Consider the following 60,948-nt stretch of genomic DNA (forward strand, 5'->3'; position numbering starts at 1 on the left):
GTGAATGTACTTTTAGGAGTTTTTTTCCACAGAATCACAGAATGATTGAGGTTGGAGGGCACCTTTGGAGATCATCTAATCCAATCCTGTCCTGCTCAAAACAGAGTCAACTACAGCAAGCTGCCCAGGATTTTGTCTGGTTGGGTTTTGACTATCTCCAAGGGTGGAGACTTCACAGCCACTTTGGGCAACCTGTTCCAATGCTCAATAACCCTTACAGTAAAAAAGAATTTACTTTTGTTTAAATCGTATTTCCTATTGAATTTGTGCCTATTTCCACTTGGCCTTTCGCTGCACATCACTGAGAAGAGTATGGCCTTCTTTACTCCTTCTCATCAGGTATTTATACACATTAATAAGATCCCAGAGCCTTCTATTCTCTATGCTAAGCAATCCTAGCTCAATCAGCCTCTCCTTATATGGCACTTTTTCACTCATATGAATTACTTTACAATTATATACACTGAATTTTATCTTCCATTTTATCTCTCAGTGTCTCAGTACTACAGCCTCCTTCTGTAACTCTTCTCAGTCCTCATCTTCACTGTTCTGAATAATTCTGTATCAGCAGCAATTTTTTTTACCTCCTGGTTTCCTCATTGTTCATAAAAGTACGTGGTACATCAGAGGCCTCGACACACAGCTTCCTTTCAGATGCTGCTCATGACTCTCCACCATTCCACTTCTACTTTTGTCCTTTGCTTTCTATCTTTTAATTGGTTACCCGTGTGTAAGATCTTCCCTCTTTTTCCATGACAGCTTAGCTTCTTTACAGTTTTTGGTGATATCTCTTGTTGAATTTCTGTTGAATTCAAAATAGAATACATAAGCTGGATGTGTCATTGGCTTCTCAAAGAGCTCTGATTTGTTTGTGAAGAATCAACTTTACACAAGCCATATTTATCCGTGTGTCATAGTTCCTGTTTGCTAGCAGCTATAAAACCAGTTTGCCCGCTATGAATATCAAATTTATTTATTGGTAGTTCCCCAGATCCTCTCTTAGAGTCTGCCAAAACCTGGCATCATATGGTATGATGGCATTTTACATGAGATGTTATATACTACAGCTGATTGCTCACTTGTACTCATTAAGTCTTTCATATGGGATTAGTTTGGAATGCTTGTGTGAATGCTATATAGTTCTGAAGAGATGTTACTTTGTTGACTTGCTTCACAACCTTTTCTACTAACATTTCATTCTGAGCCTCTGTTTTAATCCTAAAAGAAGTGTTCCAGCATGAGAACATGACTCAGCTTCTATAGAATGAGTCAGAGTAAAAAATTCTTTTTTTTTTTTTTTTTTGGGGGGGGGGGGTGTAGAGTGCAATACTATACCTTTCCTGAGCTTCTTGACTGACCCTATGGATTCTTTGATAGGTTTCTTTCTCCTGGTATGTTTGAAAATGGATTTTTTGTTAGCTTTTATGTTTTCTGTTAATTATTCCTTAATTTTTCCATGCTCTGCATTATTATACTTTTGCAATACTTGCTATAGTTTATATTCTTTTTCTGTTTTCCTCATTTTAATGAGCCAGAATATTTTTTAAGGATGCCTTCTTAATTCTAAAAACTCCTCTTTCTTGTTGTTTATGCATATTGGTCTTTTGGATCTTTCCAAACCTACTAATAGGTGGTTTACACCGAGCCGTAAGTATGATGTCTTTAAATACTCTGCATTTTTCCTACATTTTACCCTTTTAATGACTCTCAGTCTTCATTTTTAAGTTTTACTCTTTTTTTTTCTTTTTGGCACCGAATTTTCTTGCTTTTGTTACTTCTGCAAGGTTGTTGAATATAATTGTTACATTAAGGCTCTTTCATAGTTATATTTTGAACCAGACTCTCTCTGTCACTCTGGACAGAATCAAGAGTTGTTTTTAACTTTTGTGCTGAATTAGCTGTTCAGTGGAGTTATTCATGACATCCAAACCTTCATTCCTAGCGCCATGCCTGGACATGATGTTTTGTGTAACCTACTTTGTAGGTATCTGAAGTTTTGCATTATTGTCCAGGTTTCCTGTCCTCTCAGCCTCTCAGTGAGGCTGAGAGGACGGGAGACATCCTGTCTCCTGTCAGGAGACAGGAAACTCACCATGACTGACCGGCTCATCATGGCACTGTCGCTGTGATCACCTTGCTCAGGCAGTCAGTTACACAATCCCAATTTTGCATTTTCATTGTTTTTATGTTAAGTAATCAGTTTCAACTCAATAAACCCTCTGTATTGTAGTCATAATAAACATATGGCTCAAAGGTTGCCCCAAAGCACAAGCCAGCTGATAAGTGAGGAACTAACAAACCTACTGAGAGAATCCATGTAACAGTTTCTTTACTGGAACATGAATGTGGCCAATGGAGGCATTGAAAAGGGACGTTTGGCACTGGCTGGGCCATCTGTCTGTGGCGATACATCCAGCAGGCTGAGTACATGACTGCAGCATCCCCAAGGTTTTGGCATCCTTGGGAGTGCATGGATGTTATGAAAGAAATATAGCTCAGAAAGATGTGTCTTTCCTTCAGGAGCATAGCTGATTTTATCCACCAACATACTCAGCAAAGGTCCCTTGTTTCTGTGTCCAGCAGAGGCCTTATGCCAAGACTGGCGTAGCTGTGCTGCCTTTATTCAACTTTCTCTGAAGCACTTTCCTCGCTAGGTGGCCATGGCAGCATAATAACAAACATTGTGCATCATTAGATCTTTTCTTGTAAAAATTGCAGTACATTAGGATCTTAGAAAGTTTTGCAGCAGTACGGTTGAGTAACTCTTTTCCTCTTTCATCACTTTTCTCTTGTATTTAGAGTATGGTATTATTAAGAAACTTTCAGTTGAGGAATACTGATGAGCTGTTGCAGCTCCGTTTTAATGTCTAGATAGTCAGCATTTCTCACTAGCAAGTCTCTCATAAATAATTACAATGATGTTATAATATATTTATATAATCACTTTCTTCTGAAAGCGACCAGTAAATTTCACTGGAAGCTGTTGAACAACTGTTGAAGCTGTTGAACAGCTGTGCAGCTAGTTGAGGTAGAACTCAGAACTATGAAACCTTCAGAACAATTCAGAAGAGAAATCAAAGAAAAATGCCATCTCCATTTGAAACCAAAGCCAAAATGTAGATAGACACAGTCAGAGGGTACTGATGCTAATAATACTTTCATACTGTTGCAAAAATTGGAACATTCCTGATGTTCATTTGATACAACGGTGCCAGTAAATGAGCAAGCCTCTTTAATACCAAGCTGAGGTAGTGATTTCCTATTATTACTGTATTTCCACTGCACAAATACCTAGAGACCTTCAATAGAACTGAGTCCAGCTATATTCAGTTCTACAAAATCACAGGACTTATGAACAAGTTGAAAGTGAAAATTAGCCCTATTTATACAGGCAAAATTTCCCCCCATAATAGATTGAGTTTTTCATGATGATATCTTTCTCCAAATAGTGATCAGAACTTTATGTCCTGTATGGCAACATGAAGCATAATCTACTATCGTCTTCTCATGACAACAGGTAAGCCAAACCACTTGCAAACAAACCAAAATATCTTCTTCTGGATCAGGAGTTTGAATTAGATGACTGAATTTTCCTGGCATGAGAGGATTATTCCTTGTCTTTGACCTAATCCTCCTCTGTTATACAATATATATAGTTACACATAGTTTTTTTGTTTCCCATGGGTTTGAACAGATTACTTTTCCACTGGGTTTCCTGCATCACTGTAATATTTCCCCTGGATTCTCTGGTTTCGTCTGCTCGACTCTCTGTTTATAGTGCATCCGGTGACCTGAATGAAGTTACAGTTTATAAATTTATCATTTAGTCTTTGGATATACTTCACTAGAGTCCCTAAGGTCTTGTATTCTGTCTTTAAGATCTTTTGTTCCATCATGTGCCATCCACTGTGTCAATGTATTTTATCCCAGAAGTGTTTCAATTACATATTGATATTTAGTATTTGCTAAGGACTTTAAAGTCTTTGGTTTCCATTTGTCATTTGAGCTTTCATTTGAGCTTTCCACTTCAAGTCCTAAAGACACACTGAACTTTGGAAGCACTTTTGCAGATCTTCTTGCATATATTTGATCCTTTGATCTTATGTAACTTCTGTGTTCATAATTGTTTTAACAAGATAATCCAGGTTTAAATCATCTCCACTATAATTTGAGCTGTTGAGGCACAGTATGTTCACCTCTGTTAGAGACTATAGATTCCAAAGTACTGATATGCATCACTTCCTGTTTTCTTTGGCCTTTTAATAACCTGTGCACCTTTCTCAGACAAAATATTTTTTTAAGACACTATCTTGACTAATATTTAACAATGTTGAATATCTACTGCTGTTGCATTCCAGCAAATGCATTATCTGGCATTTCTATGGGCATTCAAGAATTCAGGGCTTATGTGGGCTTTTGAGTTGGTTTACTTAGAGGATTTTTAATGAATTTCAGGTCATGTGTTATTCAATTATTTGCAAATTGTTAATATAGTGGTGCTTCTTCATCTTTGTTAATATAAAAATTGTGATCACTTCACATTTTGAAATTTATCCAGTTTTGAAATTAATTTCTTCTTGACTGAAACGCCAGCAAAACAAGGTTTTTGTAAAAAATTTTAATTTTTCAGATCATTTCTGAAATATTTTCTGTGTTTTACACTGTGTTCTTTTGTTTCTGTCTCTTTACTTTTTTCATTTATTTTCAAATGCGGTTCCTTGATGCATCACCTTATGTTGCTTAGTTTTAAGACCCAGTCAACAAGCAATTACAAACATATATACTTTTAGTAAGCTTTTTATTCAATCTGATTCAGTGTCTGAATGAAGGATGTGCAATGCTAAACACAGAGAAGTGTCTTCACATATTTACTATATTTTTCTATTTAGGATGTGCTCATGGATTTGTACAGGCAGAACTGGCCTTTGGTTTCTCTTTATTTTCAAAAATAGCAACTATTTTATTACCGGTAACCAACAGTTACTGTTTAGGGCTATTTTAGGACACTGCAGTATTTCCCTATACTGCTTCTAAGAGGGAGGTGGCAATTACAGAAAATGTTGGCTTCTTAATAGAAAGGAATATTGATGTAGAGATGTGGGAAAGATTTGTGGTAGAGGTCTTCTCCGAGAAGTCTTGGCAGAGCTCACCTAGTTGAAGGGATCTGGGAAACAATGCAAACTGTGGCCTGAAGTCAGGATGCAAGGGTAACTGTGGAGAATAATTTGTGGAGAGGAGATAATACAGAGGAAGCTACATCAAGAAACCAGAAGAGGCTTTTATACCAGATATATAGGTCTGAATGGGTCAGAAAATCCCTGTGCCTGGAAATCTGGGCAATGACCTAATTTCTACTTGAATAAGCAAGCACAGGTTATAAAATTGTAAATTTTATTAGATAAATGTACAGGTCAACAATTCTTAAAATTGCTGAGAGGCTCTTAATATATTACTCTTTCTGTTTATCAGTTTAAAATAAATCCTCTCTTCATGCGTTTGGTTACAGGATGTTTCATGAGATACAAAGTCTTGTATAAACAATAGTTGTACTGCTCTGGCTAAGCTAAGTATACACAAGAAATGCCCTGTTACCAGCGACTAGATCGCACCACAGGAATCTGGTGGCCTGAGTTCAATTTTGGTGCAGCTTGCTGGATGACCTATAGAAGTAACATTATTAGTTTATTACGTTCTTCTTTTCTTCATCTGTAAATTGGGCACAAGAAGACAAGCTCCTTTATAGAATATTTTCAGTGACAGAAAGCATCATGAAAATGAGAGACATTGTTGTAGACCCATGCTTTAAGGCAGTGATAGTTTGAGACTTCAACTTGATATAGCTGGATTATATCTTACAAAAACTACAAAAAGAATGAAAGTTGATATTAGGCAACTTCCTTCAGGTGTTTAGACACCCTAAATTTTCTCTTTGTGGGATATAATGGGAGATGGCTGCCAGCTGACAACTAAAGGAAGGCTTTTCCCATATTACATATATATGTAATACCAGCTAATTCTTCATAACTTCCTTTTAATCTGAAATTGCCTTTTGTGCTTAGATCATATTCTTGTCAAACTCCATCAGTTTGTTCCTATTCCTCAGGATAAGCTGAAGACAAGGTTCTGCTGTGCTGCCAGCAGCCACTGAAGAACAGCAGACGGTTTTATATTATCTCTATGTTATCTCCGTGCTGTGGAAGCAGACAGCGCAGGGGCATGTCACTCTAGCTGACTTTATTTCTTTTAGGGAGGACAGTAAAGGCCAAATTTGCCAGTCGTTCCCTTACCAACCCAGCAGAGTTGCGACAGATGCATGAGCTAATAGAGCCTTGGACTGCAGTAGCAACATTCTTTCCTCCACGGTTCCCATGGAAAAGTCCTTCTACCAGTCTGAGTAATCAGTCTGTGTGCAGATTCCAGGATTTATCCCTTCAAGGAATAAAATCAGAGGATTTTTACTTCCTGCCATGAAAATGTACAAAATTAAGATTTGTGGCTACTAATAAAAATGTCCTATCAATCCAATTTGTTTAAACAGAACAAGCTTCATTCCCTTGTACAATTCAATTTTTCATATTTTCCATGAAAGGAACAGATAAAATTTATATGTTACAGGGAATGGCAGGCATTAAAGGGTTATAGAAGCTTAAGTAAAAAGCTAAGATGTGATTTAATTACTAACTTGCACATATGAAGAGATTGACTAGGTCTAGAAAACAGTTGTGACTGTGACTGTCTATATTTTAAGAAGCATATCGTGTTATCATTCCCTCTCTCACCTCCCAAAATGAGAGCCTCTTCACTAACACTTTACTCCCAAATAGCCCTGTTCCAGTAGAAAAATATACTTGCTAATACAACAAATGGGTTACATGATTCAGCCACTATGAAATGAAGAAGAGTTTGTGCAGCTTCTAAAATCTTGTTTTGACTAAGGGGAGCTAAGGGGTGGCTTTATTAGCTGCCCAAATATTCTGAATGTCTCTATCCTGCACAGCACAGGCATTCAGGGAGCACTTCACAAGCAGCAGAAGCTCTGCTGAGACCATACTGCTGCCAAATGCAGGGCCCTTACCCTGCGTCTCACGCTCCACTGCCTCCTGAGCCTGTGAGGTGGGCAAGCTCTAGTTACTGATTGACAACTATCCTTGCAAAAAGAAAGTTTCTGTCAGACCAACAGCTTGATCTGAGTCCTCCATGGCTGCACTATGAGTAGAACTGGGACAAGTTCAGTCATGGAAGCGCACACCAAAGAAGGGGGACTCTCAGTTTTAGTGGGACCACAGCGTTAGGTCAGCTTAAGCCATTCATACAGTCCACACTGCATGTGTGATTTAAATGATCACAGGTTATGCAGACAACAGGAAATTGGTATTCTTTATGTCTATACCTTTATTTCCGCAGCAGTCTACTGGTTGAATAGCTTGGGCTTCTCTGTCTTAATTATCTCAAAGAGACAGATAAAAAAGGGCCACCTCCACTAATTTTCTTCCATTTTTTATTTTAGCTTTATTCTGGGAAAATTTGTGCAAATATTAATATGACCAGATAAATTCCACCAGCCTCTATCTTGATTCGTAAATAGAATCCGTAACTCAGAATCTGTGTCTTGTAACAAAGAGTATATCCATCTGCTTGGAGCACCACTATTTGAGATTCTGCAGACAAGTGATAATAACAGCCTTATGTAATGGGAGAGATTAATTCAATCATACAAAGGTAATTTCAGCTAAAAATTCCACCCACCAAAGCTGTAGAAACAGGATATAGAATTGCAAACATTGCATCATCAGAATTGTATTGCTTAATCATACTCTTGGGTAAATGAAACAGTAACCAGCAGCTTTGAGCAGTAGACGACATCTTTTCTAGACATCACATGCACTACTGGGATCATTGCAGTGTCATGGGAGTTCACAGCAAGCAGATTGTATTTCCATTGGTGATAAAATCTTTGATTGTTCTTAAATTCAAGTGTATATACCACTCCAAGCTTTTGTCTTATTTAATTCTTCTGGAGTGATGATGTGGAGACTGATACAAGTGAAAACAGGATTATTTAACTGAAGAAAGAAAAGTTTTAAATGAAGTTGTTCAAAGACTGTTAAAATCTAACCACTTTCTAAGAACACAGATATTCCTCACACTGTGTACTAGCTGATTAACCATTACTTTATTCATAGATGTCAGAAGAATTTCGTATCGGCTATTTAAACATTTCAAGTTTAGCAGTGATCCAAAATTCAAAAAGTTCAAGCAAATAAGCTCCCCTAAAAAAAACCCACTGATTATTTGATGCTTCAGCAGATCTCCAAAAAAGAATTTAAATAGAGTTTGCTTGTATTTTTGAACTCTTAAGGGATGAGATGAGGACTGAATAACAAGCAAAATAAAAATTATCATATCTTGGTACTGTAATGTTATATTTATTGTTGCTATGGCTTTTGGACTTTACACTTTCCTTGCAAAGCAGGCCCAACGTGCATATTGATCCTAGCACAGAATGTACCTTTGATCAGACTGGATAGATTATCGTAGTGCATGTCTGAATGAAGGACCATTTCCTGAGACGTGATGTAAATCTGTATCTAAATTCTGCAGTAATTCTAAATAAGCAATCAGTGACTGGATGGACTTTTCCTATAGTTCCTATAGTTTCACTGCAGCTGAAATACAACACAAAATATTTCATTAAAAATATGGGATTTTTTCCTTCTAATTCTGTAAAATATTTACTTTTTCCTTTTAGTGTTGGTGGCTTATCAAAAGTTTCATAATGTGTTTTTTTCTACCCTATATTATAAAAGTCTCAGTTCCTAATCCGAGCTCTCAGTAAACCTTTCACTGTATAAACAATATCATCCTTAAACTTTTTCTCTCTGCCTCATATCTTTGCATTTCTGAAATCCTGCTGCTTGGCACATCACCTTTCATCACAGCAAATAGTATATGTGAGTGGGTGAAGTAACCTGACCATGTACTGTCTGTGTCTTCAGCATTCAGTCTATTTAAAAACAGAATATTATAGGTTCATAAATTGTTTCCTATGCACTGGACTGATCTATTTGAAGACTGCCCGTTGGGATTGTTTTACAATTGCTGTCTGAAAATTTCTTTCCTGTTCGCTTCCTCCGCAGCCCTGCCATGAGCCCCATCTTCTGACAAGTGTCCTTCCAGCTGAGAAACAACAGAGAGTTTTTCTCCTTTTGCTCACTACTTTGTTCTGAGCACAGAAGAGTGAAGGAGGCTGCTGGGGGGGGAATAGGAGGCCTTTCTTCTCCTAGGGTTCGTGTCCTGGCCCTGCAGGGCTCCAGTGACTGGCATCCTGGAGAGATCAATGGCTCTGCTGTGCAGCACAACACACTGGTGCGAATACAGAGACGTAGCTATGTGAGACTGTATAATTTAGCCCATCTTCTGTCCCTTTCTCTGCCTGTAAATCGAGCTAGACTACTGCAGACTCAGCAACCAGTAGTGTTAATAACAAATAACCTCTGAACTCACCTCGCAGGACTGGGCCTGATTTTACACTGGCAAAAGCTCAAAGTCATTTTACAGAAGCTACAGAGTGTGATCGGGGTGAAACGGAGTGACAGCAGAATCAGCTCTGCTGAGCCACAGGCCTCTCTGCTCAGACTCGGGGAGCGTGAAGGTTACAGTTACCTGTGCTACACTGTGGCTTACCCCACAACCTCTTACAGCTGAGTTCAGATTGCTAGTTGTCCCCTACTGCAATATCAGCCTATGTTTCCACAGATCAACATTTGTCTTTATAGTAAATATTCAATACTATGGGCAAAAATTCTACAAGTCCTTTATCCATGTGCTAGACCCTCTGCCTTATGGAAATTCATGATAAATTATGAAGTTACTAGCAGAAACCATCCAGAATCAACGGGAATGATAGGTCAAACTCACAATTTCCTTTGCTCCCAGAAATCTCTGTTCTCCAAACTTCATGCCACAGCCTGAAAGGGAGAGTGCTCACAGCATATATGCTTGGTACAGGCTGTAAAGCAAGTGTCGTGGATGGAGAAAGACGTTGTCAGAGCGTGTTTTCCAGCAAAGCTGTTTGTCTCCTCGTGATTTCAAGAACCTGTCTCAGTATCTCCCTTTTATTTCCTGCATTCATCTTGGGCCACAGAAAGTCTTTGCTGGCCAGCCGTGAGATCGGGGTGAGGTGCTGTTCCCTGTCCTTCCCAGCTGAGAAGAACTTGCACAACTTGTCACTCATGAGAAGGGAATATGTCCTCCCCCCCTCCCATATTGTGGCTGCTGGAGAGGTACAGAGGGCATAGACTGCAAATCTTGGCCAGGCTTGTGGGCCCTCCTTAAATAACATCTCCTGTGGCCACTGAAGGAGACAGAGTGCCAACCTGGAAGGATCATTGATCTTAAGTCTCTATGAGTTATCTTATTGTGCCTTAGTCTGCCATTTGTTCAATTTTGACAGGTACAGGAAAGTCAGTAAGGGTCCAAACTATGTATTTTTCTTTATAGCCTAAAGAGAGTTTAAGTACTGCTGAAATACTGTGCTTTTTGCCACTCTTTCCCTATTCTTTCCTCCTCCAGTCTAGAAAAAGCCTAAAGAGATGCTATATTTATGAAATATATTACTGTGGTATATGTCTATTTCAAACAACATGGTGAGCTGTCCTTTTGCACGTACTAACCTTAACCTCCAGCAGGGCACTGATCCAACTACGAAAAAAGCTAACTTAAATGATGTCTCATTATCACAATGCTCCAATACATTTTCAGCATAAGGTAATACTATTTGAAGTTGGTGCACTGAAGAGGATAAGAGGAGGAACGTATGTGCCACTCGGAGCACGTCAGATGGGGAGGGGGGTTGTCACAGTGGTGATCGAAGGCAGAAACGGAAATGGAGAGGCAGAGACGTGACTGGATGGTCTGTGAGCTTTTGCCTTCTTACAGCAGCAGTGTTCTTACAGCTCCTTCCCCCTCCGCCGCTCCTGATTCACCTCCGCAGGCATGTGTTGGTGTTAAGGGTTTGTTATGGCTGACAGTTGACAGAAAGAAATGAGGAGAGGTCTCTGGCAGGGAAAAGCCAGATATAACATTTTCACAGTGCTGTTTTCAAAGTGATACCTCCCTTTTACTCTTTCAGCACTGAAAAGGCTAGTTAGAGGTTCACATCTGTCCAATACAGCCACATCCAGCTAGCACCCAAAAAAACAAAATACCAGTCATACCAGTCATATATTACCATATTTAACACCTCTTAGGAGCTTATGAATGGAAAAGTCCAGCGGCTTCATAGAAACCCTTCTACCACAATTACAGGAAAACTAGTAACAGATGTGTTATCCAGAAGGGTCTACAGTCTATCTGTTCCACTGTGATACAGGAACGGTGCTTACCTGATGAGGTTAACCTATTGAGGTGACCTGCCAGCGGTTACTACTGATTTCTTTTTATCCTGCTTTAGTCTTTGTGGCAAAGACATTCTGGTTTACAAATGAGCTCTTGCTATCATATTCAGTTTCAGTGCCATAGATAGCTTTACTCTTTCAGAGATGTTAACATTAAAATGTGGCTCGAGGGTGACACAACAGTTGTCCAACCTGTTATGGTACAAACAGTTGGCTTCAAAACTGCCAGAGGTCTGTTTTTCTCTTTGGCATTCTCATAAGCTAGTTTCTGCTTTTTCCCTATAGTATAGTATGGATATATGTACCAGATGTGACCTTCCTTGGCTTTTCCTTTCATGACTTCATGACTTCAGTGGTTCTTTGTGAAGACATGCTGAATATCCGCTTTTCTTCAGAAGGCACGGTGTGCCAGACCTTTGCATTGCTGAAGCAGAGGTAGGTGGCATGCCAGTTCTTAACAGTGAGTAGTGCAAAGTTAGAGTGTGGTCTGTGTGCCTTAGGGGCACACAACTGCAAACAGTCTGACCCTAATCATGTGCCCGCATTTAAATAGGGAGCTGACATCTGGTCAATGCGACCTCAGAGCAGCAGTGGGCGCTAAGGGTGAATACATGGGCCAGTCCTTGTACAGTACTGGCTGGGTAAAGTAGCAGCTGGAAATGCATCTCCTGCACCAGGGAACCTACAGTGGCTTACTTTGAAAGAGCAACATTAAACACCTCTTGCCCCGCCAGTGTTTTAGCTCCCTATCAACCAGCTCTATTTGTTCAGTTTCTTCGATACTCTCCTAGTTCTGCAGCTAGCCAAGTGTCTTTCAGGAACAGCAGGACACTGCAGAATTCTATTTTGGGTGCAAAAGCTGCAGAAAAGGTCTGAACCCAACTGAACCTTTTTGTATTTCAGTGTCTGACTCTAGCTCCTATAGGTTTCATAAACTTTTGATCATCTCGCAAGAAACAGCTAGTACCACAACTATTAGCTAAGTTTGAAGGGGAACATGTGAATGCAACCTGGCTCTTTAAAGAGAAGGCTTGAAAGTTGTCTTTAAATTGTACAGAGTATTAAGGTACTTGTTTTCTGAGTGCGAACCATATGTGAGATAAAACAAATGTTCTTGCAAACAAATTTTCTTTCTTGATAACTGCAGTAGGAGCATAACTCATTTTTCTGATGTTTTAAGAAAATATTCAGAACTCTTTGGGATAATAAGAAGAAATTAGTTTTAAGCAGCACCTTCCAAATCTCAGAAGTTCAGAGTGCCTAGAAGGACAAAAAGCTGAGCATACAGAGCCAAATTCACCCAGTCAGTACAAAGTAACAATCACCTAATTTCTGCCACTGACTTTAACAGATGAGATGTGCTGAGATGTAAGCATCTATACTGCAGATGTTATATCAGATGTGTCCCTTTGAACTTTTGGTAGGGAAATCATCATGCCTTCAGCAGTACTTTTTGAATAAGCTTGAGCATCAGACACAAGAGGGTACGTGGCTTGGCAGATACAGAGGAAAAAAGGCATTCTTATATGACCTGAAAGATAATATCTCCGGCTTTGTCCACACTAGAATTCTCTGAATTTATGGTGAGAAACCAGCTTAGATACTCTTTTAAAGGCTACTTTGACAATGAGAAGCACAGTCTGAATTTAGTCAGAAATTAGAGGTGAATAAAGAAAACTAGACAACACTTCCACTGAACGCTTGCCTGGTGTTCAGAAGACCAAGGGATTATTCCTAAAGAAGCTGTACTGTTGAGGACACATCTGTACATTTGGGCAGCGTGACAGGGAAGGCCTGTGCTGCTGCTGGGGCTGTGCAATGGTGCTGCTCCAACTGCTAAGCCACCAGAGGCATCTGACCCTGCTGCACAGGACGATGCAGAGAGCTTTCAGCCCTCTCTCCCACACACACAAAGCACAGCTGGCTGGCATGGACCACATGGAACAAGAACCTCTGCCAGCAATTCCTAAACTGAAGTTGCAACCCAAAATGGGGCTACAGAGGGCTTAAAGTGGGATCACAAGCCTGATGGAAATGGAGTAGTTCATGCTGATATTTTGTGATCACAAATATGACAGATGTGGAGCTGCAGGTGGAAAAGTTGAGTATAGTGGATCCAAGCCCAAAACTGCTAGTTATCCTGATCAAACGCGTTTGCTAATTACAGTTTTTTACCGTCTCAGTTGCAGTCTTCTTTAACTGGGATGGAAATTTTATGTCCGTCTCTGGAAACAAAGGATCCACATTACATTCCATTGTTGTCCATCTTGTTCCTGAATGTTTTTGTGATCATACTTTAAAGTGAAAGAAGAAAGCACTACATCAAGATGGTGAAGGGAGGTGCAGTATAAAGGAAAATGTCTCCTCACTAAAATACTCGCACAAAGAAACGGGAAGGAGGCACTTGAAAGCGCCCAGGATACACTTTACATATCATAATGGGATGTAAATGGAAGAAAGAAAAGCCAAAGCTATTAAATTATGTTTTGTCTGTCCTTGATGTTGAAAATTGTTATTATTCAGCAGAGTCCAGTCCATATTTGTTTTGTTTTAATGTCTGGAATACTTTGCATTTCACCCTAATAATCCACTCTGTTCTAAATGTTTATACAGCATGATTTACTACAATGTGGATGTGTAATTATAGCGATGATTAGACAAAACATCTTTGACAAGAAAGGAAAACAGTAGTTAATAATGTTTTCCATCTGTTTGGTAAAACTTCACTTAAAAAGAAAGAGCCCTTAGCATGTAGCAGGGTCCAAGGCAACACCTATGCAAGTACATGACAGCAGTATAAATGCCTAATGAATTCATTCTGATCATTGCTCACACATTTCTGAAAATACTACCATCTGTTTTATAGATAAATATTATAGTAATTAATGTCAGCACATGTTTATATTATATCATTTCCAGAGTCTTATTTTAGAGTTAAGACCTTTTTCTTTTCAGGGAGAATAACGGCATATTTTAAGCTATTGGCAGGAAATGCAATGTTATTAGGATAAAATGAGTGAATTTCAGTAATGGCTTGCCTCTTTATTGGAAAACTTTAGAGCATTTAATGCTTCTGTTCTTCATTAAGGGCCAAATACTGGGTCAGTGCCTGCTCATGGAAAACCCAAAAGAAACTTAAGCACTGCTGGATGAGGTAAAATTATAGTGGATAATACCATGAAACCTCTGAACTCCTAAAGTTTGTATTGTAAGTCCCTGTGCACCCTCCTGATGAGTGGGCACTGAGGTTTTTCTGTTGCCTGGCGTTGAACACTCAGGCTCCTGATCAGCAAATGATCCAGGTTTAAATTAAATAGGTGGATTAGCTCTCCTGAAGTCACATCTCTCCTGGGCTCTATTACGTCTTGCTTTCTGTAAGACCCTGGCATTGTCATCCTCATCACTGAGTATTTAATCCATTGGCCTCTCATATATTTTGACAAAGCAAAATCTTTTCATTAAAGTTTGCTCCTTCACCATCCAACATGTTGAGAAAGGTATCCAGCACCATGCAAGCCCCAGGAATTTGTCTGATTCTTATTTAAGACTTCTTGTATGATGTGCCAGTCAAAGGTTTGGTCAAAAACCCACTGAAGTCAATTTAAAGACTTCTGTTGACTTCTTTGGGCTTCAAATCAGGATTTACCTCTAACTGTGCTCCAAAGAAAATATGTTCCAGATGCACAAAAATGTAGATGACAATCCTGAAACATAACTGTTTTAATTGAATTCATTATAACAATAACTCTCTCTCTTTTGCAGTGAAACTGAGTCACAGCTGAACTTTTCTTGTTCTGTTGCCAGTACTTCATGCACCTGTGCAGGGACCTGCTGTTTGAAAATCTTTGCTTAGTGACAGACATCAGTGGAATCAGTTTCTGATACAGTTTCAGTTACATCTCCTGTTCCTCTCTAGATTCCATGCTGCTGGTTCCACCTGTCATATCAGAATATTGATATTTCAGTTTAGCATAGTTTATTAGTATTTCAGGGTATTTTTACTTTACTTTATTTTATTTTATTTTTTAACAAGAGCCACAGCAGATGCTGCTGTTACTGAATCGAGTTGAGATTTAAGCATCTCTGGAGAGACTTAAATCTTATAACACTACTCAGTACACTATGAGCAGCCAATAGATTTTCCTGGATGTCTTCCACCATGGATTCCACTTAAGCAAGCTTCCTAAGTAGCCATCTAAGTTTCCAACCAAGTAATTTCTGCTAAGATGCCTTGCAAAGAAAGTTACTCTGTACTTATTTCCATCTGAAACAAAAAATACCTGGAAAGGGCAAAAAAGCCCCAGGAGGTACAAGGGGAATGAGAAATAAACAGCAGGCCATCTACTTGCAGCGTTTCCCCTGCCTTCCAGGTATTTCCCTGAATACCAGTTACTACTAACTAAAGCTTCACTAATTACTGTGTGCTTGGAAGAATTTCCTGTGAAGTTATGTTCTCATGGAAGATACAATGTCCAAAAGTTCAGTAAGATATGGTTGAAATTCACAAAACTCAACACACAAATTCAGGAATATACCCCCTGGGGTCCAACCATTACTTCTTGAAATATCCAGGAAGTTGCAATGGTTTAAGAAAGGCAAAGAGAGCCAGCACAATCTACCAAAGACCGCAGAATTAGCATGTTGCTTTCAGTGCTCTAACATACAGCAAGAGAAAAAGAACCAGCTACCAGCTTCCTGTCCCACCCTTTTCTCTTCATTTCCATGGTGGTGATGGTGACTTTGGAAGAATAAACTCTCAAAACAGTGGAAACCCAGACTACAGTTAGGAGGGACTTTGCAATAATGGTGTAGAGAAAAAGAGTCCAAAATGATTTTGAAAATCAATTTATAATAAATATTGTACGATATAGTTGCCTGTGACACCATGGGACTGGATTCTATGACCTAGGAAGCACCTTCTTTGATTATTCACTATATCCCCATATAAAGAGACCAAACCACAAAATGTGCACTCATACCTAGATCTGACCTATTTTACCTTCTGAAGGGAGGGAAGGAAAAGCAGCTGGGTTTCAGAGTTTTTACAGAAATTTACAGAAATTTCAGAAATTTACAGCAATTATTACAATTGAGAGACTGCTACGAATTTCTGCTCCTGATTTAAACTTCTGCTAGCTATGGGAGGCATTTGGCCGTGGAATTACGGAGCAAGCTTTAGAATACACATACATTCATACACCCCTTTTGTCCTTCTATATTTCCCTCCTTTAGAGGATGTGGAAGTATTGAATAAGTTATACAATAGTCCCAAGGGTTTGACACTACCATAGTAAGAGGGAATGTAGTAGCTGTTTAACAATGAATGGTTATGCTTCACACAAGCTTAGAGCTGGAAGTAAAGAGGGGTATCGTATACCACTGAAACAGCTGGGGGATCTGGGTAGGTGGAAAGTAGTGACATGAACATCTCTCTTGGTCACAGTATTGATGTTCATGCCACAGCTCTTACAAAAGTAATTTAGGCTTTCTAATGATCACAGGCAGTGAGGGTCTCAGTTTAATGCCTTATCTAACATACAGTGCCTCCCTCAGAACTTCACTTCTTGGTGTAGCGCTGCGATGCCCACTCAGTCTATCTGATGCTCCGGTGCAATCTATTGTGTCATCTGTGCTATTTGCTAAGCACGATTCCTAAAGGCCTTGCAGTCACATACAAGTTCAGATTAATTCTGCCTATTGGAATAGCTACTTAAAGACTGTATTTAGGGTCACTTGGATACAAATGAAGCACATTCCCTTGCCGGTATCAAAAATGCGTGCAAGATATAGTGATCAAGAAAAACACTATGGCCATACTTTGCAAACGTTAGTGTTTGCAAATAAACAACTATTACAACTGTTAGAGCTCCTATGTCATACACACAATATGTGGAAAAGGTCAGGTTTTTTAACTGTGATTTTGAGAACCCCTAATACATGAAAAAAAGGAGAGAGAAAGCAGGCATAATACAAGATGTGTTCAAATTGCATGGAATAAAGGGTTATTTCTATAATTATATGCATCACATATTGCTAAGGAAGACAGTCTGGCATACAAAATACAGCACTGCACTTATTGATCCAGGACAGGTTCCAGTTGTTTTATGTGTTCATTGTATTTCAACATTCAATTAGTTCATCTGTCTAATAAAATCAAATGAGTTTAGATTGGAGTCCTAGGAGAAAAATCCAATTTAACATGAAAGTCTTAAATGTAAAAGCTATCAAATCAGCCCAAAAGTGTCTTAGTTGCATTGCATTTCTCAAGTTAGAGGATGACAAAGAGCATGATCTGGCAATTTCAAAGGCAGTATTACTGACTCTTCCTACAATCACAGCTGTTCTCTGTTATTTTCTGAGTAGGGTGTGATTGTGTGCTTGCTACCAATGTATTTATTTCTGTATAAATTTATTGGATGAGTTTAATAGCACACTAGAAAAGTAAGCAGGACATGAAGACTGCAAATGTACTAGTGCCACTGATAGCTGTCTTACCCTTAACCTGCTGCTGAACGCAGTAGAATAGGTTTTCATGTGAACCCAGGAGGAAGATATCCTGAGGAGACCGAATGGCTTTACGTCCCAGTCAGGTGAGAGACGGTTAAAAGCAAGGCAGAGACGTGAAGCCATAAAAGTGGAGCAGCTCAGAAGAGGGTGGCAGCCTGCAGTCTTTAGAAAAGTGATGTCTGCTTGAGATAAAGGGTTGCAGGTATGCATATACACCGTATAAACCTCTGCTACTTAAAATCCTTTTGTCTTAGGTTTTGCTTTGCTGCTATTGTTAATGTAAAACAATGTGTCAACATCAGAAGAGAAGCTAAGAGATGCCTCACACTTCAGCTTTAACCCTACAGACTGGGTGAAACTAGTTCCAGTCTCTTGAACTCCGAAATCTGAAACACATTTACCGAAGGCAGACTGAGAAGATCAAGAAGACACTGGAGTTACTGTAGTCTTATGCCCACTGCACTTACTTTCCTCATGAAACATCATATGTACCTACTAAATTCATGCTGTCCCTAGCTGGCTGTCACAGCCCAGCTGTGAACTTACTCAGTCTCATTGCAAGGTGCAACAGGATATTCAGTGCTCAGAGAACCTTAGCATGCTTGTAATATTTTAACTGGATCCAACAGCACATGCAACAACTATCTTACAACCTATGTGTACGTTTTTGTCAGTAGTTTGATCCATAGGATAAAAAAATAAATTAAAAAAAAAAAAAAGGAAGAAATCTTCTTTAGAGCAGGCATATCCTAAGGATTGGAAGAAGTGTTCCTGGAACCTGTTTTCAAAGGGATGGATAGTAAATCATTTAGGCCATCAAGGGAAGAGCGGAGCCAACTAAATCAGTCTAGATGGTAAGACTCATATTAGCAAGAAGCCAAGAAACTGTAGAGGATCATGGTTAAGCAATTGATGAGTAATTTAGTTATCCATTGTAAAAACAGACTTTGGAAATGGGGCTTTTCAAGGCTTGTTTTTTCTAGTAAATAATTTTTAGAATGTACCCCCTAAATTTTCATACATTTTCAGACTGCTCCTTCTCCTTCAGTGGAGATATCTCATCAGCAGAACATACATTCTCATAACTCTCTGTATTAAAGCATCCAAAAGATTTAGATTGCCAATATTAGCAGTTGATGTATTTTTTTCCTCTTACACATTTTCCACTAGTTTTCATAAGAGCAGGTTTGCAATCTTCTGCTCAGATCCTTTTCTTCTCGTGAGAGGGCAGAGAGTTCCTAAGACAAAAAGGCTTAGTTTATTTTTCATTTGCTGTAAATCACTCGTTTAGAAAGACCTGACTTTGACACAAGACTTTGAACACTTGACACATGACTTTAAACACCATAGAGGCATTCAAGCAATTTGTATGAATTCTAATTGGGGATATGCATGAGCTTCAAGAACAAAACGTGCATTTTAAATGTGCAGTTTTAGTCTGTAACTACAATAGTGTTTTTAGCATTCAGAAATAGCAGAGAGAACTACGTGCACTGTAAGTTATGCAAACAACATGTACCTGCTCTGACCTCAAAGTGTACAATACCCCATTTCAAAAGTGACTAATATTATTTAAAATAGAAATAAGACTTTCAAACAGATTAAGAGTATTAATGCTATCATTTTTGAACTAACTGGTTGTTTTGTTTGAATTTCCATTATTTTTACAGGCCTTCTGCCAATGAATCATTAGAAATGAAAAAGAGGCACACTAGAAACCGCAATACTATGCATCTATTTTGCCAGTGTGTAGCAAATAGGTATAATCCATCATTCCAGTACCTCTTTCAATAGTATCCTTCACATTTCAAATAATCTAACAGTCACAGTGACAGTTTAATTTTTTCCTTTGATAGCCAAGAGGTTTTCAAAGGTAACTTTTTCCCCCCAGTAGCACTTTCTGAATTCTCTACCAAAACACTCTTTAGATGCAAAATGCCTTCGTCTTTGGCCAACTTCGGGAATGTTGGAAAGATCTGGAAAAGACATTTTCATTTTTCAGGTCTCTCCCAAAAATCTTCACAATCTTCCTGTCATTTCTATTCCTTTCACAATCCATCTAATACTGGATCCTCATCAAGTGCCTGAAAATATTTAGGTAAAATGTTTTGTCAGTGTCAAGCTCAAGACATTAGACCGTGGGCTGATGCTCTTCTTGTCCCTCTGTCAAGATCTATTAATGGAGAAGGATTATTTTTACTAGCAGTGGGCCATGCATGGCTTATTTGACTGAGCTGGGTGCCATCATTCTTAGTGGTAAGAAGATAGAGTGGTCTGGGCGTATGACTGCATGTTTGAGTAGCTTCATGTTTTTTATACTACAAAATTTCCCTGTTGTTTTGTACAAATAACATGAACTCCACTGCTTAGTATCTATGAAAACAAAACCAAAAAAAGGCAAAAATAATTTAGCAACCAGGTATAATTTACTCACCTACTCAACAATACAGTTTGTGCATCATTTGAGCTCTCTGCTAGATTATGTGAGTAAATAAACCTCCTAGAACCCTTCCAAACAGGTCTATGCCAAGAAAAAAAAATGGTCATGAAGCTATTGTTTGTACCTTCTTTTCATAGTGTGAGATGGTCTAATAGAGTGTACTTGTGATTGTGCTAACAGTATGATTGCTTTGAAATGTTATATTTAACTAACATTCATGGTTCAGCATTGATACTCCGAGGACTTATAACACTAAATACTTATCATTTTCTAAAGGAAGAACAGACAAATTCAGGACAGTTTGTGCTTTCTGTCTGTGCCTTGGAGTAACATTGCTTTTCTTTGTCAGTCATCAGCTTGCTTATGCCTGATCATCAAGTACATTTTGCTTTTCTTACTGCTCAGGGATAGTGATGATCACAGTGAGCAAAAATTCAAGAAGAAAGTGAGAGAGTCATGTTTGCTGCTGTGGCACTTCATGTAGCTCCCCTTTATCTTTGAAACACTGCTGCCTAACAGTGGCACATTGCAGTTTTTTCTAAATACTGTACTGCACAAATCTTATATATCCTATCCTCAGAAATATTTCCTTTCTGATATTTTAAGGCATTGGTGATGCAACTGCAGCAATTGATATTGATACAGCAATACAGTGTATTGTTTTTACATAATATCTGCTCAGTTCAAGAATCCAGATGCTTCTCACAAAAGAAGCAGCAAAAGTAAAGCAGTGAGAATTGTTTTTAAAGTTATGTAGGTGGTTTGACACAACCTTCAGTGAATAAATAGCCTCTTTCAACAAAGATGAGCTTGCAGTGCTTCTTATATCAGAAAGCAAAGCACTCAAGAGGGCAAGGTCTGCAGCAGCACCATAAAGAAACATTAAAAAGAAAAACAGGAATGGAAAGTATAGTTGGTTGCCATCTGAAATAGTATTACTATGAAGACTGTTACTTTTTCACCTCTCACTTATAGGCTTAGATTTTCCATCCTGAATTCTGCACTTTCTGTGAAAAAAGAAGAAATACCCCTTCTCCCAAACTAAATGTTTATGCTGTAAGAACCCACGATCTTCAGAATTCCTCCACAGCTTCTATACTGTTCTTCCTAAGATTTATGTGCTATTATCCATTCACTCATACCATCACTAACAAGACTGTTAACAATTAAATTACAATATGCTTTTAAAAGGCACTGTAAATGTGAGTTTTAAAATAACCAAACACTTTACACATTACCTAGACAAGAGCTTCACAACAGGATCTGCACAAAGTTTTATAGCACTTTAGGCAAGTGAAAAAATGCCGACCTTTAACCATTCGTAGTAAGGAATTCCCCAGAGTCCAGTCATTTTCCATAACCACCCTCAATATCACAGGTGCCCGTGATACAGCACTTGAAATGGACACTTCAGCTTTCAGTGCAGCAGATCTCCCAAAATGCAGAGAAAGGTGGGCCTGATGCCATCAGCATCGATTATTTACATCAGCCTCATCTGCATTCAGCACAGTGAACATCCTCCTCTTTGCTCGCACTTCTCTCCACCACTTCTTGGCTAATCTGGAGAAATAATCTGGATAATCTGGAGAAAATGAAGTTATAAATTCAGAGGAAACGAATCTTCTCCAGAGCTGGTCTGAACCTCGCGCTCTGCCTTCCCATATTACTGCTAGGAGGTTGGTGCCACCTCCTGTGCTTTTTTGATGTTGCAGCTCTCCTAGATAAATACAGATATAATCCAGAAAGTGCCTGGTAATGGGAAGTAGTGGTGCGACTTTTATTCGCAGTTGGGTAGAGTTTCAGGTGATTATTACTAGAAATACTCTTCCATCTTTTGAATGAATAAATTTCACCTGTAAAGAACACTATATACAAGATAAACACTGAGCGAGCCAATAGACTTTTCATAGTAGAAGAGCATTTAAAGGCCTGATTTGAAACCTAGCTTCCCATTTTATGCCCCAGCATCACCAGCCGTGAGATGTAAAAACTGAAAATTTTGCTTTCTGGCAGTCATGTCTTTATGTTTCAGATTTTAAAGTTTCCACTAAGAAGTGCTTGAAACCTTTGTCACATAAAAATGAAAATTAAGATCCTCACATATTCATTACAGACCCTTAAGAAAAACAAATCAAATGACATGATATTTGCAATAAAAGCATGAGAAATGACTACACAGAGTTCAAAACTAATGATAATTACTGCATGTGCCTTATAGGTATTGAAGAACATAATTTGCAAGTTCAAAAGCAGTATCAAGTTTGGAAAGTTGTACCATACTCTTAGTGAGAACATATTTTAAATAACTTTTTTTTCCTCACGTACAAAGGTCTGGAAAAGATTATCCACCTCATGATCTTTCCTTCCATGTCCTCCAACTGGCTTCCGTTTTTAGAATTAAATATCAACAAAACATATGATATGCTTCTGAAACTTCCCGTTAAAGACACCTGCCCATCGCCACTCCTTCCTTTCCAATGCCAGAGAGAGAGACAACAGATTCTACTCCACCCTATTTCACCCCCCCCTTTTTTTTTTTTTACCAAGCTTTCCATAGTAATTCTGCCAATAATATCATTAATGGCCACTCAGAAAGTACAGCAGGGTCTTGGAGAGTTGACCAAGGTACTTACAGAAAGCAAGGGAAACTGGCCAAGTGGTGAGCAGGTGAAGGCATGTAGGAAGAGCGTCTGATCAGAGTCTGGAGGAAGAATGATTTTCCTCCACTGTGAAAAAGAAAAGGGAAATCTTTCCCACAAAGTTACAAAGAATAAGCACCTTAGGCATTCTAGCTTCATTACTTTAATCCCAGGAGGTACTATACAAGTTAGCTAACTGGAGTGGGATGGTAGAGGAAGATGATAAAGAGTTTGAGAGGAGGCAGGAATCAGGAGGGAGACCCAGGGGGTGACAAGAAGAGGAGCAGAGGAAGAATGGTTACAGCAGGGAGAGGGCGTGCATAATTGGAGAAGAAAACTACAATCTAATGTCATCTTCCACAAAGACAAGTTTAAAATGAAAATAAACACATTATTTTCAACTAGGATTCCTCTCTAAGTAACTGCTGCCTAACAACAGACAATCATCTTCTTCTGTAAGAGGACTGGAATAACTTTTCTTCAGTAAGCTAAAAGGAAGTCCACAAAATTTGCCATTGATAATTTCTTAATGCTTAGTCATTTTATTATACTCCATAGTACTGTTAATGGTCATTAATTCAAAGGATACTTTATATGTGAGCTTTGTTGCAGCTCCTGTATGGGTATCTAAAGGCCAAGATTGGCATATTTATGTAAATGAGAAAAAAATATATATAGTCAGGTAAATATTACTGAGAGAGGATTTAAATGCCTCTTAAGGGGACTGACAAAGGGTTTTAGATTTGGTGCAGAAGCAGTTTGTTGTTTCTGCAGACAGCAGAAGTACGGTTTTACAAATAAACATAATAGCTGGTGGCAGTCCTACCCACAAGTGCTCACACGAAGAACAAGAAGCCTTAAAAAGATGCAAGGATCCAGTCTCGGGCTTAGAAATTCCCAAATTGTCTCAGACACTAACAAAATCCAGAAACTCTTTTGACAAAAAAAAGAAGAAAACCCAGCAAACTCACAAAATTAAGCCTTGAATGGTACCCATTTCTGCAAAGTTTATGGGCTATATTGGCCATAGCCTGAAGCCTACCAGTTCCTGCTTCAGGCTCCCAGTGTGGCCTCCCAGGACACCCCTTGCCTGTGGGGCTGCTCTCCAAGCACTCTGGCCGTGTGAACGGCACTAAACAGCTTTAAGTGCTCATGCCTTATGTCCTCCCAAATGACAAGCGTTTAGATAGGGACATTGCCCATTTGAATTCTCCCCTTTTTCCTAACCCTAAACAACAGTATTCCAAAATTCAGGAAGTTTTTTCCTTTTTCCATTGCTTGTCTCGAAACATCCTCTCTTCCTCTTTCTCTCCTTGCAAACTAGATTGCTTCCTTCCCCTTGGAATAACTCTGGGCTTTTTTGGAAGGCAAGTGGAGGTGATGAGGATTTACCATACGGCCAGGGGAGCCAGGGCAAGGAGCAGCAGATTTGCCAGCCGAATGGAAGGAGATCGCGTCCACGCTTCTCCCAGCAGGACCGGCCTGGAGGGGCAGAGAGCGACAGCGGCCGGCAACACCAGCACCATTCAGCCTCCTGTCCGTTCTGCTTGGCCCGGGGACATTGCTGTTTGGTTCTGAGAGGTTTCTTTAAGATAACTGCCAAGGTGACTTTTCCCTCTAGCAGGTCAGACCGTTTAATTTGAAAATTCACAAACAGCAGAGGAGTGAGGATACAGGAAGACGACGTGGGAAGGAACAGTTCTCTGCTTCCAAGTACTGGTGCTTTGCTAAGTTACAGGACATTTATAAGTTGGCATGTGTTTTTCTGAAAGTATTATAACTCTACAGTTGAAGCCATCCATCAAAGAAAATGACAGACCAGAAAGTCATTTATATTTTCGCCAGGGGATTAAAGGGCTACATTTCCATTTTCTTGTCTTCCCTAAGCCTTCATTGTATACCACTACTAATTACTTTTATCAGTATATATACTTGAGAGCGATTCCTCCATCAGAGATGAATATTCAGCTTATTTCCTTGCTTCTTTACCACCAGACACTCTAATGAGCAGACATTTCAAAATGGCTTGCATTTCTGTGTGCGCTCAGGATGGTTATTTCTATGCTGAATTTGAATAGCATATCCTCTCACCCGATGTTCCTGAAGCAAACGCAGGAATATTTGTTTACATAATGTATGCATGGACATATGTGATATGTATGATGATTTTTAAATTTTAGTCTGAGGAAGCTAGCACCTCAGCTTTCTCTTTTTCTTTGGAGCCCAGAAGACAGAGATTTTTCCTGGTAGTTTAACAAATACTATTTGTTGCATTTTGCCAGGATTTTTGCTTTTGTGGAAAGAATATGTATGGGATGTTATGCTCTTTGACTGAGAGTTGAATTTTCTTTGCTTCTGTGTAGAAGGATGAGCAGTCAAATGGCTGAGAAAAGGCAGCCCTCCACGTGCAGAAGCAGCTAGCAGAGAAACACAACAATACCTTACATGTGCATTCTTCCCAATACTTCCAGGCACTTCGTAAGCATGACTAATTTGACTTTTATAATTATTTTCTGATGAACTATTATGGCAAGAAGCCAGGAATTGCCGTGACCTCCCCTCAAACTGTGAATTCTCTCTGAACTCATAAAGCACTCGCGTGGATTTGGGCCAAATTCTGTGATGTGATTTGTACTTTAAGTTAAATCAGCCATTTTTGATTTTAATCGTAGGCCATGGCAAGCTGTTTATGGGTTCTGTCGTCCAACCATCCTGCTGCGGCTTAGTCCTTGAAGTGCCTCATTGCGACTGCTGACAAGGAATATATTGCAAAATCCTCAGATGATGAGTTCACAGGAGCATTTCCTCAACACACACTTTGGAACTGAACTGTCTACATCTGTTCTAATTCCTGCTTCTAGCAAGTCTGGTGCAAATCTATACATGGACAGTATTTCAAATTAATTTAAGGAGGCTTTCTTTTTGACTGACTTGAATTAAGTCAAGATAGGAAATTCTTGCTCCTAAGTGAATGTTTGCACATAACCTTGCTCCGACATACGTGCAGCTGTGAAGGAAAGCAGACTCAATTACCTTTAGAAAATAGTTCAGGATGGTGTCAGAAGTCCACTTGTACGACTGCAGAAAGCCCTCGTGAACCTCGCTGCCCCAGCAGAGGAGCATGTTGGTGGGACTCCACGCCCTGTGGCATGGCCTAGAAAGAGATGTCCAAAAACAGTGGAGCTGAGCCCTTCGCCAGCTGCTGGGAACCAGGTTAGCTTCAGCACTCACCCTGTCTGCCCAGCTGAAGCTTGGCCTGAAGACCACCAATGATGTCCACAGATGTGGCTTCTGCAGGACCAGCGACTCGCGTTGTGGTGGCCCTGGAGCACGTTTGCCCCAACTCAGCCACCAGCTGCAGCACAACCTCTGCAAGCTCCTGCACCAAATCAGCTAGGATGCCTTCGGGAAGCATTTCTAGAGAGATGCTGTCCTGTCAGTCTGCTGGATTTTCTCTGAGAACTTTCCCCTTAGTTGGCAGAAGAGTGCAGATATTTCCTCAGCTTAGTGTGATCAGAATCTGCCAGCTCTGGGAGCTTTGCTCTGTAAATAAATAACTTTGCATCAGGAGTAAGGAAAGGAGAAAGCCAGCAGTAGTTGTCCCAAAACATTCTCTCCTCTCCCTATAAATCTCGCAAAGAATTAAATGTTTCTGTGTGGGAGACATGGATGTGTGTGTACTTTTAACATTACTCTGGAAACTTTCCTACCACCATGCACGCAAGGTAACTGAATAGCAGCAACAGAAGGATGAACTGAAAGTTTGGCCTGGCTGTTGCCTTACATCTTGTCCTTTGGCTTTTAAAGGTGCAGAGAGGCACCGAGTGAGGCTGAATGAAGCAAGGCGTAAATGCTTTTATCAACACAAATTTTCATCTCTAAGTCACTCCTGACTTAAGAGTCTAAGTCACCTTGGCACATTTGAAAACATGACTCCACGAGTTACTGGGGCATTTGGAATGCTGAGGGTTGTGAAATTTTTGATCTCTATTGGCACAGTGCTTAATGTAGCGGAGCCCTTAGCTGTAATGGACTCCCCTAACAATATGGCAGTATTACTACTTACAGTAATAAGAGGCAGAAAAAGTGCCTAGCCCAGAGGCTTACTGCTGCAGAAAAATTTTAAGTAGCAAATGTTTTCATTGGTTACAGAATCATTGCAAAGCCTAGAGAGTGAGACAAAATCCACATATCCTCTATGCAAGCAGCAGCAGCCTGTGTAAAACCTGGCATCCCTCCATCAGCATCCCCCAGTCATGATAGTGGCATATTCATTCCCCGCTCAAACTGATGCAGAAAGTACTCTGATTGCTATTTAAGTTGGCAGTGGTTTAGCTCCTCTCCTTTGAAGCAAAAACATCAAAGCAATTTACTGTACATCTAAGGTCACGATGCAGTCTTCTTCCTGAGCAAACTCCAGTTATTTCCATGTCCTTCAACAAGCAGAATATTCAGACCCTTTCCATGTGTGCCTTTTGTTTCACTGTGTTCAGCTGGGCACGGGGAGTAGAAACAGTGTTCTTTCTTCTTTCTCATGTAATGCCAGAAGGAGTGTTGTTGCTCTGCTTTTTAGAAAAACATGAAATCCTACAAATTTCATCTTGCCAATTGGGAAAAAAAGACATGTCCCCTCCAACCTTGTATGTATTTTATTTTTTGTATCCCCAGAATAATACAAAGAATTTGCTTTCTATTGCTTTTGCTCATTGTGCAATGAATGTATTTGCTGCTTCTTTGAATGTCAGGATGAACATCTGGTTTTGGTGCTCACCGGTCTGCCAAGTCAAGAGGCTTTGAATGTTTTGCCAAACCATTTACCTGGCCCTGAATTTATAACTAATATCAGGAAAATCACTAGGGGAAAATGTAAGCAACTGCGGACTGTGTAACAGCCAATGTCAATTCTTCAAGGATAATTCTTACTGTATTAATTTTATCAATGTGGTTCACAGGCAGTTGTCTCTGATTCATAGCAGTATATTCATACCAATGAATATATTGAGCTGTTTTAAAAATATGTAACCTAAATAATTTCATAATGAATGTACATCAGTGAAATATTTTTAGGGGACTTTGGAACCGAGTCATGAGGAAGTGATAAGTATGAAGCACAAGTTGCCTGAGTGTTTTAAGAAACAAAATGTAGAGCTTCAAAGCTTCAGAAGAGCCACATAAATAAAGAACAAAAGTGTTTCATGAAAGCAGCCAGAATTATAGCAAAGAGGGAGGTGTCAAGAAGCAATACAATGCATTAGGGAAAAATCTGTCTCAGCTAAGCATAGTTAAGTGCTGAAACGGGTTACCTAAGCGTGCTGCAGGATCCCCATCATTGGAATTTTTCAAGGATGGCATAGACAAGTATCTGCCAAGAATAGTGTCAGGGGAGTCTACCCTGCTTTGGATTATCTCTTAAGGTCTCTTCTTTGATTTTCTTCAATTTAGTAAACAGAAGAAAAAATCCTGGAGCAATTCCCCCTACCTTCCCACACACTGTCCAGAGCTTACTGTGCTTTTACTTAGAGGTTTTCTAGCCACTTCTCCTGTTAGCCTCCTTTCTTCTTTTTTTTTTTTTTTTTTTGCTTCCCTGTTTTTGACACATCTGATTCTAGCCAGCATTTTCAGTATTTACTTTTCATCTGGCTTGTCTGCTCATGACAATTTTCCCAAACTTATGCCATCAGATAAAGTGTTGCCAAGGCCTCAGTTACAAATAAACATTAGACTGTGAATTAAATACAGAAAAAGAGTGTTATGGGAAAAAAAAAAGAAAAAAGGAAAACAACCAAGCTAATGAAAGCTAAAATGTTTTCAGGAACTGTGTTTCCTCGAGCCAGCATCTCATCATCCTTACGCCCAGCTCATGGGCCCCTGGCCCAATGCTAGTGTGAGGAAGAAGTGCAAAAGAGTCTGACTGTAGTGGAAAATCAAGAGGGAAAATGAGGTGGAAAGGGTTTGCCTGGCACTCTGCCATGGTTTAGAGCAGGGTAAGGCTGTGTCAGCAACTGCGCTCGGCGGTGAAAGCCCCCACCCAGCCCCGGCTCCCGGCTCCCGGCTCCCGGCTGTGGCCGCAAGCTCCAGCAGGTGCTAGCCATGCCCGGGGCCGCGGCAGCTGTGCGGCCCCAGGAGCCCTCCCTGCGCACAGGGTCTCCCTGACTTACGTGGGCTCCTCAGAGCAGATAAAGCAGCATTTTCCCTTCAAAAGTTTTAAGTTTTTCCTGGCAAAGTGATGAGGCTAAAGTAGCCCCTCAGCACTTCCATCACATCAAACGTGACGTGCCAACCCCTCCCAAAGTTCAGCCTGAGCATTTTCTCTTCATACTCCCCTAATTAATTGTGAGGAGGACTAAAACCATTTTCTTTCACATCTTTTGATTGTTTCATCATGGATGGTAACTTTTTCTCCGTTAATGAAGCCAAAAAGAAAAAAAGAAAAAGAGGAGGAAAAGTGTGGAGACAGAGAGATGGCTTGGGAACAAAAAAAAAAAAAAAAAGAAAAAGTGAAAGATAACACCGAGAGCAGAAGGAAGACAAAGAATCATGGCCATGCAGCTGAGACATCCAGCTGCAAATCTTTCCAGGCAAGAGAGCTGGAAGTTGGGGATGGTTTTAACTTTGTTTAACATGGCACAAAATACAAGCTGGTCTATTCATCTCCCTCTCTCCTCCCGCTCTCTCAAACCTAGCCTTTTATTGCATTTTGAACATTTCATTCTGTTTTTTTTTTTTTCTTCTCTTTCAGCCAAAAGTTAGCTAAAATTCATCTGACCATCATTTTGGTTAGATAAACAATAAACACATCAAATGCAAAGCAAGCTCTAAGGATTTGCCTTTCCGTGCAAGACAGTCCAAAATCACATAGGAATTAAAATCTTGCAGTGCCACAGGGAATTTGAATTCCAGGGCTCCTAAACTAATTTTTCCTGAGATTTCTGGGCATTTTGACTGAGGACAGCTCAGCAGAAAGTAGTTCACCACTCACATGGCCATGAAGGGCCATGTCACCTTCACTGCTGGCTACTTCAAAGACATAGGGGAGCTAGTATGCAGCAAAAGCCAAAAAAAAAATAAAAAAAAAGAAAAATCATATAGCATCTCCCACAGGCAAGAGGGGAACATCACAGATGGGAGTACATGCTTGAGCTATTTCTATTCAGTAGAGAAAAACAAGACTTTCAGGATTCAAGTCACCTGGCTATTTCTAGACATGTATTTTATTTGCAATGAATCATCACAGACGTTCCTATCCCTCCACTGACACAAAGAGAATTTGGAAACCTGGTTCAGATATAATCGTGCATGTTCTTAGTCAAATAAACCTCAGCAGGCCCAACCAACACTTAATCATGGGTGAGAAACAGATTGAAGTCCACTATTTGAGCAGTTTGGTCCTCCCTGTGATGTTACTGTCTCAGGTTTACACTTGAGCACTCACTCCCTGACCTTCCTAGCACACGCACAGGCTCAGCTTCGGTGTGCGCCTGCGGGTTACCTGGAGGGCACAAGGGCCCGGGTGCTGCCTCTAGGAGCTGCCTGTTTCTCACTGTCTGTCCCTGCTAGCGTTAGCCTGAGCTGAGCCTGGTTTTGGCTGACTTGCCCAAGCCCTGCACTATGTCCCAAATCCCGCCCATTCTCACCTTCCTACAGCACCAGTGTTCTCCTTACACCATGAATAGCTCTCCCAAAAGCCTGTTTCGTACCTGAAGGCACTCTCCTCTCCAAAAAGAACAGAGTACTTCCATGAAAATTTGAAGGCAGAACACTCTGCCTAAAAACATTGCTTATGATAAACACGTCTAAGCCAAATGCATGTTCCAGGACCTAGGAACAGCATAGATGAAAAAAATGAAAAGGTGTACCAGAAAATAAAAGACCTCAGCCAATCTTTTGCAGGGGTCGCAAGGGAAGGACACAGCACCTGTCTGACTTGCAGAAAAACCAGAAGACAAGCTTGGGAAGCCTGTCTCCCAAAACTTCCTTGAGGGACATCCTGGCTTCATTCAGTTCTCTAACACGGCTTATAAGGAAAGATCCAATGGAGATACTGTACATGGCCACAGGGGAGCAAGAAGGCAAAAGAGAAAGAGAAGAGGAGAGGGCACACAGCCTCAGCCCAGAAATATATAAAGCAAGAAGCACCGCGGAGCTGCTGGCCCTGAACTCATCTTGGGCTAGATTAGCCCATCATGGACTAATGCCTTTCCCATGCTGGCCCATAAAAACCCTGGAGGCTTTGTGTTTCTTTATAGCTTAACATATTAAGTTGAAAATGACCCTCTTTTCATTGCAACTACATAAATAAATATGTTTTGTTTGAGGAGTTTGTCTTGGCCTCCTGCAAGCCTTTGCTTAGCTGCCCTGTAGAGAGGGGAGCAAGGCTTAGAGGCACTCCTGAGGCAGAAATGGAGACTGAGGGATGAAGGAAACATGGAAAAAGGTTGATTAACGGGGGGAGATGGTAAGGAGGGGGGACTGAATGAGGAAGAGGATACACACACAGAAAGTGTGTGTGAACATACAGGCCAAGTTTTCTTTTTCTCTTCTGTGTAGAAAGTATCCGTCTCCTGAACAAAAAAATATACCTTTTACCTCATAGGCTGCCTTTCTACAGGCTTCATCAAGCTGCATGGAGGTAGTGTGGAACTCCCTGTCCTTGAAAAATTCCCCTCTTGTGTTCTTGAAGTTGTGGAGGTTAAGCAGACCATGACGTCTGGGACATCAGCACTCTTCTCACCTTTCAGGTGAGACACTTCCAGGGTCTGCCTCCTTGCTGGCCAAAGGCACGTTGTGATTGTCTGCTGTGGACATGAGGTGGGTATTGCACAGTGTCGAAGAAGCTGTATTGTCCGGAAAAAACACAGCAGCCTAACTCGGGACACAGAGCTCCTAATTCCGTAGAATCATAGAATCACAGAATCGCTAAGGCTGGAAGGGACCTCTGGAGATCATCTAGTCCAACCCACTTGCTAATTTCTGTGCATGCAACTGTCATGCGGCCATCTGGTGTGGCCAGAGCCAGCAAGCCTGGCAGAATGGGGGACAGTGCCCTTTCTCTCCCTGCATTGAAAATCAAAGCCTACCTACTGCTCTGACCTGGCCCACTATCTTCTCAACCCCGGGGGCTGCAGAGAGCACAGTGCTGCAGCGTGGCACGGCCCACAGTGGGGTCTGCTCAAACGGGGCGCTGCTCTCCTTACCCAGCCCTGGAGAAGGGGCAGGTTAAGGACAGGGCCTCTCCCAGCAGGCCACCTTGTGCGTGGTGCAACATGAATTTGTAAACCCAAGGGAAGCTCTTGCACACAGGAGACATCGTTTCTAAGAACTGGCTCCTGAACCCGAAACTGCTTGAAGTAAAAAGGAAGCTCAGTGCCATTAGGGTAAAAGCACAACCCACTTCCTTTTCCTGCTCTTCCCAGAAATACTAGAAGTGTACATGCAAATGAAGAGAATGGAAAACATGATGGCCATGCTGATGCTGCTGACTGGAAAAGGATACTTTATCCACTTCCCACTTTCACTCGGAGCGTGACCTGTCCCGTGCACAGCAGCATACAGTCACTGGAGCTTCACGGTGCAGACCCTGGCACGCAGAGCTAACCGACGGGATTCACATATACACATTTGCTTCTTTCAGTACTTCTTTGGATCGTCGTGTCCATCAAATGTAGCTGAAGTATTTTTCAAATACTGCAAAAATGGCAGAGGAAATGAAATTATTCAGGAGACAGAGTTAAGTGGTGATACAATTGTTGGCAGTAGCCACTATTTTTGGTTTTCAGCTCTGTCTCATGAAGTGCCTCGAGCACTCAACAAGTTCTATAGCAACACTCAGATGCTCTGCACCTGCTATTTCTCTTTATTTGAAGAAGGTAGTAATAGCAGTTATGTCAAACACATAGCCAATTTTTATTTAGCTTTTGTATTTTTGCAGCCGCAGCCCTTGCCTTGGAAAATACAGAAATACTAATGAAAGAGTCTGAGAGTTCAAGTCAGTACTTTTCAACGGCAGATAGGAGTGTGCCATCTTCTCTCGTACAAAATAAAAGCCCTTTACTCTGCAAGAACATAAAGCCCCCAGGTAATAGTTTCACCTTTCTATTAACTGGGAACATAACAAAATGAGTAATTGTTGAATGCCAGCAGCACAGGTTGGATAGCACCATTTGCAGTGACTGAAAAGTCTAGGAGTGATTCCTAGAATCACAGATTAATTTAGGCTGGAAGGGACCTCTGGCAGCCATCTACTCCAACCTCCTGCTCAGAGCATGGCCAGCTTAAAATAGGTTGCTCAGGGTCTGGTCCGGTCTGAATATCTCCAAGGATGGAGGTTTCACAACCTCTCTGAGCATCCTGTTCCAGTATTTGACCACCCTTATTGCAAAACATTTTTTCCTTCACTGGAATTTCTCTTGTTGAGATTTCTGCATTGTTAATAAAAAGCTCTAGAACAGCAAGTACTATTTCTATCACTTCTCTGTGCTTACCAAGTTGTAACCCTATGCCTCCGACTAGGCACTGCAACAGCTGAGCGATACTGGAAGGGCCAGAGCCCCGCTGCTTGAGACCATGCTGCCTGCCTGCACGGGGTGCACCGGTCTGGCAGCAGCAGCCCTCGGCGGCTTCAGGCCCCTTAGGAGGATCCCAAGAAGAGAGAGGTGCCCTGCTGTGTCTCGCATTCTTGCCAGGAACACATCTTACTTGGCACAGGTCTTCTTAGAAGGCATCACAGTAGGTCCTGCAGAAGGGCACTGTCAGGTTAAGACAGGAGAAGGACTGAAACTGATGTACCTGAGACAAGAGAAAAGTTTATGGTAGCTGCAAGACTTTGCTGGGTGCTTACGTAGGGATTCAATCTTAAGAAAGAATTCACAAGATTAATCATTCTTTAAAACATCCGTTGTATGATCTGTCTTCCCAATAAAGCATGTTCTTCCTGTGGACATTAGGTAGGGAATTACTGGGTAAGAACCGGTAAGATGGTAAGAAACTCCTAGAGTTTCTGTTACACATCACTTACCCACCCCATGAGGACATATTTCTGCAAACTCTCCGTTTTTCTCCTATTTTTGTGCTATTACTTGTGCAAAAGTGACAGACCATTGAGCACTTTGTACCCATGGATTGCTTGGTGAGCTTGTCTGCAGCAGCAGCTATCCGGTCAGTGTTGAATACACTTCTGGTTTTTTAAGATTCAGTAATTTTTCTTTGATTGTTTTCAGTACTGGATTCAGGCTATGGAACAGAGCTGGAATATTTAAAAGATGAAGAAAGATGTTTCTTCTGCTGAATAGTAAAGCTAATTATTTCTGAAAAGCACTAGCAAACTTGGCATTTCTATAGGCAAGTAATTTGGCACATCCAGAGAGAGTGATTGATTTCTTGCATTTAGCTGCTCAGCTATTTTTCTATTGTCAACTTGAAGTACTAATTTGAAGTGAAAGTAGGAGAAATTATTCCAGTTGTTTTCTGAAGGGAGGGATGGCCTGTATGTGCATAAGCCATCCGAGACATTGTCTCCCCTTTGCACGATTTGTGCCAGTTACTGTCCCAGCTCTCCAGATTCTTCTGATTTGTGTAGAGATGATGAAAACAGGTTTCACTTCTCTGTAACTCTGCCGCTCAGACAGTTAATGCAAATGCATTAAATGTGAATATTGAACAATCTCTTCACTGTACATCATTAGAAGCCATTTAATTAACCACGGTTAATTTTTGACTATGGCAGCCTTGAGAGCAGGCACTCATGAAAGCTGCTCAACTGATGCAGCATTAGATTGATAAATACAGCTTGGTAAGTTTTCTTGTTTGCAGGTGAGCTGGGCTTACAAGCAGAATATGGACCAACTGTCCCTAACTGCTCTGTTAATTATAGAAAGCATTGTGTCTTCTTGTGCCAAGCAAAGTTTATCTGTGCTTTAGCCTAAAATATTCGCATCACCATAGAAGAGCTGTTATTAGTATATTCATGACTATTAGAACAAAATTGTAAAAGAAAATTTGTAAAATTTGTAAAAGAAAAATCTGTAAAAATAAAACTAGTGTTGGCTTATATGATTGGTATTGTCATACCTAAAATATATTCATAATAAAGTCATTCAGAAATGTCTAGTAGAATTATGAAAGCTGTTCCCAGCGTTAGCTGCAGCCTTCAACAATTCTAGTGTTTCCATAGATTTTAATTGCTTTCAAATATCTGATGAGAGGGAAAATAATTTTCCAAAGTGGTAAAAAAAAATCTTTCCATCTTTCACTGTAAGACTATCGTCTTTCTGACCAAAAGAAAAATTGGATTTGTGTGTCCCATGTCACAAGCGCCAGACGTCTTGCTGGCAAACGTGTGGAAGCTCCGCGACCTCCGCCGTCCGCGCTCGCCGTTAGAGAGCGCCCTGGGGATGCTGCAGAGCCCACGCGCCCGCTGCTCGCTGCTCACCACGAAGCTGCAAATCCCTCCCTGAAAAACACAGCCGCGTGTTTCAAGATCCAGGCGATTTTACTTCACCGTTCTGCGGCTGCAGAAAAGATTCATCGTTGCTAATCACGGGCCGGCCGCTGGGCTTCCGATACTTAGGAGCCCTCCCGGGGAAGTGTCACTCGCACAGGAACGCTGCAGTGCGGCTACTCAGGGCTTCTGCTCGCTGCCGGAGCGTCAATCAGCAAACTGTAAACAGGTATTTTCTCTAAATGACACTTAAAGCAACTCAAGCCCTTAGTGATAACAAATTGTGGCATCTCCCTTAGAAAGAGCAGAGGAGATTTCACATATATGAGGTACGTAGCCTTGTATACGTGCTCATACGGGTGTGCACACAAACACCCATCTTTAATCTTTAAAGAAATGCTCCCTTTCAGAGTAGGCGCCGCACTCGGTATCAGTTATCCAGTCTTACCAACTCAGGTATCTGCCTGTCATTACCTCCGCTGCCTACGGCACCTTTAGGATTTAAAGCCAAGCAGATCCACCAGGCAGAGCATGGGACTTGTCTCCTGAGAGCCTGAGGAACGAACGCCTGCACCAAAAATAAAACCAGATCTGCAGTTTTAGAGCACAATAACAGACTTACTCATCAGGTGTGTTTTTTCCTGTCTAGTTATTACCTGGGTTGTAGTAGTTTGGTATTAAACCTTTCAAATGATATTTCCATCGTATGAATTTTGTCCAGAAATTGTCAGTCTTTAAAAAAATAGATTATCTCATTATTTTCTCTGCAGCTCACATATTGAGACAAAGGTAATAATTTATAAGTCTGGTATGTCAGAATGAAACATTGAATTACTTAGATTTTTTTAATGGCTTGGCAATAAATTGAATCAGTGACAAGAAATGACAACCCTGTACAGGATTGTGTTCTTCATAGTTTGAGTATTTTTTTAAAAAAAAAAGAAAGAAAAAAAAAACATAACACCTGATGAAACCCTCCTTTACTTTTATTTTGAGAAATAGAGGAGTGTTTCTCAAAACCGTCCCCCTGGCTCAGGGGCGTTTGCCAGTTGTCACACGTCGCAGGCAAACGAAGCTGCTCTTCCACTGAGGACTCCATGCAGACCTGGCGTGAGCCACACCATAGTGAAAAATGCAGCGCCCAGCTGGTCCTTCCCCAAAAGCCAGCCGCGTTTGCAAGCCCTGTCTCTCAGGTTGCGTCTTGGTGAAGGAGCCGCGGGGCCAGCTGCCGCCTTCCTGTGCCTGCGGCGGCTCCTCATCGCCACGCAGGATCGCCAGGCTTGGAGGCATGCCACGTGCCCAAGCCTCACCCAAGCTCCTGCCGCCAAGAATTTCACCACCACAAGTAGCTCCAGTGGTGCTGAAGCTCTAATGGGAGGCGACCTGAGCAGCAGAAAGATCTTTGTGACCGAATAACAGTCTGAAGCTAGACCCCAGGTATTCAACCATCTTCTCTGAGCTTCAGGCTGGGGCTCATCATGCTTAACTTTTAAGCTGTTGACATTGTAGGTGCTACTAGGTGAGCTAATGGCACTGGGTGCCTCTTACTAGTCTTGGGAGAAGCAAGTATTTTAGGGAATGAGTCTTCACACCTAATGCAAAAGTTCACTTCTGAATCAGATAATTATGGCTTACGGTGTCTTTCAGTCATGATGATCTATAAAGGGAGACGAGGGCAATTAACTTGGATGGGGACATCAGCTTTGGAGCATCTGCATTTGCTCAGATTACTTCCTCCTTCACTAGCTCTATCAAAACAGCCACAAGAGTCAGTAGATGTGCTCTCTCTTCTAATGTCTTTTATCATGCAGATAGAGGGCATATTCCACCACATAAAGGGAATTTACAAATCTTGGAAGTCTTTCTGGAGTTCTACATATTCTTTTTGATTGCTGAAAAGCCATTTTATTGCAGATTCAGGTGCAGCCAGTGTCTGACTCTTTAGTGGTCCTATAAAATCCTCCATTCCTCATTTCCTTTCACATGACACTGGGTCTGTATGTTCCACCTCCAAATTCTTCTCTACCAGAAGAATAGACCCTTCCTGTATCTCCCAACTGTCTGTTTTTCTGGGATTTGTACTGCCTGTGAGCGAGGCAAGATCCTTTACATAACTACAGCCCCTGAGCCTGTGAATCGTCATTCTGCACGTGAAACACGTCCCAGCTGCAGAGCTTGCAGCACCTGTCATATTTAACTGATATAACTTAGGTGTCTTTATTGAACTGACTTACATATATTCCAAGCAGCAGGTATCTTCCACTGTAGTTTGTACTAAATCAGGAAGTTTGGCTCTCAGCATCCTGCTAAATTAAACTGGAATTGGTAATGGTCCAAGCTTTAAATATACTGCTCGCAGGTTTAGTCCAATAAAGTATGGCTCTCTTCCAGACCTGGCATGTATTTTGAACAATCTCTTAACTATATTAGCTTTATTTTCCAGAAACTGCTGGTTTGGGGTTATCTGCAACAGGGTGCTGCATGCTGACATCCACAATCCTTTCCATGTCTTGTAAATCCTGCCCGCCAAACCATAGTCTATTATCAGGTGGAATAATTTGAGGGATTCCAGGTCTGGGAAATACACAACTAATGTGTGCTACAAATGATGCGATGGGACATTACGGCCTCCAAAGACTTTTTATAGCATCGCTTTTCAATTTTATTTCATATTTTTTCTGGGTTTGGATTACTCTTTTTTTGTGTTAACTATACGTATACAATGTCACTCTGATAAATTTGCCCTTGAAAATGATACAAGAACAGACCAGTTTATTTCTTAAGGTCACATACTGTTGTCAAAACTAACAGTTGCAGCTGAAAAAAGCAGCTGGTCTGTTCTGTGAGGTGCGTCAGCGAATCTCGTCTCTGCTGCGGATTTAAGTGGTTTGTCTGTAATCAGATTCTTTCGTAACCAGAATGGAACATGGGAAATCCCTTTTATGCCTCCAGAAAAGGTGAAGAGAAATGCAAACATTTTATCTCACTTTATCATGGAAAGCCCGAATGGCAGCAAGTATTTGCTGTCTTTCACCCAAATAGAGCATAAACCAGAAATGCTTCTGCTAAGGGCTTAATCCCGACTGCGTTGTCCATCCAGATGGTCATACAGGGAGTGCCAATTCCTGAAGGGCTTCCAGTTATTAGCAAGTAAACCATACTTACATGCAGATATAAGCTCTTTTTAGCACAGTCATCAAAATTGTTTTTGCCTGTCCATACAGATACTGTCCACAGGCATTGAAATCAGAATATAGCTTTTGGGGAATGCAGTCATGGGTTTTATGAGCATCTAAGAACACTCATTAAAGTCCTTCAAGAACTTCCCCATGCTTTGGGGAATGGAAATGTAGAAAGACACTTAAACCGGTTATTAAGTTAACACTCTGTGATTAGTAAACACCCAATAGAAGAATATGAGTTTTCCAATTAAAGCAAATATTTTGCCATTCACGTAGTACATTATTCTTATGTTGTTTCATTCCTTTCAGATACACATCCTAGTGAGGTTAATGCTGACTCTCTGGAATTATATAACTTATATATAATTTTTAGACACTTTAATACTCAATTAATCTTGCAGTATAGGAAGAGAAGGAGGGAAGGAAGTGAGGGGAAGGAGGAGGGCCAGATACAGATTTCTGAACTAATTTGATCAAGTTTTTGATGAGGCTTCAGTTAACATGAAGCTTAAGGAAAAAACACATCATGAAACAAAAAGTCTGTATTAGCTTAGCAAACTAAACTTCCTTTTTATATTCAAAACGCACACTTGCATACAGCAGAGCAGGGCAATTGCTGAAGGAAAGCGAACAAAGTAGTACAAGGCCGTTTTATTTTCATAATACTTCGTGAAAGGCTCCTTTCAGATAAGCCCATGTCCTGCAGTCAGTGTCCTAGCAAACCCTGTCATAATATGGCCAAAGCAGCTCTATGCAGGGCGGAACGGCACCACAGAGCGAGGTCCGCTGCATGGTCCGTGTGATGAGGTGCCGGAGAAGGACCCCTAGAGAGAGGAGCCTGGCTTGGACAGCATTTGCATGTGCCTCCCAGCCAAATAGCTCCAAAAGCCTATCAATAAACTAATCATTTTCCAAGGTATAAAGTTAACAAAGTTTCGTGATGTCATCTCCAGGAGGCTGTGACAAGGGAAGGCAAGCAGGCACTAAGAAATGTGCACATTAAGCAGCCCGATTAGTTAAGAAAGCGTAAGAGGCCTGGGGAAGGACGTGGCCCAGTTTCCCCATATTGCTCCTCTGCCTTCCAGCCCTAAACCACAAAGAGCAGTCAGGAGGCAGACCCAGCTGACAGGAAGCCAGAGTGTCCAGTATGGAGATGTGCTGCTTGGTCCCCTCTGTCCTGCATGGACGTGTCTGGGAAAAGATGAGCAACCAACAAATTTCACAGTTGGTCTCCTAGAGGCTTTTGGAGGATGATGTCCAGAGAGAAAGGGAGAGGACTGGCAGGCTCAGAGCAAGTTAAAGAGCTGCGGAGGCTGCCTGACTACGCATATTCGTTACACTTCTGTTACTGCAAACCTGCATGCTTTGACACTGACCTTGGCCAGATGAAGTAAATTTACTCTTTTGTTTTTAAATCTTGTGCAATAATAATGCTGAATCAGAGTAAGCTGATCTTCTTCCCCTGATACTCACAAATAACATCTGAAAGTCTTGATTATTGTGTGTTTTCTATCCTACTCTGGCTTATGAAAGCCCAAGTCTAAGGACTCACTAGTCTGCAAAGCTTGGGCTGTAGGTTGGTTGGATACCAGGCATGTGGGGAAAAGTCTCTGGAAAGCTATAGCAAATGGGGAGAAAGCCTGAGACTTGTGAGTTGCAACATGCCTTAGAGACTCTGTAAGTTTTTTGACTAACATCCTAGTGTGTCCAGAAAAATAAAGTGAAATGCTGTGCTACCTTTTAGTGTCTCCTCTTTACAGACTGCTGTTGTTTGCAAGTCTGAAAGAGGATGTGTCTCATGGGATGTTCTGGATGTATGAGAGTGACTTTTCCTTGTGATGAATTCCTATGAGATGAATTCGCCCAAAGGGAATCAGTTGTGCAGTTAGTTGGATGCATCCTGTCTTGTTTTCACTGGTTGGTACATGTGTTGTCACCAGTCTTCTGGGAAACCAAGACATGGAGGATCACAGAGCAGCAGTGGAAGGGAAAATCGGTCTGTCTTTAGCAGCACTGCATGTCAACCATTCCCCAAGATCTGATCTAGTCAAAGTGACTCTTCTCCCAGCAGCCTCAGGGGTCTGAAGAACTTTGCTGTAGCCCTCCAGGGGCACTTGTTGGTGCCATAAGCATGCCTTGCTGCAGTAGTAACACTGTCATGTCTGATGATGGTCTCTGAGGTCACTGCTGCAAATGCTAAATAGCAGTCAGGACTGCATTCCTCTAGCATCATAGAAACAGGCTTGAAAGTGAGCTGGGTTTTAATCCATTAAGCGCATTGATTAAAACATTTACATGGATCCATTTAGGCTATGGCATTTTTATTTTACAGTGGTAATCAATATTTTGTGCAATAACAAGGTAAATGACTGAGAAAAGTCCTTATTAACAACACTGCCATTATCTGCCAAATCTCGACCAGTCTTTGGAGATATTATCTCAAGTAGAAATGGCAAGTGAGCTTAGCAGGATCCAGTCTTATCCCAGTGTCTGGGTCCTGAGTGCATCCTCCCTCTCCCATGGGACCAGCTGCTGGGGCTCAGGGCTGAGCTGGTGAACATGGGGAGAAGCTCTCTAACATACTGTGTGGAGGCCACATTCAGACCAGCCCCTGGCCGAGGGGAGCTGCTTTTAAGCTCAGACTATAACACTTGGCCCCGGTCTGAGCTACTGCCTCATTGTGCTGCAACGCTACCTGCACCTGGCCATGGCCCGCTGATCCAGGTCTGGACCTGACACGTGGATGGACCTCCCAGCCCAGCCTTAGGTCTGTTTCGTCACCGTGAGCTTGCCTGATGCCCAGGGCTGGGGCTGCCCAGCTGCCCCCGCCTGCCGCTGTCCCTTGGGGTGGTGGAACAGGCACTGGTGGGAAGGCCCAGCCCTCCCCCACCAGGAGTCCCCACAAACACTGACCTGCAGACCCAGGTAGCCATCAGTGTGTGAAGCATCCTAACACACAGTTGTCATCTGCCATGGTTTTTACAGTTAATCTAATTTCCTCCCTGAACCATATTTTTTTTTCTTAAAGTCACCCCTGGCTACCAGTGCTGGCTCATACCTGCTTTTGGGGGCCAAGATCTGTCCTTGAGTCGCATGGTATAGTTATACTTTGAACAAGTGCCCCAGTCAGCTAAGTGCTTGGCATGGAGCCCACCGAAGCTAACCATATGTAGCCCTTTCCAGTCCCTTCATGGCTGTCACAGCCCCCTGCTGCTCCATTGCCTGCTCCAGCCCCACCTGCGAGCAGAGCAGCCATGAAGGTGCATAGGTGTCCCTCTTCCAGCAGGCACCTGCTGTCCTCTGCTGCAGAGATGGGGCACTCACCTCTCACTTCCCCACTTACAGCTGTGGCATCTGGGGAAAAAACTTCCATCAGAAGAAGCTGGTTTCTGCTGGAGTTTCCCTCCCAAAACTGTCCCTGGAATGTTTAGGGGTATAGTGTGATGTATCACCTCATAATCTTGGGGTCGATCTCCTTCATGAGCTTCAGTCTCAGGAGGAAGGCATGATCAGTAACTACCCTGGATTTGCAGCCTGTGGATAGTCACATAGCAATCATCCACACACTCCCCCCCCCACACCCTGCACCTAAGGCCATGGTGCCTTGTTCTGCTCCCAGTCCTGATTCAAACCTGGCACTCCCCTGTCCTGCTGCTGCCTGTGAAGCTTGTGCTCTGCCTTTCCTGGGAGGTGACTTCCAAAATCCCCAAAATGGAACTGCATGGCCCCTTCTGCTGCTGTCCTCCTACTCAAGGTACAACATGTAATCAGGCTATGCAGATGTCCCATGAGGGCCAACACAAAGACAGCATAGGATCTGTAGGTTTTGCCCTGCACCATATCACAAGAAGGTGGTGTCCCACCTTCTGGAGAAGATATAAGGCTCCAGGAAAAGGGCCAAGGGTCCCTTAGATGAATGTATATATGCACATCAGTAGGGAGATGTCTTTGATGTTATTCAAAAAAGCCTTTTAGGGGAAAATGAAGGATTAAAGGGGTGAGACTCAGCTGCTTATGAGCATCAGCCACAGCCTACAAAATTCCCCAACCTGGAGCTGAGTATCATATCTGTGTGGCATCACAGGTGCTGACCAAAAATTCCTGATGCTCTCACAGAAGTACTGAGCTTTGAAGACTTTAAGGTGAGTCTACATAGGAGCAAGCTCTTTGCCTGTTGTTTTCAGAAGGCTACCCCATCGTTTTCATGCAGGAGGTTTTCATGTGGCTCCTGAAGAATTGGACAGACTGGAATAAGCAGAAGTACAAGGTTCTCTTAGCATATATCTGATGAGAGGCACAAGCCCTGCTCAACTGAAGTGATCACAAGAGCGAGGTCAACAGTTGGAGACTTCCAGCAAAAGATAGCTGAAAGATCCAGCATCATGCACACCATGGGACTGAGCACCCACAGGGTGCCTGCTCCTCTGCACTGGCACTCGCTGCAGCCCATGCAAAGCCAGGGCAAAGCCAGGCTAGGAAAAAGCCCGGCCAGGTCTGTGCAGCTCTGCATCTCCCTGTCTGTGGGTCTGAATAACAAATATCCCCTCTCTGAGATAGTGTGTGACATACAACGATCACCTACTTCGTCTTTTGTTACGCTAAGGTGTATTTTGAAGAACTGCTCCCTGCAGACGGTGGTGCTCGGTAGCATCACCGCTGCGCGGTTGTCTGAGGGCGCACGCTGAAGCAGCCAAGGGGCCCACCAAGGCGGTGCGGTGCGCTCCCTGCCTTGTCTCTTACGTAATCAGTTCCAACGAGGTTTCTTTGATTTTAGATCTTTTGTGGATTTATTAAATGCAACTGTTTGCTCAAGAGCTACAGTAGTTAAAAATACGTACTCTTAACCAACATAACGAAAGCTCTCTTCAGGTAATACTTGTAGGCTGGTGTGATTTACTTACTTACTTTCTCTTTAACTAACAACAGACCTATACTTTACCTAGTGGCAATTTTTCTTGTCCTTTGCCAGCTTTATTTTTTGATGTTGTCTGGTTTTGCTCCTTTATTGATAGAGCTTTCGTCACTTAATAATATGTCCTACTTTGCAGCATTTTTATGATTCCTTCATGATTTTGAGATCTTTAAAAAATTCTTGAAATAGTCATGTTTGTAAAATACCACACTTCCTTCCTAGAGGGAATTCTAGCCTGCAACCTAGAGTTTTTAATACAGTTTCCTTGTGATCAGGGATAGATGGTGCACCAGTCACATATATATCAAATGAAAGAGTGAATGTTATCAGGTATTATATGATCCAGGCAAAACAAGAAACAAGCATTCATTAACTTGAGTGAAAACAAAGGTCTTAGTTCAGCCTGAAAGCTCCAGGCTTTCCACAAGGGAGGTGTTTTGATGAATTATCTGGGGCAGAAAGCAAAATGTGTGTCCATGAGCACATTTTTCAAAGACATGTTAGGGTCCTTTCCAGTAATTGTATCTTTGTGTCACTTTTATATGGAACATATCTGGCTAATTGGATTTATGGGTGTACTCAGATAAGACAAGGTACACATCTTCAATGTTTGGATAAATATTATATCATTTCAGGCTCTAATTGGAAAAATTAATATTTTTTTGAGTACTGTGCCAGAGTCATGATTATGTTATTACTGAATATGCAGCCTGCTAATGGGATCCTTCCTCTGAAAATGGGATTAAGAGCTCAGAGACTGAGCACAAAATCTTTAAAAAGTACACTCCGGGTGCTTAATTCCATGGGAGATTAATCGCAGAGACTAAACAAAGTTGTCATTAAAAGCCTTCTGTTAAATATAGATAAAGATTATTTTTTATGAGTAATGTATCTAACTACAATTAAGATTTTGAGCAGAACATTTTTTTTCCAGGAGGAAATGGCTCTTTATTCAAACAATCACAGGTTCCCCAACCCCTTATAGTCAGGGTTGCTTGTTTCAGGAGATCAAACATATCTCTGATCACGTGTGTCATCTGCATGGATTTTCCAGCCAAATTTTCTGGTCATTCTGGCATTCATTACGTTACATCTGGAACACTAAATCCAGTTTTGCCTCTCTCTTCCCCACAATATAAGAAAGACATTGATAAACTTAAGTCTCAGAGGTTTTCAAGACCTGACTGGACAAAGCCATCAGCCAACTGCTCTAAATTTGATACTGATCCTGCTTTCAGCAAGAAGTTGGACTTGACCTCTTGAGGTCTTTTCCAGCCTGAACTATTCTCTGATTCTATGAATAACGCCTATCTTTCCCACCCATTTGATCCTGATATGTTGTCCTCATGACTGAAGACTTGTCTTGTTTCATTAACTGGTACCTTCCCCTCCAGCCAAGTTCTGTGTCATCCTGTATTAGTGTAGGACTGGACAGTCCATGAACTGGAGAATACAGCAGAGCTGCAACAGATATCTGGGGGTGAATGGTGTAATTAGGTATAAAATGGAGTAACACTACAAGGGCCCTGTTTGCATTTTAATAGACAGTTTCCTTCAGTTTCTTTGAAAAAAGTCTGTATTTTCTTCCTGGAGTAAAATAAGGGCAATTGTTAACATCAGGAAAATTTAAACTTGGAGAATGGAGGAGGTACAAAAAATTAAGATAAAGGGTTTAGGTTTTATTTTTGAAATTTCTTGTTTATTTGGTATTTAGTAAAAGAAGGATAATTAAACAGCACAAAGTTGTTTTACTGTTTTTCTACTGAGCAATTTTTAACATTTTTGCAGACATAGCATATGGAAAAATTAAGTTTTTTGAGGGAAAAAACTCTTAAATTCACAGCATATGAAAAATTCTTTCAAAAGATGTCTATATTTATACACGTAATAGTCAAAAATAATATATTAAGAACATGACAATAAAAATTTGTTATAGTATGCTACTTTATACATACATTCGTCATACAGAACTGCAGTCACATCATTTTCATCAAAACTTTTAAATGGTAAAAAAACGTACATTTAAGATACAAATATACAAAATTAAAATATAATGTATTAATCTATCTATTTTGAGTTAAAAAATACTGCAAAATGAAAGTAAAAAAATAATGAAAGTAACATGTCAAACAATTCACTGAAAGTAACAAACCTGGTGCAATAGCAGAAGAACTCGGTATGGGCTTTTCTGGGGCAGATGTTCTACCCAGACTTTGCAATGAGATATTCTGGGATACTAGAAAAGGTCCAGTTATCTTAAAGAGTTACATAATTCCTGAATGAGGAAGACTGCTATAACCAGCTCTCATATTCTGCACTTTCAATTGCATAATTTCCTTTCTCAGCTATTCCATTTGCATTGGCTGTTTCTTCTAAAACTACTACTAAACTTGACAGAGTTGTCAGAGGATCAAGCAGTTTCAAAAGAGGTATGTCCACCTTTCTTTCATGAAAGATGCGGTTCTGAATTGTCATAGCTAACATAGAGTCTATACCCAATGATAGAAGTGTTGTATTCATGGTTAGTTCGCTTGGGTTCGATCTGGTGAGGTCACTCACCAGTGAGGTGATATACTTCTCAGGTTTGATTAAAGCAGCATCCTGGACTTGAGATTCCTCAGGTACTTCAAGCTTGATACTGAATTCTTCTGACATAAGTGATATGAAGCGACTTTTGAGTGATGTAATCCGAGAAAGAACGTGATGAAGTAAAGTTTGAAAATTTAATTTGATGACAGCTTGCTGAGGGTTATTCATAAGTAAGCTCTTTCTGAGATAGTCATGAATTTCATGCACTTGCAGAATATCTATGCCCCTGGATCCCAGAATGTTCTGAATCTTGTTTTGATTGAGCAGTATGCCAAGGTTCAAAGCACCCCAGTTAATGGATTGGCCTGAAAGCCCACAGTTCCTCCTGTAGTGGCAGAAGACATCTAAGAAAGAGTTTGCAGCTGCATAGTTTGCCTGTGTGGAATTTCCCAGAAAGGAAGTAACAGACGAGTAGCACACAAAGTAGTCAAGCTCCAGGCCTCTAGTAGCCCAATGAAGATTTATGACCCCTGCCACTTTCGGGCTTAGCACTTTCTGAAAGTCAGCCAAGTTCAGAACTTCAAGACGGCCATCGTGTAAAGCCACAGCACTTTGAAATACACCTTTGATTGGACTCCCTAAAAAGATTTGCGCTACAGACTGGAAAGCTTTCTCGACTTCCTTGGTTGAAGTAACATCACACTGCACAAACACCACTCTGCTGCCTTTATACTGCTGCTGCAAAGCCTTGAGCTCTTCTTGTTTCTCATTGCTTGGAATTTTCCTGGAGAGTATCGCAATACACCCACCTCCATTCTGGGCTATGAATTTCACAGTTTCAAAGCCAAGTCCAGTAAGCCCTCCTACTACTATGTAAACAGCATTCTGTTTTAACATTTTCTTCTGGGGTTCATACAATGGTATTTCTGAAATCATGGTGATGTCCCTTCTCTGCCTTCTCAGTACAGCAAGTGGGACAGATTTGCAGGTAAAATAGGACATCTCAGAGTTCATCCTTTCTAAGTTCTCAGTTTGCTGAAAAACAAAACCTGATAGATTTTTAAACTGTTTCATATCCATTGAACTGATCCATGCATGCACAGTCTTTTGCAACTCCTTTAGAGATGCTTTCTGGAAAATGCTGCTGAGGGCAAGGAAATGAAAGCAGATATTTTCATGATCGATTTCAGTGGCATTTTGGATACATTCAGACTGATTGCCACCTACTATCACCACATCTTTAAGGAAGTACATGTGGGACAGATCTTCCTGAGACAGTCTATGTACTGGAGGAAGAACAACAAGGGCATTGCATAAGTTTATGTATTGAAACTTATCAGGAGTGGGCCTTGCAAGTACTGTTCTCCAACCCATCTCTTCTGCTGCCACAGAGAGAACATGACACAAAACTGATGATGGCTCTGTAGAAATAATACCTAACGTTCTTCCATTTTTCCTCTTGGGTAACCTCTGATTTAGTATTTCCCATGCAATGATAAAGTATGACATACAAGGGACATTTTGAAAGCACAGAAATTTCTTTACATTGAAACAAACTCTCCATGGAATCTGAATTTTGGATGATGCAGCAGCTGGATAACAGGAAACCACATGGTCTCCCACTTTAACTTTCTTTACATCAGTACCTGTTGCTATTACTGTACCACTGAAATCAAGGGCTAAAAGTCCATATTTGTCTACTGATTGTGAATTCCAGTACAGTGCATTACCAAAGCTACGACTAGAAACACTAATAGGAAAATAATCTTCTGAGTGGAGACATATTTTATCCACTTGAATTTCAATGCTCTGTTTTTCAAGCACAGTAGCAGCTCTGGTGGATACTTCAGCAGATAAGTCTTTTGCTATGTATGGATCAGAAGTGTACAAAGTGAATGTTTCTGATTTCTGGAGAGATCTTATGGGTTGGCTAGAACCCGCATCTATAAAAGGTGTGCGCCTGATTTCAGACATAAAAATTCTTCCCTGGCTGATCCAAACCTCTGGATAGTCCATACCTTTGTATTTGACAAGAACATCTGCTAATGCTGAGATGTCCAGGGAACTGGAAGAGCTAAGGTCAATCAGCTGAAATGTGACTTCAGGAACTTCAAGGACACAAGTTCTGGTCATGCCACACAAAGTAAAACCACTGTTAATGTGGTCTACATTACTTCCTGTTGTTCTGTAGGTGATCACTCTGATAGAACAGTGGGATGTTTTCTCTCTTAATGCCACAATAACTTGGCGATAAGCCTCACAACACTTTGCCAACTGGTCCACCACTTTGCTTGGGAACTCTTCATTTAACTTTTGAATTCCCCACATGAACAGAATTTCATCATAATCCTCAACCTCTGTTTTCATTTTATTCTCTCTGTGGATTTCCAAGAGGGTCTCCCAGTCTTCGTACATAACATACCTGGACTCATGATGCAAATATTTTCTGAGCTGCTCAGCTATACCAAATTTGTCAGCAAACACTAGGACTCTGGGCATTTCCCCCAGGTGTCCAATTGTCTGTGAAGGAGAGATTTCTTTCCACTTGTTCTCAAACATGAACTCATTTTCTCTGGAAGATGCTTGCTTCATGAAAGTGATGGCAACACGCTTGAGTTCAGCCAAAATAGAGCCACGTTTGTCCATAAAGCATCCACAGACCTCTAAGCAGTTCCCAATGGATTTGCTTGTTCTCATATAGATCATCATTTCTTCCTCCAGTGGTCGGAGCACCACCAGGCTGCCTATTCCTGATGGAAAGCCTGCTGTGGACTGAAAGGTTTTTGAGGTCATGACAGCTGTCATCTGCAGAAAACAGTCTAGCAGCACTGGATGGATATAGTAGCTATACATCTCTCCAACAGTCTGCTCGTTTACTTTTATGCTTGTTATAGCTTCCTTTAGTTCCTGGCAGTAATGAACATCACTGAGCTGCCTCAATATGGAGCCATACTGAAAGCCAATCTGAGACAATGTTTCATAAATTTCCTCTCTGTTAACCACTGATCTGCACCTTTGATAGATGTCTTGGAAGGAGATGGTGCTTTCTTCCACTACAGCTTCAGGCACCTTTATAACTTGGCCTGCAGCAAAAACTGCATTGGAGGGAGAGAGTATTTCAAAGGCTGTCGTTGCTTTTTGTGGACTCAGCTTGATATGCAAAACTTGGGAACTCTGGCTGAGAACACATGGCATAGAAAAACTGATACTCATCTGGCAAGTGCCCAGAGGAACTTTAGGCATTGAACTGCTCATCACAGAGGCCAGACCAAGCTCCACATAAAAAGCACCAGGGACTAAAGCCAGACCATTGTTCTTGTGCTCATATAAGTAGGGTGTTGTGCCCTGAGACACCAAGCAGCCAAACTCCATGTTGGAACTGTTCATACTGTAAACCAAAGGATGGCTGGAGCTGACAGCCCTTTGGTTTGCTTGTTGATGAATGTCCAGAAAGGCCATCAATTTTTTGCGATCAAATTGATACCGTGGAATAGCTGCTGGAACACTTTGATACCCATTATAAAAGTGTTGCCAGTTGGGATTATATCCCAATTCAAACAAATTTCCTAACAGGGTAAGGAGTGTCTGATACTCTGCACCAGTTTGTAAAGATGAGAACACCTTTGTGCCCTTTCCTAGCGTTTCTATTATGTTTCTTCGCAATGCCCGGTGAGGACCTATTTCCACAAATACCACATTTTCCTTGTTTCTAGCTGCTGTTTCTATAGCTTGAGTGAAAACAACAGGCTCACGAATATGCCGGGCCCAGAATTTGCCCTGAGTTAAGTCATTTTCAGAAGCAGCCATCCCAGTTAGTGTTGAAATTAATTCAATTTCCCCTTTCTGTTTTTCTAAATGCTGTATGTTCTCTTCAAATTCCGTGAGTATCGCATCCATGCTGGGGCTGTGGTATGCAGCTGGGACCTTTAAAACATGAAGAAAGATGTTTCTGCTGCTGAAAGCTTGAGCTAAATCTTTGTGGATAGCATCCACAGATTCTGACTCCCCAGACAAGGTGCAGGAAACAGGGCTGTTGAGAGCAGCAATGCACACCTTTCCTGAGTACAGATGCAGACATTCAGCAATCTCTTTAACTGGGATGTTTCCAACCACCAACATTCTGCCCCCAACGACCTTTGCCTGAAGCTTGCTCCGGTGATAAATTACTTTGACTGCATCTGCCAGGGAAAGGTACCCAGCAAAGTGGGCAGCAGCAACTTCCCCTACTGAGTGGCCAACAACAGTGACTGGTTTAATGCCCCAGTATTTCAGAAGAGAAGCTAAGGCAACCTGCAGGGTAAAAAGCAAGGGCTGGGTAAGCTCTGGACTGGAGAAGTCCTTTGGGCTGTAGTCTTTTGCTGGCAGTAGACTGATGGGAGCATGTCTCTGAAAGAGCATCTCTATTTCCTTACACTTCTCTCTGAACACTGGCTCTGAGCTCAGCAGTGTCTGGCAGAATTCCTTCAGCGTTACACCATTGCCGCAGAATACAAACACCAGCTCTGGTGGCACCTTTGATAGGGCATGTTCAGTGCTCACTGCTGACATAATCTCTTGCTGCAAATGCTGGAGAGAGTTTGTGACAAATGCTTTTCGATATCTGTAGTTGGCATTACTTCTTCTGCAGGCAGATGTATAGGCTAGGCTTGGGAGGGTCACAGAATTGCTTGTGCTCAGCTGCTCGGCTGTATCTGCCATTGTCATCTGAAGGGACTTCCATGATGCTGCAGCCAGCAGAACTAATTCAATGGGCCTCTTAAAGGCAGGAACGGGCTCTGATTGCTTAACTTGCCTGACGACAACATGGGCATTGGTTCCCCCAAATCCAAAGCAGTTGATACCAGCTACTCTTCCACACTCACCCAGCTCTTCCCAAGGTTCTACAGTTGTGGGAATTGCAAGGTTTAACTTCTCTGCATCAATGCTACTCATCTCCTTTGAGTAGTGCAAAGATGGAACAATCTTTCCATGATGCATCATCAGAAGCACTTTGATTAACCCTGCTGCCCCAGCAGCTGATTCAGTATGACCAATATTTCCTTTCACTGAACCAATTTTCAGAATCGGAACTTGTGAAGACCTGTTTTTACAAATGGCGCTGCCTAGGCTTTCAGCTTCCGTGGGGTCTCCAGCAGCAGTTCCTGTACCATGTGCTTCAATGTACTGCACAACTGATGGATCAACGTGAGTTTGATAAATGCTGCGTAGCAACTTCTCTTGCTCTGTTTGAGATGGTCTTGTGATCGGAGTTATGGATCTACCATTCTGACCTACTGCACTACTTCTTATAACACCCCAGATTTTGTTGTAGTCTTCCTTTGCCTGTTTCATAAAAAGAAATCAGTATCTTTAATAAACTTCTGCTTTTTCTCTATAAGGAAAAAAAAAATCAAGAACAGACAGAGTATAATATTAGCTTTTAAATGAATGATTCCTTTATTAGGAGAAGTATACAAATGCCTTATTAATATTTGGCTTGAATTAGAATAGTTAGAAGAGTTTTATTCTAAAGGAATATACTAGAATTGGGGAGACAAAACCTAGATAAATAAGTAGTCTTATTTTAAGCTACTTCAAAAACAGGATTACCTTTTCGAGTGGTTTCAGGAAAACAACACCACAGCCTTCTCCTCTTCCATAGCCATCTGCCCTTTTGGAAAAGGGTTTGCTTACTCCCTCTGGAGAGATCATTTTTGCTTTACTGAGAGACACAAAGGTACGGGGATCTATTATGCAGTTCACGCCACCACAGATGGCTGCCTCACAATCTCCTGCATTAAAATAGAAACATACTCATATTGAGGTGTCCATGACATTATAGACAGAAATATTTTAGTTATATAAAACGATTGAAAAGGCAGGTATTTCAGAGAGATTGTATTAATGACATTGAAAATTATTTGAAATGTTCATACTTTCAAGATTGGAACCAATTACTGAGACAGGTCTTTGAAAGAGCACCCAACACAGCTCTCTAGAACTATATCAGGATGTGGTTGAGGGACTAACATTATTCCTTATAATGAAAGGTTTCTTTCTCCAATAGATATGGTGGGTATTTCTGAGACATTGGAACTTATTAGTTCCCTACTGGTGAAGTTGAGGATACAAAAAGCTTTATTTAATTCACTTCAGTAATACTAAAGTATAAAGTTTAAGGATAGTTCTTGCTAGCTGTGATATAAAAAACACTGAAATCTTAATATCCCAGCTATCTCTTACAGGATCAATCCTATTTTTTTGCCTAGCATCTCTTCAGTCCCATTACCTGCTTTAATTGCTCTCAAGGCATAGTGCAAAGCAAAAAAGAATGACGAACATGCAGTGTCAATAGCCATTGATGGTCCAGTCAGATTAAATGTGTACGAGACCCTGTTAGCAGCTATGCTCATTGCTGTTCCAGTACCATCATAATGATTTATTTCACTCACTGCTCTGCTTGTTATGATTTCATAATCTCGATTCATTAGACCTGTAAAAAATATCAAACATGTCGCATTAACCAGAGAGAACAAAAGGGATTTACAGCTCTCAAACCGATAGCGTGCTCTGTTTTTCTGTTTTAATATTAAATTACATATCATTAGTGCTCCTGTGGTGAAACTTTGTTTCTTCTCAAGTCAAAGATGAAACTCCCAGCAGTTTTCACAAGACCCAACTTACACAGACATTCCCAACACTTGAAGTTTGTCCTTGGTCAGTAAATGACAAGTCTTATCTGCTGGCTTAGTAGCTATGTGATGTAGTTAAGCTATGCATAGACTATTTAGACAGTTTTATCTCGGTTTAAGAGTGAGTTGATTGCGTTTAGCTAAGGGAATACATATTAAGAAGTAACAATGAGAATGGCTGAGACATAAATGCACAGAACAAGCTCTAGCCCCTCAGATGTTCCAAGCTGAATGTCACAGTGTAGGCTGCATCATATACTTTTTATTAGCTTTGCTTTGCTTGCTGTGATCCAGTGAGCAAGACAGAAATAGAAGAGAAGAGCTGGGCCTGTCAGAAGAGCTGTCCCCTCTCCATGAGAACATGTGCTTGGAATACAGAAGATCCTTGATAGCGCAGGCATGTGTGGAAAATGCAGCATATCCATTCGGAGAGCAAGGAATAATCTCCTTTGTGTAAGGATAGCACGTCTCAGACAAAGAGGTAATCTAAACAGTTTGCCATTATCAAACTAACCCAGTAAACTCCTCTTAAAGCAAACACATATTGTACTAGCAAAATGTGTTGTTTTTCTATCTCCTTAACAAAATAAGTTAAACAAATGCATTTAGGTAGTATATTAATATTTACATGAGGATTTCTGCTGGTTTAAAAGGGACTTAAAAGCCCATGCTAACTGAACCAATACTATTACACTGAGAAATATCTAAGTGTAGACCTGGCTTGAGAGTATCATTTCTGGACAGGGCTGGGTAGACAGTTTAGCTGTTTTGTGCTTCAGTTTCAGTGTTTGAAGACACTAAAACAAACAACTAAGAGTAGACAGATTAATAGCACAAGGGATTTCTACAATAACCTAGTAATCTTTACCTAAAAAAAAAAAAAACAAAAAAAACCCAACACTATCATAGCACAGTAGCCCTAAGTTCTCTAATGCTAGATAGGTGTGAAGTTTGTGAAGAGTATTACATTCTTTGTGAGGTTAAAATGGACATTTTTCGCCACTAAATTGTTATCTTACCAATAAAAACACCTGTTTTGGTGCCACTGATGGCTTCTACAGGGACTCCTGAATCCTCCAGTGCTTTGTACGTGCATTCTATCAGCAACTTTTGTTGTGGATCCATGCGCTCAGCTTCCAGATCATTAATTCCAAAGAGGTAGTTGTCAAATGAATTGAATCTAAAATATACAAACCAGAAAATTCAGTAAATATACAATATGCACTTACTTCTAGACTCAAAGTACACGTCTTTTGCAATTTCATGACAAGCAAAGTAATAGCTGGTATCTACGCTGCAGTTCCCATTTCTGGAGTCCAGAAGCAAATATTTATAGGCCAAGGATGTTTTATTTCCCCCACAGGATATGCATTTTTACTAATTGTTTGGTATTGGAGAGTTATTAAGCCCAATCCTAGAAATTTTTATTAACATGATTAGCCCATTAATTTCAACAAGACTTCTGTCATTATAAAAATTTGCACAATGAGACTCCGTCTACTATAATGTGGTTTTAGTCAACACGTTTTAAACAAATATTGTCTTCTAAATAATTTTAAGGCAATACTGACCAATGCCTTTGCAATATAAAAATCAGTAAGTAGGGGATCAACTCAGGTGCTTCCATAAGAATAATAAATTTAAAATACGTGTATGTGAGTGTATACATTTACCTTTAAAATATATCTAAAATAGGCCTACACTTAGAAATGATCAAGCCCAGATTTAATCACATATTCTAAGCTCAGATTTGTATGGCCTTGTGTCATGTCTTGGTTTTAGTGGGAAACCAAATACCTGACATGGGATTAATTACTTAAGTAATTCTGAGTCCTACTGTAAACTGTTATTCTTATGAAGCAATAAGATTACTTTTGTGCATGTTAACTTTTCACTTGAATGAAGGTTTACAGCATGAGGATTTAAAATAAATGTGGATTTAAAATCGAAGACACTTGTGTTGATTCTACTACTCTGCAACAAATAGTGTACTCCACTACAAACAGTGCTGATTTGCTGCTATTAGTATTAGTTATAGCCCTTGTACAACTATAACCATATCTCTCAGCTAATTTGACATGTCATACCAGAATGCAGGTGAAGGAAAACATATTTTGCTTCTCCACAGTTTCCCTTTACACTAGTATCATTATCTAATGTTTACACATACATAATTCCTCATTATTATAAAGAAATACTCAAATAGAATAAGGGAGAAGTTAGTTTTTAATAAATGACAGTATGAGCCCAGAGCAAAGCAGGATTATCAGTGTATTATTACTAGTTCAGGCTTACAGGCAAGCATAGTACTCAAAAAAAGGATAAGATCCCCTTCTTGACCAGCTAGCATAGATAGACTTTCTTACTTTGTCTCTAAATTGTCACAGCCTCATTTGAATCACAGCTATTCAACCCCACAAGCACAGGATTAAGTCCTGAGATCCAACAAAGCAGGCCAACCTTCAAGATGAAACTGGAGGAGGCTTACCGGGCAGTTCTTACACGGCTCCAAGTCCGTACTCTGCCACCCTCTTCTGCTGTCCCTAAGTGCGCAGTGTGAATTGTTTGGCAGGCTGTAGCCCGCTTCAGTCTGTCATATAGCCCCATACATAACACATGCACCTATGCACACCCCAGATGCAAATATCCCCATCATGTGGCAGGTGAGCATCTCAACACCCGAGTATGTATATTCATACTGGATTATGTAATCACGATCAGATATGTTTCTAGCCATATATGTACATGCCTAACATGGCTGGCAACTGAATGTGCTCATAGATATCATGTAATAGGAATTTCTGCAATTTGATGTGTTTTCAGTCACGTGAGATTAAAAAAAAACCCTGTTACAAGGTTCGGTTATAATGTCCCCATTTGTCTTGGTCTCTGTGAAAGGCTGGACACATTACTGTAAAAAAAAAACAACAAAAAAAAAATCTATGGCACAGCACTGTACACACTTACTCATTGAGAAGAGCAGCTCGTGTCGTACATATTTTTCCTGGCTTGTTATCATCTGGATCATACCACTCTTTGGTATTAAATCTCTCTGGTGGTATTTCTACTACACAGTTTTTGCCTTCTTTCAGGACCTTCCAGAAGTTGTCAATTCCTTCACCTGTTGCATGAATATTTTAAAGATTAAATTATGTGCTCCCTCTCATGCATATTCAGAAATGCACATTCATTTACAAGCAACTTTCACATAAAAAATTTAGTTTGCTAAGTAGAATCACCAGAAATAAAGAAAAGATAATTCTTTGGTGAGAGGGAAATGGAAATGAATGAGTGCTCCTTTCACTGCATGCTTAAAAGCAAAAGAAATCCCACAAAATCTTGAACCTTTGTAAACTCTTGAGAAGTTTTAATATGATTTTCTGAACAAATAAAACAACTTTAGCATGTTGGCCATCAAAGGCATTCACATTTGCAGTCCTAACAAATGTAAAAGATTAGTCACCCCTCCTTGTCACCCTTCCAATAGCTGACTACAGCAAAGGGCATACTGTGCTGTCCCCATTTCCCTACCATGTCACTGTATGGTATGATCAGGTCTCTCTGTATCTGCATACCAGCACCCCTCAGGAAGCTCCACTGGCTGCAAAGGGGTATCTCTGGACATTAGCTCTTTGAAAAGAGACTGATCTTGCAAATACCAGCAAAATGCCAGAGACATTTTCCTTTGTCCCTAACACAGCTCAGCACTAGAAGGGGACCTCAACTCAAATGTAAAAGTATGTGGATACTCAACACTGACAAAGCCCAGCTCAGTCCTGGATTGTAAGGAAGCCTATCCTCACCATTTGAGATGCAGGCACTGATGTATGTCTACCCTCGTACATAAAACAAAATATTGAATCTGGGACAAAGTGAAGCTAGGAGCTGAAATGTGGCGGGGGCAAGGAAGAAAATAAAGAACAGAGAGACTAGCACTGCGGCCTTTAGGGCTCAACATTGACTCACAGGGATAGAACTGTATTCTACTGGCTGGATTATTTCTGGATTTTTTTTAAACCAGTGTCCATCTCATGTAAAGCGTACTGAAGGTTTGAGAGTCGAAGCCAGAATCTAGAGTTCTCTCCATTTAGCTAAATACCTCTATCCATTTAATCTCAAAAGATAAAGTCTACTGTCACTTTTTAGAGGACCTAATTGTAACTAAGATCATAAATATGAAATTACTGCAATAGGGATTGTTGCCTTTTTTAACAATATACAGTATCAGTTCTTTTCTGAGATCAGCTTCCCTTCTTGTATAAAAGGCAGTATTTAGGTGTATATTTATAAAGGGTGATAATCCACATAATCCACAGAGACAGCTGTATTTACCTAGTTCTGCTCTTTTCCAGGACCTTTTAAGGGGACTACTATAATAAATCAGGAAGCTTTCTGCTAGTAAAAGCCAACCTATTTATATTAGAGGTAGATCTGGTGATATTGACAGGCCCCCTGTGTGCCCTGTCTCTGTGGATGCATGGTCCTGCAGCTAGCAATGGTCAGCTGGCCAGTGCACGCGCAGCGAGCTCCTATCATCCCACACATCTGGTTCATTCGCGTGAGCTGCCTGTGTGCAGTTCAACGCTCTGTGCACAATCAGCACAAAAGAGCTGTATATCAGCTGACAAATTTAAACCACCATAGGGTGACCTTTTTATGAATATTCTACAAGTAGGAAAGCAAGGATTTCTACAATAGCAAGGGAGAAAGGTGTTTTTTTACTCCATATCAAAATTAATGATTAACTGTGCTTTTCAGTATTCACTCAGTATTCTGCTTCGCATTTACCCAAAACTTACCTCCAGGGAAGTTGCATCCTATTCCCACAATAGCAATTTCATCTCCAGTCTCAATGTCCATTTTAATGTTTTTCTTGAGAGGCACAATACAGGTATAACTATCAGCCAGCTGAAACAATTACGCATTTATCATTAGATAAACATTAGTTTAAAAAGTGAACTTCCAAACACACATGCTTGTACAAAGTTTGATTATCTTGAATGATTTATTGGTTATGATGAGAAATGAAGAAGGTGCCTGTCCTCTGGACAGTGCGCAGCCTCCCAATAGTGCCAAAACAGCCATATGAACAACTGACCTTTTAGCTCACTTGCGGTTTCGAAGAGGAAAGCTTTAAGTTTTGAAGCAACTCAAAATGAAAATGTGTGAAATTTCTCTGCAAATGAAAGAGCAAAGAAAAATTTGTTTTGGATCAAGTGAAATATCTCAGCATAGATTCAGAGATTTTAAAACTTGTGGGTTTTTTTTTTTTTTAATTACATAAAGGGAAGTTGTAAGATAAAAATCAGTTCAATTCAATTAATGGGAATTCTCTGGGAGGCCCACTTCAGAGCCACTCAGTCCTCCTGGACTTTCACCAGCCCACAAAGCAGAGGAGACTCATGCTGGAAGGGATTCTCTGGGACGCTTGGCAATGGTGGCAGATGCTCATCTAAGTGATACCACAGGAAGTCCCAAAGAGCCCTCCTGAGTCACTCGCTGACCACAGTGATTGGAGAGATAAGGCTATTTCATAACCCCAGAGATCATATGCGGTTATGATTTCCAGCGGGTTATTTCTGAAATATGAAATGAAAAAACACCAGATTCATACTCTGAAAATTTTACTTCACAATTCCATTAACTAATACAGAGAAAGTTAATGGGCCATCTGGCACAAATAAGGAGACCAGAATCTGACTTTCTAAAAGTAAGTTCTGTTTTCACTAATAATAATAATAATAATAAATAACGCTGTCATTTTTTTTCTTTGTCTCTTTCAAAATTGTCTCCAATTTGAAGACTGAAAATCCATTTGAAGGAGTCAGAAAGAAAAACATTTTAAAAGTTTGTAGATGTGTTTGCATCCTGGCATTTTTTTCCTCGGGAAATGTGCTCAAATTTTAATTTTTATTTCTACTCATTTCTATTTTAATTTCTGTTTCAGAATTTAATTTCATTGCTAACCCAACGTTGCAAAGACCAAGATAGAAGAAACTCTGTCACAAAGGTGCTTTTAAACATTGTTCTTAAGTTACCTCTTAAATAGCATATAATAGAAAAATAAGAGTATTCCAATTTTAACATCAAATATGTCTACAGCATCTACAGAACTATCAAGTGAGATAAGTAACTCTTACCTTATATCATCCCCAGTAGGGTGTACTAGTATGCTGAGGAAGTCCTTTTTATAGTGTTCTATGAGATTTCTTATTTAAATACTCATGCTAAAATAGGGGGAAAATGTTAACGCCTTTTAAAGAAGAAAATGCAAATGAGTCATTTAATTCGTCAGTGGCCTTGACTAAAGGTCAAAACTACTTCCCTGAAGTGGTAAATTCTTGATGAAATCAAGCTTTACACAAGGACAAGAGTAAAATCCCTGTCTTATCTAACTTCTTATACATAGGCAAATAATAAATTGGAGATACTATGCTTGTCATGAAATAGCCCGTAAGAATCTTAGGATCTTAGGAATCTAATTTAAAAGAATTTTCTTTGTAAAGTAACAAATCAAACTCATTTTTTTTCTATATTTACAAATCTAAAATAACATTTAAAGCCCCATGTATTTGCTGTAGGCATGATTTATGACACTTAAGCACAAACTGTGTATTAACTTAAACTTTGTATCAGGTTTCATTATACAGCTTCAGTTCTTTCCACTGCAGAATTGTTTGTTTAAATATGCAAGTACAAAAGCCTTGTAAAAGAAAAATAGTCTGAGAATGCTTATGAGTCCACCATGAAATCAAAAGCAATACTGTCCATCCTTTCTTTAAACTGCAATCCTAAAAGAAAAAACAAACATTTGAATATCCCAAAGTAAACTTGGAAGGGACCAAGTCCACTCCTCTCCTTTTAACTCTTCCTTATCTTTTTTCACCCCAACTACCAAACTCATCTTCAGCCTCTTCTTACTTTGTAATGGAAATATAATTTTGGATGTAGCCAGGAGAGTTCATATATTGTTAATGTTGACTCTAGTATGTAATGTTGATCCAAATATTACTAAAAAGAGAAAAAAAAATAATACTGTCCTGCAAAGAAATAATTTATACTGTCACTAAATAGCTTTGAAATCTGCTAGCTCAAATTCTGCTCTCCATTTCATAGCTCTTTCAATCACTTTTCCGAATTTTGAAGTTATTGTGACTTTTTTATTGATTTCTTTAATTAATTTAAAAATTAAATTAAATTAAAATTTACTAAGGATCTACACTGCTTCCACTATGTCATTACTAGGCTGATACACAAACTGCCAAATATGAAGCTAACTTGAGAATTCCAGTATCTTACATGTATATAAAGAGCAATCATGTCAATGATAGTGGCATTAACATCCCCTGGCAGAGCAGAAGGTGGATTTATCGTGTTATCTGCTAATGCACTTCAGAATTTCTATTAAATTTTCACAATTACCAGTTGAAAGCAACAAACACTAAGCCCTATTTCCAGTGTTAGGTGTTGGAAGGAATAATGAAATGAATCCTGCACTACCATGGCCATTCATTTCAAGGCACGTTTAACCTATCCGAACACTAGTGTCATAATACAGAAAATATGAACACTAGTGCAATAGTAACTAAGAAACTAAGTAACTAAGAAAGCGCTGTTAGTGTCATGGTTCAAAGCCTAATACTGATTTGTGCCGTTATCAGTGTGTTACATGGGTGTTGATGACTTGCACTAGTCTCATCACAGTTGAAGTATATTTTTAAACACAACTAACGCAATAATTGCTCAATCCTTCTGAGCAACGCCAGTAACAGAAATAAAAGCTAAGTACGTAAGCATAAATAGCAACAAAGGATTGTGTCTGTTATTACTGACATAGGATGCCTATTTACAACTGAATCATCAGAAATTAGAATTGATTTAGGAATTCATCAAGCTTATTAGACATTTTACCTGGAAGTTCAGAATTGCAACAATTAAGTTCTGCCATGTCGGGAGTACCACATTTAACTTATTTCCCATGTAATTACAGTACCCACCTCTGAACAGCTCTTATTATAACCAAATCTGTCTGATAAATCCAAAGGGACAAATAAAATACGTAAGTCTTTTCCCAGCAGGTTTACAAACAAAGCTGGGGAACCATCCTATCAAGACTCATATATTCGGGTATAGTTATTCACTTGCCTAATCATGATGATTTTCAGCCATCTTCCTGTCTTCCAGTGGAGGAGCATGCATGTGTGAAGTGCCTGGGGGGTTGGGTTTACTTCAGGGA

General features: G+C 40.5%; 1 protein-coding gene across 1 annotated transcript; it reads right to left on the bottom strand.

The window, feature by feature from the left end:
- Positions 1-45,804: 45,804 nt before the first annotated feature.
- On the bottom strand, positions 45,805-57,572 carry LOC134135992 (uncharacterized). The gene is made up of 6 exons (XM_062567685.1): positions 57,512-57,572; positions 55,680-55,833; positions 53,732-53,892; positions 52,310-52,513; positions 51,631-51,812; positions 45,805-51,363 (listed from the first exon to the last, which is right to left on the bottom strand). Exons 1-6 carry the CDS (start codon positions 57,570-57,572, stop codon positions 45,805-45,807), a joined length of 6,321 nt encoding a protein of 2,106 aa, XP_062423669.1.
- Between the last annotated feature and the right edge of the window lie 3,376 nt (positions 57,573-60,948).

The sequence above is a fragment of the Rhea pennata genome, chromosome 2 (genome assembly GCF_028389875.1).
Source record: "Rhea pennata isolate bPtePen1 chromosome 2, bPtePen1.pri, whole genome shotgun sequence".
Classification (NCBI taxonomy): Eukaryota; Metazoa; Chordata; class Aves; order Rheiformes; family Rheidae; genus Rhea; species Rhea pennata.

Bases quoted from the DNA above. Each gene is read 5' to 3' on its own strand.
- LOC134135992 (XM_062567685.1), bottom strand. From the start codon at position 57,572: ATGGACATTGAGACTGGAGATGAAATTGCTATTGTGGGAATAGGATGC. The intron at 51,813-52,309 runs GTAATGGGACTG...ATTTTAATGCAG, and splicing joins CTTGAGAGCAATTAAAGCAG to GAGATTGTGAGGCAGCCATC. The intron at 51,364-51,630 runs GTAATCCTGTTT...TTTATGAAACAG, and splicing joins TCCTGAAACCACTCGAAAAG to GCAAAGGAAGACTACAACAA.